Below are 72089 nucleotides of genomic sequence, written 5' to 3'. Positions count from 1 at the left end.
GATGAGATGCAAAAGCTCTACGATCAAATGAAGGCATAGATGACTGAGATGAAAAAAGCTAATGAACGTCTGTCCTCTGACTTGTCCTCGTCTCAAGAGAAAATCCAGAAACTTCAAGAAGAGATGACCTCGTCGAAGGCATCCAAAGCAAAGCGTCGTGCCAACATGGAAGATATCCCTTTCATGCAAAACTTCACGAATTCAGACAGCGTCGATTCTGAGGGTGACGAAGAGTTCGAAGAGGAGGATCCGCTGAACGACTCCGAGAAAATCCTCGAAGCAGGAGATGCAGATCCCATGGCAAAGCGAATGATTCTGATCGAGAAGCAAAACCGGCGCTTGACGAAGCTTATGTCCCAGCTCCCGGGGAACCAACACCAGGCATCATCGAGCATCCTAATGGCTATGCAGAGTCGCCGTTCGCGGAAAGGATTTCAAAGGTTGCGTTGTCTAAGAAGCTCAACCTGCCCGTCCTCGTCGCCACTTATGATGGTTCAACCGATTCAGGCGAGCATGTCGCCCAATATAAGCAGCGAATGTGGCAAGCGTCAATCCCCTGCCTCGTGGAAGCATGCATGTGCAAATCTTTCGGAGCCACGTTGACTGGTCCTGCTCTTAAATGCCTCGGGTCTCTCAAGCCATGAAGCATCGGCAACTTCTCCACCTTGGTCAACAAATTCTACGATAAGTTCGAAGCCAGCCGCAGCTTGGAGAAGCAAACCAATGATCTATATGGCGTCGTATAAGGACCAAGAGAATCCGTCCACGATTATTATAATCGCTTTAAAAAAGAAATGATTAGTATTAAAGACCTTGACACTAAAACTTCCATTGAATGTTTCAGGAAATGATTGATTCTCCGGTCGAAACTCTATAACCGCCTGACGAAGTACCCATGTCAGATGTTCGAAGAAGTCAAAGTCCTAGCATCGGCGCAAATGTGATTGGAAGAAGATGACGCTATCCTCAATACTATCTCTACGCATCACGCACATGAAAGTTCTGGCGACCGCAAATCTTATGCTCCAAAGAAGAACAACTAACGAAGCCATCTTTACAACCGTCCAGGTCAGTTACATAACGTTACTAATGTTGTTGACAATGCAGGAACTGACGCAAAGACGGAACCAGTGACCTATCCCAACCTTGAGTCTTACGGATTTTCTGTCGACGTTGGAGGAGTGGTCAATGCGTTGACCAAGATCGAAGTTCCCCGTTCGTTGGCCACGAAAGAGCGATCGCTCAGACGCACAGAAAAACCAATCGAAATAGTGCCAGTTCCATCACGACCATGGCCAAAAGACGGAAGAGTGTATTGCACTGCGACGTGAAGTCGCATTTATGCTCAACAAAAGCCATTTGCAAGATCTGGTGAGCGACAAAGGGAAAGCATCCTTCAAAAGGAATCCTACAAAACCTATTCCACCTACGTCCCCGACGCATGATAAGGTAATCAACGTGATTTCAGGTGGATCTGATGTATGCAGACTAACATATTCTGCAGCTAAAAGGCTAGCAAGAGAGGGACCCCCTTCGTCTGGTGTTCATAGATCTTGCAGGTTTGAGGAAGAACGCAGGCTAGAGGCAATGGCGATCACTTTTGACGATGATGACGTATGTAAAGCAGAACATCAAGACAGCTTGGTTATCTCTTTAACCGTCAGCAATCGCCTACTACGACGAGTGTTGGTCTATCGAGGCAGCTCAGCCAACATCATCTTTAAGAATGCCCTTGAAGGTATGGGATTATGTAAAAAAGATATTACTAAAAAGTCCACTGTCTTAGTTGGTTTTAACAGAGAAGCCGGGCATACCGTCGGAGAAATTACACTGCCAACACTGGCCAAAGGCGTCAACTTGCCAACCAGATTCAATGTCGTAGATTGTTCGTCCGCCTACAACATCATCCTTGGGACCCCTTAAATTCATAAGATGAAGGCAGATCCATCAACCTATCACCAGACGCTGAAGTGCCCCACTAAATATGGAGTCCAGGAGATAAAAAGCGAGCAGTAAGCCGCACGAGAATGCTACAGCTCATCGCTCAAGCCACAAAAAGCGTCAATCTAGCAATTAATGGATGGATTAGCTCCCGACGCGCCCGACGAGCACGACATAGACGAAGTGGTGCTGGATCCAACCGTTCCAGACCATGTCGTCCGAATTGGAGCGACGCTGTCGCAAGAAATGCGCGACCAGGTAATTAACTTCTTGAAAACTAACAAAGACTGCTTTGCTTGGTCCCATGAAGATATGACATATATTAGTCCCGACGTTATTACACACAAACTCAACGTCGACCCAGATCACAAACCGGTTAAGCAGAAACGACGAAAGTTTGCATCAAAATGCAATCAAATCATTAACGATGAGGTACAGAAATTGAGCGACGCAAGCAACGTGCGTGAGGTAAAGTATCGATAAAGGCTAGTAAACGTCGTGGTCGTAAGTAAAAAGAATGGCAAATGGAGGGTCTGTATCGATTTCACCGACCTCAACAAGGCTTGTCCCAAGGATCCATTTCCCCTTCCGCACATAGATGCAATGGTCGACGCCACGACAGGACACGAGCTCCTAACATTTATGGACGCGTACTTTGGCTACAACCAAATTCTAATGCACCCCGACGATCAAGAAAAAACGGCGTTCGTCAGGGATAAAGGTATCTATTGCTGTTTGGACTGAAAAATGCAGGTGCAACATACCAGCGTTTGGTCAATCAAATGTTCAAGGACCAGTTGGGCCATAGAAGTATACATTGACGACATGCTGGTGGAGTCAAAGCAAGCAAAGGACCACGTCCAAGACCTTTCAAAAGCCTTAGACGTCCTTCGCAAATATGGTATGAAGCTAAACCCTACTAAATGCACGTTTGGAGTTGATGCAGGATAATTTCTAGGATATGTCGTGATGTAACGAGGAATTGAAACCAGTCCCAATCAAATTAGTGCGCTAGTCAATATCCAGTCTCCAAGAAATGTTAAGGAAGTGCAGAAATTGATTGGACGCGTCGCTGCCCTAAATCGCTTCATATCCAGGTCATCAGAAAGTGTCACTTGTTCTATGATGTATTACGAAAAAATAAAGGCTTCGATTAGACCCAGAAACATGAAGATGCATCGCAAGCCCTCAAGAAATACCTCGCATCCCCTCCGTTGTTGTCAAAGCCATGCGACGGAGAGACGTTGCAACTCTACTTGCTATGAGTAGTGTATCTGTCAACGCAGTCCTGACGCGAGAGGCAGAAACTCAGCAACTCCCGATTTTTTAAGTCAGTAAGTCTCTGCTAGATGCAGAGACCAGGTTTTCCTCTTTGGAAAAACTTATTTTAGCTATAGTCGTCGCTGTCAAAAAACTAAGGCATTATTTTGAAACTCACACTATTGTCGTTATGACCAATTATCCAGTAAATTTTGTTTTGTGAAGACCAGAATTAACAGGACGCATGAGCATGTGGGCAATAGCATTCAGTGGTTACGACATTCAATACTGCCCTAGAACGGCTATCAAGTCGCAAGCATTAGCTGATTTTGTGGCAGACTTTAGCCGAGAGCTAGAGAAACTCGCAGAAGATGAAGTTGCCCAGATTAACCACATTAACCATGACGCTTGGATTTTATTTGTTGATGGATCGTCTAGCTTTCATGGTGTAGGTCTAGGTATTCTGCTAAAGTCGCCACAAGGGGACAAGGTAGTACCAGCCATCTGTTGTGTGTTCAAAGCGACATATAATAAAGCCGAGTACGAAGCACTAATAGCAGGGATGACCCTGGCAAGCGACTTGGCGGCAAAAGCATTGAAAGTTTACAGCGATTCATTATTGATAGTCAGCCGAATCAAGGGCGAATTCACAGCAAAGGAATCCAAGATGACGGTGTACCTAGAAATAGCCCAAGAAAAACATAAAATGTTTAACCCATTCGATATTTTGCAGATCCCAAGGGACCAGAATACTCAAGCAAACGCGCTAGCCAATCCTGGATCTTCCTTAAGAGGTATATCCTTCACTTCTGTCCACATAGTCCACTTGGCGAATCCAGCAATCACTAAAGACGCTAATAAAATCGTCGCAACGACAGAAGAGCGCGTCCAAATCAATGATGAAGACGACCCTGTCGCTTACGACAACGACCTAAACTCTACTGATGATGTCGTAGCGAGGGACATCCCTGTCAATGAGGTAATTATAGTTGGACAAAACCATTCTACGATTACCTTACTAACGACATACTTCCAGCAGATAAAGTAGAATCACGTAGAATTCGCTTTAAGGCATCGATATACATCATCATCCAAGGGGTGTTGTTTAAAAAACCAGTCACATGCCCTTACTTGTGTTGCCTAAAAAAGAATCAGTGGGGAAAAGTTCTGGAAATCTGCATGAAGGAACATACGGAAATCATTCAGGAGGACGTAGCCTGTCCAACAGAGCGTTGCGTATGACTTAATACTGGCCAACAATGAAGAAGGACGCTATCAGGTATGTCACCAAATGCGACAGCTATCAACGACACGCAGGTATGACGCATAGACCTTGTGAAGTTTTACATCCTTCTTTAACTCCATGGCCTTTCATGAAATGGGGAATGGATATAGTTGGTAAACTACCTCCAACCCTAGGATAGAAGGTCTTTATGTTGGCACTAACCGATTGCTTTTCTAAGTGGATAGAAGCAGACTCTTTTCAGCAAGTACGCGACAAGGAAGTTATTTCTTTTATATATACTAACATAATTTGCAGGTTTCGTGTCCCATCTGAAATAGTATGCGATAATGGGTCGTAATTTATTAGCGACTAGACAAAACACTTATGTGAAGAATGGAACATCACATTACTGATGTCAACACCTAGATATCCACAAGCTAATGGACATGCTGAAAATTTTTACAAGGTTCATCTGTTTCTTTCATTTTTCTCTTTTTTTGTTCAATAATCTTTTCTGGGTGTGATTTATTTTGTTAAAATTTCTATTAATTTTATCTGGATCATTTGAATTTTAGGCGAAACGGGACGAAAGATTGAAGAAGTATGAAGAGGAGAAATTGAAAAAAGAGAAAACCTAACTTGAATCTGAAGATACCCTTTTTATTTCTGATGATTCCCGCTCTCAACAAAGAAGTATTGACTAGCAAATTTGTTATGTTGAAACTGTGTTTTTTATTATCCTTCAGAAATGATGATTCCCCAAAGTAGTGGTTTTGGAACTTTGGAAGCCATTGAAGAAGGAAGAAAGAGATGAGCAGGTTGTGAATTCACGAGGCAAAAATGGATCACAAGTAAAGCACGTGCAAGTATTTACCAGTTCTTTCAGTGAAAGCACGTAAAAGGAGTATTTTTGGCGGACCACCCCCAAAGTTGGGGGTGTTTAAAACTAATCCAAAGTCAGAGGTATTAAAAGCGGACCACCCAAAATTAGGGGTATTCTGATCCATTTTTCCTTAATTTTATTGTAGTCGTTAATATTACAATGTTACACTATTCTTCAGTCAAAATCCCGAATCCATCATTAAATACTACTCTTTTTGTTTGTCATGAACCACGATTTGCTTGAGTGCAATCTCATCATAATGAGCCCTTCTACTTAGTACTCGCTAATTTTTCAAAGACATAGTTTGATTTTTTACTCTGCCGTTACCCTGCCCTAAAATATTGTAGCATGACGTTGCCATAAGAAAAAATTATAGTATGTTATCAAAAGAGAAACCATGTTTTCACCTTAAACGAAATTAAATATGGATGCTGATACTCGATGAAATCTAATGCAAATGTACTGGCTCTGATATTATGATAACAAACCCAGGTAATTATGACTGAACCAAGATAATAATACTAAAATAGAAATATATATATGAACAAAAGTAAATTTGAACAGAAAGAAAATGAGACGTAATTTTTGAAACTTACTTTGTATTGATAACAATTAACAAAAGTTGATGAGGATACATCATTTTTTGGAGATACTTTATTACTTCAATTTATTTACTCTGTATTCAAAGGAGAAACCATGCTTTCTGTATGGGGGCTGACTAAGTTCCATACCGGTTTAAGTTATACCGGTCTAGTAGCTTTTGGGCTTACAACCCTGGGCTTAATCCAGCTATATCTCCAGTGCCTACGGGCCTAAAAGATATACTTTCAATAAAAGATAAGAATATATCCTAAGGGAATATTCTTGGGGATATTTCCCGCAAATACCGGGCCTAACCTGGATATGGGCTTATTCGGGTCCCTATAAATACTCCGTTGATCTGAGTCATGAGGTACGTTCACGAATCCCAATACATTATACTTGAGAGCTACCGGCTTTTAACCTAATACTGACTTAGGCATCGGAGGGGCGTTCCTCGGATCAACCCCCGAGGCTAGTTTACTTACTCTCTTTTGCAGGGATCCAAACCGGCTTCAATACAAGGACTTAACGGTTCAAGACCCTGTAATTTGTCCCATACAGGAACAATTGGCGCTAGAAGGAGGGCGAACAATACCTTGTAGTTTAAGCCATCTCTTGCAAACAAGAACCCTCATGGATCCTAAGCAGCAATTAGGGATGCCGGAAACTGATGAAAACATTGTTCCCGTTGATAAAGCACCGCCGGGGTTCTCAACTCCACTGCCGGCCGCTAGGCAAAGTCGGCCACCTGTTGACACGGCTAGAAAAACCCCTGAGACTCCCCAGGAAGACATCTTCCATACCCTGCAGAATATGTTCACCCCAGAACAACTTAGAAGTGCGGCAGAGGTATTCCAGGCAATGGCTAGCGGTACCCCACCGACCGGTCCCCGGGCAAAGCGACCTCTGAGCAGAGCCCACAGCCCAGTGAGAAAGCTCCGCTCACTGTGGACGGGCCGCCAGGGAGAGCGAGACCGGCATGACCAGGATCACGTGGCAAACTCCAAGACCCCCACAGAGCAGGTGCGGGGTGAAGAAGAGGAAGAAGAGGAGGCGCAGGACACGGAAGTCCAGCAGCATTCCTCCCAGCCGAGAAAGGGAAGTGAATATCGGCGCAGAGCACCGGTATCGCTGCGAAATTCGCTGTTTTCCACTGCGATTTTGCAGGAGCCCATGGAGAAGCTGAAAATGCCGACATGCAAGTATGACGGCAAATCTGACCCAGAGGATCACATATCGGCCTATGAGGGTCATATGCTGTTATACACCGACACCGACTCGGTGTGGTGTAAGGTATTCCCATCTACCTTGATTGGACTAGGGCAAACCTGGTTTAAAAGTATTCCGCCGGCAACCGTCTTTGACTTCTGCCAACTCACGTCCATGTTCGTAACACACTTTGTCAGTAATAAGCGGCGTGAGAAAACAACCGGCGAGCTAATGTCTATTAAACAGGGGGAGACAGAATGCTTGAGGGACTATGTCGGACGTTTCAATGCTGAAGCCGTCACCATCCCAACACTACAGCAAGAAGTAGCGGTCCTCGCCCTTATGACGGGGCTGAGAGAAGGGACCCCATTTCGCAGTTATCTCGGCAGAAAAAAGATGACATGCCTAACAGAGGTCCTGGGAAAGGCGAATGACTTTATCAGGGGAGAAAAGTTTGATAAAGCAGCTAACACTAAAAGGCCGGCAGCCATAGAAAAGGACAAGGAGAAAGATAAGGATAAGGATCGCCGGGACGATAAGTACCGGAAGGATAAAAAGTCCGACACCACTGGCAGGAGAGAGGAGAACAACTCGGTGAAAAAAGGATTTGAAGGAAGACCGGACAAATATCATAATTATACACCATTGACGATATCTCATGACCGGATCTTCGAACTGCATAGCAAAGACGAGAAATGGCAAAGGCCAAGAAAGATGTACTACAAGGGCAGAGATAAGTCCAAGTGGTGTGAATTTCATGATGATTACGGCCACAAGACAGATGATTGCAAAGACCTTAAGGACGGGATTGAAGACCTCATCAGGAGAGGTTACTTCACCCAAAACCAAGCAAGGACTGATCGCAAAACTCCTAGAGAGATGAAATAGTAACAGAAGGCCGGTAAAGGACAGGATCACTGAGATCCATGTCATAAGCGGGGGACCGACAAGAGGCGGCAGCATTCACGGGGCAAAAGCTAGCCTAAAGAAGTTCGCCACCAGGTGAACTACAACAATGCCAGGAAATGGCCGGCACCTCCATCCATCCGTCCGTAGCTTTCACTTCAGAGGACGCTAAAGGGATCGTTTACCCCCATGATGACCCTTTGGTCGTATCTCTGCAGATATCCAATGCAATGGTCCATCGCGTCTTGGTCGACGGAGGAAGCTCCACCAATATTCTCTACAAAGAAACGTTTGAAAAAATGGGCTTTGATGAAGCATGTTTGAAGCCGGTCTCCTACCCAGTTATCGGTTTCACAGGAGCATCTGTTGTCCCAGAAGGGACGGTAAAGCTGGCTGTCAAAATAGGAGAAGGGTCCCGTTCCAAGGACCTCATGGTGGAGTTTCTGGTTGTAGATGTCCCAGCGGCGTATAACGCCATCATTGGAAGGCCGTTAATTCACGACGCCCAGGCCGTCGTCTCAACGTACCACCTTACTATGATCTACACCTCCAATGACGGCAACCCCGAAAAAATCAGGGGAAGCCAAGAGTCGGCAAGGGCCTGCTACCTTACTGCGCTAAAACGCTCTGACCATAAACGGCCAGCTGATACACCGTCGTCAGAAAGAAAGAGGAGAAGGTTGGCAAACAAAGTCAGGAAGGATTTGTCTATGGAGAACTTCAAAGCAAGGCCTGCAGATCAGCCGAGACCTAGCCCAGAAGGGGAGATTGAAGAAATAAGCTTGGAAGAGGAGAGACCTGATACAACGGTGAAAATTGGGGCGGATTTAGGTGAACAGGTCAAGGTTAACCTGATCTCCCTGCTAAGAGGCCATGCCGACATATTCGCTTTCTCGGCAGACGAAATGCCTGGTATTGACCCAGAGTTCATGGTGCACCGTCTAAATGTGAATGAGGATGTCAGGCCGGTAAAGCAGAAGAAGCGTAACTTCTCTGCCGAAAAGAACGCAGCCATAAAGGAAGAAGTGGACAAGCTGCTGGCAGCAGACTTCATCGAACCTTGCGATTACCCGGAATGGCTGGCGAATGTGGTGATGGTGAAAAAATCCAATGGGACATGGCGTATGTGTGTAGACTTTACCGACCTTAACAAGGCTTGCCCAAAGGACTGCTACCCCTTGCCAAGAATTGACCAGTTGGTAGACTCAACTAGCGGCCACGCACTATTGAGCTTCATGGACGCTTTTTCAGGGTATCACCAGATAAGTTTGCTAAAGTCCGACAGGAATAAGGCAACTTTCATTACAGACGCAGGAGTGTATGCCTACAAGGCCATGTCATTTGGGCTCAAGAATGCCGGTGCCACTTACCAAAAGCTAGTAGACAAAATATTTGAGCGACAAAAAGGCAGAAATGTAGAGGTATATGTGGACGACAGCATAGTCAAGAGCTTAACAGAAGAAGACCGCATAGTAAACCTCGAGGAAACTTTCGAAACACTCTAGCAGCATCAGATGAAGCTAAATCCGAAGAAATGCGTGTTTGGGGTGCGATCCGGCAAGTTCCTGGGTTTCATGGTGAGTGAAAGGGGGATCGATGACAACCCCGACAAGATCAAAGCTATCAGTAATCTCCCGGAGCCAAAGAGCATCCGGGACATCCAAAAGCTAACCGGAAGGATGGCAGCTCTCACGAGATTCGTTTCCAAGTCGGCCGAAAAAGTCTTGTCGTTCTTTAAGATACTCAGAGAAAACAAGAAGTTTGAGTGGGGGGAGGAGCAGCAGCAGGCCTTTGAAGAAGTAAAAAAGCACTTCCTAAAACTGCCTACCATAACCCGGCCAAAGTTGGGGGAGAAGCTGCAGCTGTACGTATCAGTAACTGAGAAGACGGTCGCAGCAGTGTTATTAGTAAACCGGCAGGGGCAGCAAAGCCACATATACTTTGTCAGTCACGTGCTTGCGGGCGCTGAGCAAAGGTAGGAGCTCCAGGAGAAGATGGCCTATGCCGTCTTAATTGCAGCAAGAAAGCTGAGACCATACTTTGACTCTCACACTGTTCAAGTCCTCACCAATCAGCCCCTGGAAAAAGCTCTCCACAAGCTGGACACCACAGGCAGACTATTGAAATGGGCGATAGAGCTCTCGGAGTTTGACATAGAATATCGGCCGCGTACCGCAATCAAAGCCCAAGCCTTAGCAGACTTCATAGTGGAGACAACCTATACTGAAACAACAGAATCCACCGGCAGGTGGAAAATTGAGGTAGATGGATCAGCGGCCCAGAGTGGAGCTGGGCCGGGGTGTCATACGTCCCAGAAGGGGAAATCTTCGAGCATGCCATCCGTTTCGGGTTTAAAGCCTCCAACAATGAAGCTGAGTACGAAGCAGCCCTGGCCGGACTAAGTCTGAGCATTGCGGCTGGAGCAAAAAACGTCATCATGATAACGGACTCGCAGTTAATCTCGAACCAAATAGAAGGGACGTACGAGGCTAGAGAACCGGTAATGCAGAATTACCTCACTCTAGTCAAGAGCATGGTAAAAGGGTTGCAGAACTTTGAAGTGCAATTGGTTCCAAGAGCAGAAAACATGGCGGCAGATGCCCTATCAAAGTTGGCAAGCTCCAGTCTAAACGACAAGAAAAGGAGCGTCATGGTAGAAACATTGAAAGAAAGAAGCATATAAGTTACCCAAGTGTTCATTAATACAATCACCTCTGAACCGGAATGGTACGATGGTATATTGGCATATAAGCTCAAGGGTGAGCTCCCGGAAGATAAGATAGCAGCGAAAAAATTAAAAAGAGATTTTGTTTGGTACTGCATCTTTCAAGGACAGCTGTACAAGAAAGGATTCTCGTTGCCTTAAAGCGCTGAGAGCAGGTTTCTACTGGCCCACAATGCTGGCGGATGCCCAAACCTATGTAAAAAAGTGTGATAAATGTCAAAGGTTTGCGCCGGTGATAAACCAACCGGCCAATGACCTTCAGCCAATCTTAAACCCAAACCCTTGCGCACAATGGGGGATGGATATAATAGGGCCCTTCACACCGACATCCCGGGGAAGAAAGTTCCTGATAGTGGGCATTGACTACTTCACGAAATGGATTGAGGCAGAACCAACAGCAAAGATAACGGCTAATCAGGTAAAAAAGTTCATCTGGTAGAACATTATCACTAGGTTCGGCATCCCGATGAAGAAAGTGATGGACTACGGCATCCAGTTCGATTGCGGCCTAATACGCGACTTTTTGCGTCCCTACAGCATCAAGTTTGCCTACTCTTCAGTCTGTCACCCTCAAAGCAACGGCCAGGCTGAAGCTGCTAATAAACAGATCCTCAATGCCCTGAAAAAGAGGTTAGATGAGTTGAAGAGCGCGTGGGCCGACATCGTACCAGCAGTATTATGGTCCAACAGGACTACCGAAAAGGAGGCCACCGGAGAAACACCGTTCAGGTTAGCTTTCGGAGCAGAGGCAGTACTACCGGTAGAAGTGGGGTTACCCAACTTGCGAATCCTGAACTACGAGCCCGGCTTAAACGAACAGATACACAAGGAGGACCTAGATCTCTTACCGGAGATCAGATTGACAGCAGAGCTGAGGTCGGCAGCATATAAAGACCGAATAAGCAAGGCCTACAATAAGAGGGTGCGAAGCCGCCCTATCTCCAAGGGAGACCTCGTCATCAGGAGAACGACCCCAACTGGAAAAGCCCATGTACACGGAAAGCTTACGGCCAATTGGGATGGCGCCGGGATGGGAATAAAGCGGCGAGCTGGTTTGGGAGGCATGTTGCTTATCGGCCTGTACTTGTGATCAACGTGGAGCGCCTCCTGAATCAAAAAGTCCCGGCCTGAAGACAAATTTAAGAGCAAAAAGGCCAAATTAATTAGCAACAGTGATTATACCACAAATAGAAATAAGACAATAAGAACAGTTAAAGTTTTGCACACCGTAGGGGTCAGAACGGCAAAATCCTAGAGCCGACAAGGCAGGGTTGCTAAATATGTATGTGGCATGGGGCAGCTAATGCTTAGGCACAGCTATTTGTTTGTTACCCCTCAAAGCCGGTATTGAGGTTGAGGTAAAAAAGTCATAAGCCTCTTTCTCCCGGCGAGTAAGACCCCGTCACAAATATGCTCCATTCGAGATCAAGGCTTGGTCCAATGTCGGTGTAAAGGATAGCTCTCGGGCACTCGTACCCAAAAGAACCTATCCCTCCAGTTCTTGAGGGAGGTGAGTTTGGGGTACACCGTCAGCTTGCGAGCCTTGGTGTACAAAGACATCCATCCACCTCGGCCTTCATCCACCCTGTCCCGGGATCTTTTCTTCTTCCCGGCTCCTTTCCCCTTAGCGGATCCATCCTCCTTGATCCAGTGCAACTTCCTAAATAAATTTAGGGTTTCCGAAAATCCCTTATATCGGACAACCCAGGCATATCCCATCAAATTTTGCCATCCTAAAGGGGTCAGCTGGGTAAGGCAAATGTTCCAGGCCTGGAATACTTTGACGAAGAAAGGGTCCAATGGGAATCTCAACCCAAAATCCAGCATGTGGGCATAAATAGCAATATGGCCGGGAGGACAGTCAGTCACACAACTTCCCTTGGCCGGGAGCACTAGTTTGTATTCGTCCGGGAAGGCAAAGTACTTGGGCCCCTTAGTCGGGAATTTACTTCCCCTGCATATATCGACCCAATCCCAGTCGACACTCACCACATGGGCACTGCCGGGCTCATTGGGAGGCAAAAACGGTTCTGCCAAGCCCTCCTCATCCGATTCCTCAAGAATCACTTCTGGGGGGTCATCCCGGTCAGAATCATCCTCAGCCTCTAAAGTGCTAGACTCCTCGTCTGATTCTTCTAAATGCCTCTCTAAGCTCTCGACGGCATCGGAGTGCACAGGAGAAGCTGGTATCTCTCTAGGCCTAGGTCTGGCGGAGGTTTCCCCTATTTCGAACGTGGATCTGGGGGCTGGAGATGTCGCGGCAGGAAAAAGTTCTGGGGACCGCTCAGCTAAACCCACCATGGTCCCGTACTGACCATATACATTCACTCCCAGGGCTGCAGCCTGATCTACTACCATTCGTAGGGGAGAGGCTCGTATTGCCGGTTCATTATCTTGCCTACCAGAAGTACTACAGTTATCTTGGCTATGGGCCTTAAGTTCCGAAGTAGGATTGATTATGGGAGAGTCGTTAACTTCTACAAACCTAATAAAGGTACTATCTGACTCCACGTCACTTTCTGTCATGACAGAAGGACTCCTAGAGATATCTTGTGAATCGGAATTTTCAGAATTGGAAGACATTATAAATAAGACGGTATGAAAGATGGGGAAAAAGTTTTGATGAAATACCTGGAAACAAGGATGCGAAGAGGAAAGAAAGTCCGATATGAGCACAATCACAAGAGAGAGAATGTGAGAAATGAGAAGCGGAGGTCGCACAAGGGGTATTTATAGAAAAAGTCGCGGTCGAGATTAGGTGACTCTTCGCCTTCCCGTCCCGATGATGCCACGTGTTTCAGTAGCACCCAGCTGTGAGGCAATTACTCGTACTCTTAATGCAGGTGCGCAGCTCGAGGTGACGTTTGAAATTCTCTGGCCAACGTTTCGCATTCTCCCGCCAAAAATAAATCAGCATCTCCCTTAACGGTTTTAAACCTATTAAGCAGGATATGACTATGCTAGTCATACCGGCTTGGGGGCTAGTTGTATGGGGGCTGACTAAGTTCCATACCGGTTTAAGTTATACCGGTCTAATAGCTTTTGGGCTTACAACCCTGGGCTTAAATCTAGCCTATATTTCCAGTGCCTACGGGCCTAAAAGATATACTTTTAGTAAAAGATAAGAATATATCCTAAGGGAATATTCTTGGGGATATTTCCAGTAAATACCGGGCCCAACCCATATATGGGCTTATTCGGGTCCCTATAAATACTCCGTTGATTCTTGGGGATATTTCCCGCAAATACCGGGCCCAACCCATATATGGGCTTATTCGGGTCCCTATAAATACTCCGTTGATTTGAGTCATGAGGTACATTCACGAATCCCAATACATTATACTTGAGAGCTACCGGCTTTTAACCTAATACTGACTTAGGCATCGGAGGGGCGTTCCTCGGATCAACCCTCGAGGCTAGTTTACTTACTCTCTTTTGCAGGGATCCAAAGCGACTTCAATACAAGGACTTAACGGTTCAAACCCTGTAATTTGTCCCATACCGGAACACTTTCTTTTATAGGCAAGTCTGGACAATATGAACCATACAAATGAGAGGTGCGCATGGGTCGGTCCAGCACGCGGGCCGAGCCGGCCCGACACGATTAGGGTCCGGCCCGGTCGCTACGTGGGCCGCGGGTCTGTCACGGTCAAGAAATTTTATTTCAGGCCTGCACCGACACGAGCCCGCGTGGGCCGAACGATCCTTTCCTTTGTTTTTTAGCCTAAAACTGTCAATAATACAAATAAAACATAAAACATGGGTCAGGCCCACGGGAGGCACGAGCCCGGTCCGTTGGCCTGGGCCGGGCCATGGACAAAGTTTGGAAATTTCAAGCACGGGCCCGGCCCCGGCATTTCCCCAGGCCCAGCCCGGCCCATGCCCAGGTCTAATGGTGAACAAAATGATATCCATTTTGGATACTTTATACTATATGATGATTACTTTTAAATACTTTCACTACAAATCGGATATTTTGTCTTCATATTGAATGTAGTATGTAGGAGTCTTATTTGACATGTGATTATTAGCAGGGGCGGATCCACTATGGGTTCACTGGGTTCAGTTGAACCCATAGTGGATCGAAATGAAAAAAATTTGTAAAGTTCTGTAAAACTAAAACAACAATAAAAGGAAATTGCATGCATAAAAAAGCAAGAAAATTGGGTATGGATCGTTGGTTTTGCTCCCAGTCCAAAGTCCCGCGTTGCATTAAACTACTTGTATCTTTGATCATGGGTTCGAGTATGCTCCTCAACATTTTGCTTCTTTTTTTTTCCTTTGCCTGCAACTTCCCATCTATAAATATGTTAACTTGAACTTTTTTCCCCTTCTCATTTTTCTAAAACTCATATATACTTCCTCCGTAACGATGTTACACTCTAATAATAAATGTGTGAAATATTTTATTAAAGAGTAACATTTATTTTTAAAAAATCAAGTTAGTACATGAAAATTTTATACAAAAGTAGAAAAAGTTTATAATTTACACTTAAGTAATACTCCGTAATATTTTTTTAACACCCTTTTTATTATCAGCCATATTAATATTTGATTTATATCTTTATATTTCGAACCCACAAATTTAAAATCCTGGATCCACCACTGAATTTATTAGTTGTTTTTTCATCTTTATGTCACTTTTGATTTTTCTTGTATGTCATCTTCCGAGTTTTGAAAATAGATCTTTGTATTTGTTTTATCCGTGTTTATTTGCGAATCACTTAAATACCAGCAAATAAGTGATAAAAACTATATTGCCCTAAGCCGATAATCCCACGTCTTTGCCGTAACAATTACTCTATGATTTACTCGAGTTGTATCTAATTTTAGGAACTATGATGATGATTGATATACAAAATTGCCCTGATCCCTACTTTGAGCTTATTTTTTCATTCATATTCTTTTCACTGATATACAATTTAAACTCTTTATCAATATCATATTGCCATGGCTTTGAGTCGCACGACGCTGCCAAACAACGTCATGGTTCCATGGAGCCATAGTAATGAAGAAAAAATGATTCACCAACAATACAAATCTTAATTCAGGACTACACAATCATCTACTTGGTATTCATGGCTTCTAAGCACAAATCCAGTCTTAAAACAAATCACAGGAGTAATAAATAATGCTGTATAGGTATTGTGATTTTTTCTTTTTCTTTTTCCCCCTTTTTCTTCAACTTTGGTAAAACAACCACTCAACCAGGACCAAAAAGGAAAATAAACAAAGAAAAAAAGACCCCCATGACAAAACCATCTAGATTCTCTCTGCTCTTCTCCTCATGGTACGGGCAAGACAGTCTCTTTTCAGTGAACCGAACCATCGGCGATCTGAGGAAATGCATTCGAGCAAACACGGGAAGTTCTCAGATAATCATGGACAAGTATGCTGAAGCAGGTTTTACCTCTTGACCTGTAATGTTTCACAGAACTGAGTCTGTTTTAATGCAATTATCACCTAGTTCTTGAGCTTCCAAGTGTGAGTTCAAGGTCATCAGGTACACATTCTTCATGAATTATTTCTCCTTCCCACGCCTTAACTAGGCCTCCCATCATTCCATTTCCAAAGGCAAACTCGGCTGCAATGCCGTCTGACATATGAACATCTGCTGTACGAGCAGGCCCAGCAGCAATGATGGGAGAACATGTCCCACTCTGCCCTGGGGTCCACATCCTTGAACCCCCGCCTGCCATCACCTCCTCTCTAGAGGCAAATGGGTTGGTTGATACAAGACTAAATGTAGGAGACGCGGGCGCACCCTGTGTGATTTGGATATTTGCAAGCCATCCAGGTTCAGGAAGGGTTTGGCGGCCAGGGCTCTGCGGTGTGGAAGAAGGCAGGGAGTAGTTCATTGGGTTGGCCCATGGTGGGGCGACGTTATTATCATCCCAGTCATTTTTGTTTCGAGGAGTTCTGCAGGTTGGTGAGTTCAGTAGAGGTGTCACAGGAGCACTAATTGAACCTCCAGGCATATAAATATAAGGAAGTTTGGGAGACGCGGATGAGGAGCCGGAGGAAGACAGATTTTTTAGCCATGGGATTAAGGAATTAGGATCGGTAGTGCCATTAGCACTAGGAGCAAAGTATGAATGAGCGGGACTCGGGAATGACGAGGAAGCGGGACTAGGATTGTAGGATGCACCAGCTCGAGGACTGACTGGATATGACGAGCATGGGCTTACTGATGCTGAGCCACCAATGATATCTATGGGCTCCATTGGTTTGCATCCCTGCAAAAATTTACTTCTTTTAGGAAGAAACATCAAGAGAAATTAAAAGGAACCAGTATTCTCAAACAGCTCATGACATTGCACTAGTCCAAAAGACCATAATCCGGACTACAAATTTAAATTTGGCTGGGTATCACTCACATTTATTTATTTTTTTGAGGGGATGGGTATCACTCACATCAGAGAACGTATACAGTTACATGATTCATGATCATCTAGTGGATTATAAAGGAAACACAGCTAGTGACTGTAATGAATGAAAAAAAGGAGCAAAAATACCCAACTCTATGCAGGACTGATAGTGATAGCTAAGTGACACCTAAAGCAAAATCTAGATAAGCATATTCAACTGGCTATATTGATAGAAATATCGAATAAGGTTATTTTGGCTAAATTTTAGTTAGCTAAATTTCTGTCTCATGAGACTCTGGTTGGGACATTTTTGTAACTGTACTCTCTGAAGCTCCCATACATTCCTATCTCATGTTTAGCCAAATACAGTTTTTCATATTCAAACAGTCTAGGCAGCTTCGAAGTTCTCTTAGTCAAGCTTACTGGCAAATTTTACTAAGAATGCTACTGGCTACCGGTCTGTTCATAGTTACTACGAGTCATCGCATACGCATTGTAGTTTCCTAGGTAGAAAACCCATTCTAAGATTAGCAGCGATTGTGCATGCAGCAGAGATCGGAATACATATTAACACACATAGTCAGGGTTGCTGACAGAAAACCAGATGCATCACACGGAGATCCCAAATTCAACTGTTTAGGATAGACTCTGGATATTTACTATGCAAGGTAATCAATTACATCAGGTTTTATTGTATGTCTTACATGATTATTAGAAGGTAAAGTTATTCATATGGAAAAGAAATTGAGTTTAGTTGACAAATCTTTTTCTTTAAAAAAGATTCACAAAAAAAAAGAGGTGTAGCACACAAATTATGACCAAATATTGACCATGAGCTTTTGTCTCTTATCCTCTAAACATCATACTCCCATGCATAGGACCCATGTAGGTCTTAACACTCAAGTTGTCTCCTCTAAAGTCCAAAACCCTAAATTGGATGTTTAGTCCCACCAGCCTCATTTTCCACCATGTTCCTAGAGATTAGCCACACATACCATCTGGATACCCTTACCATATCATGTATTTTTCTAACAATCTTTTTCATATTTCATGGAGTATTTAACTTCAACATAAGATTGGATTTTGACCAAGTCTCCACTTCATCATCCTTTTCAAAAGTACACCAATCAACCTAGTCAATATATCTACCTTAGTACTCCATTTCAAATAAAATCTAACCTTCCATGTATAAATTATAATCCTGTTGTTAAATTTACTTAAAATTGGTTTAATTTTACAATTTTGACATAATAATTTCAACTATTTACCATGTTCCCGAAAATAAACACTCGAAAAAAATATCCGAACAATGCACTGAAAATGGATTAGCCAAATGATAGAAATAAGAGTTCGAATTATTTTAAGTGATCCTCCAAAATATGATTAGAAAAACCCATGAAAAAAAGAATCCACCCTGAATTCCAGAGCATTGTCGAGGGTTCGAATATCATCCCAACCATTTGCTGAAGCATCTACTTTTGTGCGGTTTAGCGTTGTACCTAACCTCTAACCTTGTGCCTTAGAAACAAGTAATGTACCAAGAATTGGTTTTCGAATCAATTATCTTTCCTAATTAAAAAAAAATGGAAGAAAAAGAATCATGTATAATTGGATGTGACATACCACGTTGAATCAATTAATTGAAGCACAACATTGAACATCCAAACGCCAAAAAGTCAAATTCAACACATACAAAACACTTCGCATTTGAAGCGTAACAAACACGGCAAATTCGGTCCAGCTTATACTAATTGGCACACGGTTTCACAGATTAGTAACTAAACATAACCCCAAAAACCAACCAATAAAAATAATCTAAAAAGCAGCCGTTTTGGCCCCTCCTTGACCAAACTGAACAAAAAGAGAAAAAAAAACAAGTAGAAAAGTGGGCCACATATCCCACAGGTGTGTCATCACGAGTCACGTTTCCTGTTGGCCCCACATAGAGCTGGCCATGGGCCGTGCTGGGCCTGACCACGGGCCAGGCCCGCGGGCTGAAGTGGAATACGGGCCGGGCCAGGCCCGTGGCCCATGAAACTCGTGCCGTGCCGGGCCGGGCTGAAATTATGGGAAACTTGTCCATGGCCCGGCCCGGCCCACGGGCCTGGCGGGCCGGGCTCGTGCTCACCGCGGGCTTGGTCCAAAAATCACAGCTTTTGAAAAAAAAAAATTTGCAAGGCCCACGGGCTCGTGCCGGGCCCGGGCCGAAATCTAAAATCCCCCAACGTGCAAGGCCCACGGCCCATGTTACGGCTAGCGGGCCGGGCCGGGCCCATAGCGGGCTCGGGCCGGGCCGGGCCGAAAACGGGCCGGGCTCGGGCAGCCCACGGGCCAGCCCGGCCCATGGCCACCTTTAGCCCCACATTCGCCAACTCCCCTCTTTCTCTCTCCTCCACGCATGCTCATGCTCGTGTTTGCTAAAGTATTTATCCCCGGGAATCTCGGTTAATTATCAAAAAATTTACCTTCACCGCAATTAATTGTCTATACTACCCCTGCTTACTGCTTAGTGCTTACACTATGCGGACTTTTTTTTTTTTCTATCTATATGAGCCAAGAAGGCAATACAAAATACAAAAAAGAGGAGGGGGAATCAAACCTATGACCTATCGTTCATAGCACCTTTAACCATTAGGCCAAGATATCCCTATTAGACTAAGACATCCTTGGTACTACGCAGACAGATTATTATTGCCTCATTTGCTGTTTTGCCCCTCTCAAAGAGACACGTTTCGTTACTAATATGTTAATTATAAGAGGTTTTAGAAATTGTGTCATAATATAATACATGTGTCATTTCTATATATTTATTTCATCTCGTAACGTACTGGCCTAAATATGCTTAATCCTCATGAACGAGGAAGTAAGAATAAAATCTCAATCTATAAGAAAATTTTCAAAGATTATATGAGGTTGATGAGAGTCGAACTCCCGACCATGAGGTTGAGAGGTTGGAGCGCCCACCCATTAAACTTTTAAATGATTCTCATATACCAAATTAATATGACACTCAAACCAAGAGTGAGGAACTAGAGAGAATTATAATTTTTATTTAAACTCATGTGATTAAGTTTTAAAAAGATGAATGTATCGTGACATCCAAAGGAGAAAATGGTGCATATACGTAAAATATCCAAAAGAAGAAAATGGTGCACATATTGTATAATGAAATGAATACACTTGTAAAAATCTCACAAAGATTGTAGATGTTTTTTTCTTATATATAAATGTGAATTTATGATTTTAGGGTTTGTTCTCTCCAATTTTTGTGAAACATACAAAATAGGAAAATGGTACACATATTGTATAATGAAGAATACACTTGTAAAAATCTCACAAAGATCATAAATGTTTTTTCATAAATATAGATGTAAATTTATAATTTAAGGGTTTATTCTCGTCAATGTTTATTTGTACTTCATTTCAAACATAATGAGTTAGTATAAGTTCACGTAAGAGTTTAGACGAGACGATTTTTTTTCAAACAATTTCAAATAAAATAAGATTTTTCAATCAAATTAACACACAAAGAGATTAAAATAAAAATTTCTCAAAGAATTAAATTAAGATAAAATAAGCTAAAACAATATACTTTGGATAAAATAAGTGAAAATATTAAAATAATATACTTTTAGACGAAATCAATTAAAGTGGACGACAAACTTCTCAACTTATTTAAATAAATTTCAATAATAATAAATTAAATTTAAGAAGAATATTCTCCTGGTGAAATTAGCACAAATAAGTTTGAGTAAAAATACGTTTAATTTAGAGAAATCATACACTAAATTTAAAAACGGATAGGAGTTAGCTCAAGTGGATAGAACGCTCCCCCTTGCCCCTGAGGTTAGCGGTAATGCTGGGGTATTTTCTTTACATGCTATGCATGCCTTACCAGCCAATGTGTTGGTGTTTCCTAAGTACTACCAGGTCTATAACCCTTTTCTTCTAACTTATTTGAACTTATTAATCATATTAGTGTCTTAACCCTTATATTTGTTGAACATAACTTATCAATAGTAAATCTTTTAGGGACAATTTGGGAAATTCACCACTGGGTTAATAAGGAAATTTGGAATCCCAAGAAAGAAATGAAGACAGAGCGACAAAGTTCACCCAAGAGCAAACAATCAGTTGGGGATTCGGTTTCCACCTTTATTTTCGTCAGCAATGGCGGAAATAAAGTAAATATGACAATTCAACCCCTAGAAAAACATAAAATAATTCCTCTCACAAACTCAAGGTAATTTAGGTAAAAAGTAAAGGGCAATCAAGTCACATTATGTAATAATAATCTCTCTCTTTTTCAATTTGTTGCAAAAATAAAATCTATCTGCAATTCAGATCCGATTGCTGCGTAATGCGAGCACAGAAGAGCAGAGCAGAGTCTTCGAGAAGCCAGACCAAGGATCTACCGTACACCATTCGCATATTTTCTACCTTAACCCTTATCTCATCAAATCTTCTCCAAAATTCATTCTAGCAAAAATCAATCTTACACCAAATACTAAAAAACTAAAAAGAATTTCAATTTTCATTTGTATTTTGAGTTCTAGTGAATTAAGAAGTTTTGTCATTCCTATATTATACTTGTTTGTTTGGTTGACAAAAAAAAAACTCGAGAAATAGAAAGCTAGTTGTTTGTTTTCTTAAAAGGAAAAAACCAAATGCAGTCTAGAGATAAATTGCATTAATTAATCATTTATTACTTCAGTTGATGCAAATTTTTTTCATAAATTCACAACTTATTTCCGTTTTAAGTAATATATTTATGTCTTATATACAACCTAACGCCTGCATATAGCATACACCTTCTTAAAATAGAAAAAAAAAGATAAGATGAAACCACATACAAGTAGAGTTACGACTTATGGGATCAGGTGATGTCAATAATATTAAGCTCTCACTTGGTATTAATTTCCTATAAGTTTATAATGACACGACCTCTCATAAAGTCATAATCTATTAACTCTAAATTCGATTAATGAAGTTGTACTTTTTTATACTTCCGATGAATTATAATTTCTTGACATTATAATTTCATGTAAAATCATACTTCCGACATTTAACGAAACGACCACTTGAAAAAAAAAAAAAACAAGGGGGAAATAATAAATGGTTCACCTGACGGTAAGTGGTGCCATCTTCTTCGACAACCCAACCAGCTTCTCTAGCAAGAGCTTTAAGAACTTCATTATTATCACAATGTTTAGGAAGTTTATAATTGCCGTACATACGAAGTCCAGTGTAGATCTTAGCAGCAATGGCACGACGTCGTCTTTCACGCTTTTTGTTGTTTTCTCTTTCCCTCCACGTCGGCATCCTAGTTCCGGTCATTGTTCCGGTCACCGGTAAACCACCCCTTGTTACCGCAAAACAACGTGGTTTATTGAGAGAAAGGGGTGAATGAGGAGAGAGAAAGTGGAGGAGTTGTGGTTTGTTTGGGTGTGTGTGTTTTGTGGGAGGAGAGAGAATTGAGGTATAGAAAAATGAGGAGGGTGGTGTTAGAAAAATGGGCGTGGAGTTGCGGGGTAATTACGGAAATTGCCATTAAAAGAAAGGGAGGAGTATTATCCCGGAATTAGGGGGGGAGGGGTCGTCTTGCACGTGGTGAGGTTTTGGTGTTTTTTTCAAACTACAATCACAAGGTAGTGGGGTTCTAGGAAAGTCATCAAGTGTGGGGCCCAATCACCGTTATTTGATGGTTTAATTTGCTATGCGACGTCGTTTTTGTTTATGGCGAAATTGATTGTACTTGGCTAAGTACTTAGCTTGATCAACTCAAAATATCTGGTCTAAACTAACTGATTTATACTACTCTCAGTGTCACTCTCCATTTGATTAACTCAAAATATCTCCATTTATCACTAGTAGAATAATTGTTTATTAATGTGGTTAGTCGGTTACCCATACGCATCAATAAATCGCGTTAAAAGAAAAGGACAATTCGAAAAATAATAGATTGTTGTGTTTTTGTGTGAAAACCGCGACAATAGATAAGAACGATCATTTTTCAAAATTAATTGACTAGTTTGACCAAATCTATTGGTGTGGTTTCCACCCATAACTGCAGGTATATTAAAATATTATTTTTGTAATAAAATTTTAATCTATTATTACGATTCTGTGTGGAAACTGCAACAATATCACATTATATTTCACAAAACCTGCTAGGGTTGGCACTTAACCCTCATTTCATCCTGATCTTCAACTGCTTCACTCGTCTCCCTCATTTTACTCCTTTCTCTTTCCTCTTCATCTTGAGATCTACTACTCCTCACGCCATACCTTCTCTCCCAGTTCACTCTTCCTCATCGCCGCCCAATCGCTACCACTCCTCCCTCTCTCACTCTACCCTCCCTCCACCAGACAACTGACGTTGTACCTCCCTCCCTCCGCACAACCACGACGAAGTCTTTTCGCCTCGTCGTCATCATCTCTCAACCAGTACCACCTATTTCGTCCTCACCACCGCCACACGTTATCATCCCAGTCGTCATCCGGCGAGTTTGCCGCCTCTAAAGAACATACAATAGCCTAAATGACAGAGCATTTGTTTGCCGCCTTTGGCGAGTTTCGTGGTGACTCTGTTTCTCTCTTGTAAGAGAAAATAATATGAGAAATGTAATAAACATGTGTTGTGCACATGACTCGAGTAGTATCAGCACATACATTATTTTGTATGTAGTGTCTGTTGTCAGTTTCCTAGCATCATGGACTAGGATCATTCTTGGGATTGTAACGTAGTATCTATACTGCTGCTAAGGCATTGTAAACATCAAGAAAACATATACAAAACCTCAGGTGAAGCCATCATTGAGCTACCAACCTCTATACATAAAACTTCTGTTGCTGATGCTTATTACAACAGTAAGATTATCTTACCTTTCCTTATTTCTATAAAAATCTTCATGGTATCCGAGCTGGAGAAAGGTAAGTAGAAATTTATTGTATAAAGTTTCTATCTTTTACGTCGTTAAAATAGTTAAAGTTTTCATCTTTTATCTTCTCTAAAAATGGTTGGAGGATCAACCTCAAAAACTACCATTGATATATTCTAATAGTCCTCTGTATATGCATCCATCTGAGGGGACTAACTCTTTGAAAGTTGACCCTCAGTTAACTGGAATTGCGGACTATAGGCCCTGGAAGAGGTCTATGGAGATTCTCTTGCCACAAAGAGAAAACTTGGTTTTGTTACTGGAGCCTTGACTAAGCCAAGTGAAGATTATGTGAAAATGGAAGCTTGGCAAGCTTGCAATAGCATGGTAACTGCTTGGCTTCTCAACAACATGAATGAGACCCTGAGAAGTTCTGTCATGTATATAAAATCAGCTAGAGAAATCTGGTTTAATCTGAAAACTAGGTTCACTGTAAGCAATGGTAGCAGAAAATACAGACTGAACAAAGAAACTTATGAAGTTTAGATGAATGAAAGGCTAGTCTCTGAGAACTACACTGACCTAAGAGCTTTGTGGGAAGAGCTTGAGTCTTTGACTGATTATCCAGCTATAACTAATGTTAATGCTGAAATAACAACCTTCATTGGAGCTATTAATCAACAAAAAGAAGAACAAAAATTGTTTCAGTTTTTGAATGGATTGGACTTGGGTTATGGTAGCTTGAGAAGTCATATCCTTCTTATGAGTCCATTACCATTAGTAGACACTGCTATGTCAATGGTTCAGCAAGAGGAATCACATAATGATGTTTTAGGAAAAGAAAAAGAAGAAAAAGTAGGGACAACTTTCTACACAAAGAATGAAACAAAGAATTTTTGCACTGTGTGTAAAAAAAACAATCATGTTGCGGAAAAATGTTGGTTCAAAATTGGGATTCCAACTGGTAACAATAGCAAGGCAAAGCAAGGGTTCAAGAACTTTGAGAACAATCAAGAAGGTACAAGCGGTAATTACAGAGGAAAACATCAAGGGAACACTGGAGGTCCCAATTATAGGAAGAATAATGCTTCTAATGCTCAATTGAATGTGGGCAATACTGAGCTTGCTACTGCTATAGTTCATCAGCTGCAAGAAATGCTAAAGCTAGGTGGGAGATCCAGCAATTCTGTTGTTAAAAGGGGAGATGAAACAAATGAGGAACTATATACTCATTTTGCAGGTATGATTTCACGTCACTATGTAAAACATGGTGATGATGCCTGGATCATTGATTATGGTGCATCAGATCACATGATTGCCAGTATTGATAAACTGTAGAATGTGAAACACTTATTTCATAAACCCAAAATAAACCTTCCAAATGGTGGTACAACCTATGTTACTCACATGGGAAATGTATTGCTAAAGAAATGGAATTCAACTTAGGGATGTACTCTATGTTCCTGATTTTAAACAAAATCTTTTGTCTGACCAAAAGGTGAATGAACAAAATAATTGTTGTGTGGTGTTTAATAAAACTGATGTGTTATGCAAAATTGCACAACACATAGCATTAAAGGCACTAATACTGCCACATGTGGTCTCTAACTCTCTACTATCTTCACAACCAACCCTTCATCAACCAAGACACAAGAAATTCTCTCTGCTCAAACCCAACACCAGAAAACAAGCTTCAAATACAACCTGTTAGGCCCAAGGCAAATATTAGTCATGTTTTTGAATCAAATGTTGTTACTAGTGACAAAAACTGTAATGATATTTATGAATTTCATGTCAATGACTTGAATTTGGGAAATTTATCCAATGAATTTTCTTTTATGAATGCAAAAATGCCAGCTTACTCTCTTTGGCATGTTACGTTATGTCATACCTCCCTAGATAAAATGAAACACATACCAAGTTTGCAAGGATGTGTAAAAGATGCTGAAAAAGAACATTGTCTCTCTTGTCCCATGGCCAAGCTCACAAAAACACTCTTTCCTTTGAGTATTACCTCTGTGGCAGGACCATTTGATGTGATTCATATAGATATAGTGGATGACTTCAATAGGGCTACATGATTGTACCTATTGAAGTATTAATCTGATTCCTTTGTGACACTCAAAACTTTCTGTACTTATGCTCAAACTCAATTTGATAGAAAAGTGAGAATAATCAGATTAGGTAATGCCTTGGAATTCAAGGATCAAGAGTGTATTACCTTCTTCATTGAAAAAGGGATAGTTCACCAAACCAGTTGTGTGGACAGGCCACAACAAAATGGTGTGGTGGAAAGAAAACATAGGCACCTACTTGAGATAAGTAGGGCTCTGAGAGGTTCAGAGTTGGTTTGCCCTTGTCCTACTGGGGAGACTGTGTTATGACTGTAGCTTACATCATTAATAGACTTCCTTCTAGTGTCGTTAAATACAAAACACCATATGAGTTGATGTTCACTAAACAGCCTAGTTATACTCACATGAAGGCCTTTGGCTGTTTAGCCATGGCTTATAATCCAGATAGACACAAGGAAAAGTTCACCACTAAAGTCGTTCCTTGTATTTTCCTTGGCTATCCAGCAACCCAAAAGAGTTACAACCTTGAAAATTTGTTAACCAAATAATAGTTTGTTTCTAGGGATGTCAAGTTTTATGAACATATATTCCCTATGCAGTCAACTCAACCTACCTCATTCATGAACCCTCTTCCTTTTAGCCTATCCCATCTTAAACACAATCCAGAACCACACACAAAACCTAGTTCTCTCCTTGATGATGAACCTATCATTCCTGAGCCTATTGATCCTGCCCACCTTTCACAACCAGTTCTCAGAAAATCTAGTAGAACATCTCATCCTCCTGCTTGGCTAAATGACTTTATTACTGCCTCTAAAACTAACACTAATCAAGCTGGAGTTGCCAGCTCAGTTGTCAGTACTACTGTTAATGCTCATTTTGCCAACATGGTTACTCACATTGTAGAAAGTGAGGAGCCAAGATCCTACGATGAAGCTGCAGCTCAACCTAGTTGGGTAACAGCTACGAACAAGGAGCTGCAAGTTCTTCAAGACAATGATACATGGGTTATTACTTCTCTTCCACCTAGCAGGAAGGCTATAGGGTGCACATGGGTCTACAAAACTAAATATAAGGCTGATGGGAGTGTGGAAAGAAAGAAGGTAAGGTAGGTCATTCAAGGCTATAATCAGAAAAAGGGTATTGAATACACCCTACCTATGGTCCAGTGGCAAAAATGAGTACTATTAGGGCTCTGCTGGTAGTTGCTACTATCAATCATTGGCACACATGCCAAACGGATGTACAAAATGCATTCCTACATGGTGACTTAAAAGAAGACATCTATATGCACATACCACCAGGCTATACTCTTCCAAGCTCTGGAGATTCATTGAGTCAGAGGGAGTGTAAACCTACCTTGGTTTGCAAACTAAAAAAAGGAATTGTATGGGCTCAAACAAGCACATAGACAACGATTTGCAAAGTTGTCTAGTGCATTGATTTTTTTTGTTTCACCCAGTCTCAAGCAGATCATTCCTTGTTTATTGAGGAAACATATACTACATTCACTGCCATTCTTATCTATGTGGATGATTTAATCATCACATGCAACAATGACAAGCAAATCACAAGAGTTAAAAGTCTTCTAAGTTCTCAATTTCACATGAAGGACTTGAGAGATCTTAACTACTTTCTAGGTATGGAATTTTCTAGAAACGTCTCAAGGCATATTTATCTCTCAAAGAAAGTATGCACTTGATTTGTTACAAGAATATGGGGTAGACAAGCAAAAGTCCTTGAAGCTTCCTCTTGATACTCATATGAAATTGGAACCTGATAAAGGCACACCTCTCTCTAATCCTGAACCTTACAGAAGATTAATTGGTCAACTAATCTACTTGACACTTTCAAGACCTGACATCAACTTCTCAATGCAGCCTTTGAGTCAGCTCATGCAACAACCAACATCAACCCATATGCAAGCTGCTAGAAGAGTACTTAGGTACATCAAACAGGCACCTGAACAAGGCATTCTTCTAGCCAGCAGTAGTTCAGCTAAGCTCACAGCATATTATGATTTTAATTGGGCATCTTGTCCCTTTTCTAGAAGATCTACCACTAATTACTGCATTCTTCTAGGCTCTTCTCCTATCTCTTGGAAGAGTAAAAAGCAAAATGTTGTGGCTAGATCATCAGCTGAAGCTGAGTATAGGGCTATGGCTCTCACTACCTATGAAATCACTTGGCTAATGAGTCTCCTCAAGGACCTTGGTCTAAAGAAACTTCCTACTGCTGCTCTTAAATGTGATAACCAAGCTGTTCACTATAGATGCAAATCCAGTCTATCATGAGAGAACCAAACACATAAAAGTGGACTGTCATTTCATAAGAGAGAAGGCTAAGCAAGGCACTATTCAGACATCCTATGTGCCCTCCAAAGAACAGCTAGTTGATGTTCTAAACAAGGCTCTTCCTACTCATCAGTATAACAGACTCTTAGGCAAGATGGGAGTGCTCATACCTTCACACTCTCATCTTAAGAGGGAGTGTAAGAGAAAATAATATGAGAAATGTAATGAACATGTGTTGTGCACATGACTCGAGTAGTATCAGCACATATATTATTTTGTTTGTAGTGTCTGTTGTCTGTTTCCTAGCATCATGGACTAGGATCATTCTAGGGATTGTAACCTAGTATATATACTGCTGCTAAGGCATTGTAAACATCAAGGAAACATATACAAAACCTCAGGTGGAGCCGTCATTGAGCTACCAACCTCTATACCTAAACTTCTGTTGCTGATGCTTATTACAACAGTAAGATTATCTTACCTTTCCTTATTTCTATAAAAATCTTCATCTCTATGTCCTCTTTGTGCGACTAGCTCCATTTCACTTAAATGTCACAATTTTGGGTTTGCAAGATTTGAGCGATGAAGATTTGCGCAACATGTTGAAAGAAGGTGATTGTGATGGTGATGGTGCATTAAGTGAGATGGAATTTTGTGTTTTAATGTTTAGATTAAGCCCTGAATTGATGGTAAAAGCCGAGTTTTTGCTTCAACAAGAACTTCAATTTGTTTTTGAGTTGAAACTTCTTTTTTTTGTTGAATAATACGTGCTATTGTATTCTTTTTAACAATGTGTGTTGAATGAGCTTCTGATGTCAGAGTTAGTTTTATTTTTTGTTTTAGGAAAAGCTTAGTGTAAATATACTTCTTGACTCCTACATAATTTGTAAAAATACCATCTATATATAATATTTGAATTTAATATGCAATACATTGTATTTATAGTTGTTTTTGTGTTATCATAGCACGCTAACACAAACAATAATGAGATAACTACGAGAAAAATTATATTTTAAAAATTCTGATTTTTTTACATGTACCTATTGCTACGATTTTGGGAAGACACAATAGCAATAGGTAGACATATTATTGTGATTCCTACCTACAATCGCAGCAATAGACTTCATTTTTTTATTAAATAAAATACCAATTGCTGCAGTTTTTGATAGGAACCGCAGTAATAGGTTGCTCTATTGTTGCGGTTAAAAACTGAATCAATAGGTTATTACTTATTATTGCGCCCTTAATTGATGCGTAGCCAAAATCGCAACAATAGGCCACTTAATGATAGGCCAAATTTAATTTTTTTTCCTAGTGTGTTTTTCTTATTTAGGTAGATAAGGTTGGTTTTTGAGTATTGGACATATGGAGTTAATATATGGTAAATATAGTAATTCTGAGATTTGTATTTAGTATGGGATAATGTTTTAGAGGTACTTCAATATCAAAATAAGGCTAAACAAAACAGAGTGGTCGGTAAGGTTCGAAAAAATAGTTCAAATAGATGGTAATCGTACTTGTTTCGAGTGATGAAAAATGTGTGGGATTGGGGAATAGTTAAAACTGATGGCGAAAGACCGTCAAGGGCGATAAGATGGTCAAAGAGTACTGCGAGACGTGCAAAAAACGAGGGTTAGACTACCCTTGGGGTGTTTCTAGAATTGCCCCTTCGACGCTCAATTCATTAATGAACTTAGCGATCGGTAATGAGTGACTGGTCGGAAATGCTTACCACAATAATGGGACATTATTCCCTGTTTATAAGCGTTGGGCTATGTGAAAGGTGTCTGCCAGGCTAGACCAAGGATATGGTATTTTTTAGCATATGGGGGCAATCTTGTAATTTCATCATATGTTGGGGGCCTAGTGACTAATTGGGCCCAAAGATTATCCCCATGCGAAACGTGAGATGGAGGACTTCTTCAAATTCGCTTGTTTTGCCGAATGTCGTGGTACCTTTCATTGACGTTGAACATTATTTAAGGCGTTCGAGAGCTAACAGCCCCATGTACCTCGAGGAGTGTCTTTGAACATCGCTCGAGGTGTTAAGGGGCTAATGAGCCCCATTTACCTTGAAGTATGTCTTTGGACCTCACTCGAGGTGTTCAGGGGACAATGAGCCCCATGTACCTCTAAGGGCGTCTTTGAACCTCACTTGAGGTATTAGGGGATAATGTGCCCCGTGTACTTTGAGATATGTCTTTGCATCTGGCTCGAGGTTCAGGGGCTAATGAGCCCCATGTACCTCGAGGGGTGTGTTTGGACCTCGCTTGAGATGTTCAGGGGCTAATAAGCCCCACGTACCTCGAGGGGTGTCTCTGGATCTTGCTCGAGGTGTTCATGGGCTATTGATCACCATGTACCTCGAGGGGTAATTTGGTTATGGCATTGTAACACTTAACGGGTGCCAACTCCACTAGCTTGGTGAGAGTGAGATTATATATCCTTTACTCGATTTGGTGAAATGCCTAAGTGTAGGTCTCTCTAGGGGTTATTGATCCGCATGCACCTAGAGGGGCGCCTTTGCACCTTACTCGAGGTGTTCAGGGGCTAATGAGCCCCATGTAACCCGAGGAGTGTTTTTGAATCTCAATCGAGTTGTTCAGAGGCTAATGAGCCCCGTGTACCTCGAGTGATGTCTTTAAACCTTGCTCGAGGTGTTTAGGGGCAAATGAGCAAGATGTACCTTGAGGGTTGTCTTTGTTAGGGCACCGTAGCACTTGATGGGTACCAATTCAAGTCACTTGGTGAGAGTTGGAGTGTCCTTCACTCGATCTTGATGAAGTGCCTAATTATAGGTCTTTTCAGCTGTAGTTCAATCCATTCGATTATCGTTGGGTTCGTCAAGCGAGCTGGGATGGACTCATTGGAATGGTCAAAGGAATCACCTTGGTGTGTGTAGGCATAGATTTTTTTATTCCTTTAAGCCTACACGCAGTGTGAGCGTGTTTATTTGACTACCCCATTGTTAGGGTTTTATTTGAAATTCGTTTTGAATTTGCCAACAATTATTTAAAGGAAGAATCATAAACCTAATTGGATATTGAAATGGTAGGGACATCTTAGTGACTTATCCAATGTAAATTCTCGTCTAAACTCCATAGATGGCCAGGAACCAAAAGTTGAGTTCGGGTGGAGGGTACAACACAGTCAGGAACTATGTTTCCCATTGCTGACCTCTAATAAATATTTATTCATTACAAATTTTATGCAAAAGAATAATCATATAGCACCCTAAAAAAAATTTAGTCTAGGTTGGTTCAGGAAACACATAAAAAGAATATATTTTTAGTGACAAGTTATTAAGCAATCAAATTACAAGGTTTCTAACAGGTTGTCCATATTATCTTAATTAATTAAAAAAGTTCTTTAAGTCTTGTTTATCAATAACATTTGGGTGATAAAAATCATGCATAGGACAAATAAGGCAATCATGAATATTATACTTCCCGCGTTCTGTTTTAATCAAATGAAACAGTGGGTGAAATGACACTATTCGTTGATCAATTTTGACTCTAATTTATCGCCATTATATAAAGAAAAACATAGTCAAGTGGGATCTCGTCATATTCGTCTCGATGCATACTATCAAATTATAACTTTTTTATATTTTTACATGTGCACAACTAAAGATATTAATGATTAAAGAAGCCCGTTGGGTTGCGTTAAAAAACAAAGATTTCATTTAAAACAGAACAGCGAAGTATACAAGAATAATAAAAGGTTAGAATTCACAAACAATCACGATTATCAATTAAAGATCTACATGATGACAAAAAACGGTTAGTAACTTCAATACAATAAATATAATTGATTAATCAAATATAATTGATTAATCAAGGATCCTTAGTGTAATAGCCCTATTTTTAAGAACATTTATTTAAATGTTGCTTATACTAATTAAGTTAATTATGTTCTGAAAATTCTTATTTTATCCTGGATGTGGAGTGTGATTTTTATATTGTCGTGTTTCTAATGTATTTATTTATTAATTTTTAGCCAGAAAGAAAGAAAATAGGGAGGAACCCAAATAACAGGCCACCCCAAAGCATCCTTATGGATGATTTTGGAAAAAGCAATCTCAGGAGATTCAAACCAATAACAAAGATTAGAAGTGGAATGGCCATGATTTGCCATCCAGTCGACAACATTATTAGCTTCTCTAAAAACATGTTGAATATTATAATTATCAAAATTTGTAAGATCTTCCGCTGCATCATTAATAAGAGCATTAATTGACCAGGGAATTTTCCAGATTCTTTTGATAGCTTGAATAACCGAGAGATCATTACCCTCAGTAGTAATGTTTCTAGCCCCCAGAAATGGAGCTCCCCTAATACATTCTCTTAGGCCCCAGGCCTCATCTACTAAAATAGAATTATTATCAGCGATGGCATTAGCACCACTAAGCACAAGATTCCCCATAACATCTCTAATAACAAAGCCATACGCAGTGCTACCGTTCTGCAACTTGGAACCATCAAAATTAAGTTTAACAAAATTAAGCGGAGGGGGGAACCAAATAATATTTGGCCTAGGCTTTTTAGAGACTTTAACAACTTGTTGACTATAATCCAATCCGGAAGAACTAGAATAGGAACAATCAAGATTATGCATATAAGCTTTAATCATAGTCCCTAGTTTGGTTGGAGAAAAGCTTTCCTGACCAAAGGTGACACTATTTCTAGCATACCAAATGAACAACCAGACAGTAGCATAGAAATTGAGGTTCTTAAGAGTCAAACAAGACTTAAGCTTACAAAAGTACTCAATGAAAGAAAGATCATTGTTATCTATAGGAAGGGGAGAAAAAACCCCATTGGCATTAACTATTTCTAAAACATCATGCATAAAAGAACAGTCGAGAAATAAATGATGGGCATCTTCTAAGTGAAAGTTACAAAAAACACACTCCAAAGGGAGGAAAATATGACTCATTTCTAGCCTCTTTTTAGTAGGGAGACCATTCTGACAAATTTTCCACAAAAAGAATTTAATCTTAGGTGGAACGGAGAAACCCCAAATCCAAGCAACACTAACTTAGTTGGGCGGATCTAAGCCATACCCTTGAAGCAGAGCAACATCTGATTTAACCGAATATTCTCCATCTGCAGTAAGACCCCAAAAAATCCTATCGACCACTTTATTATAAGGGATAAAGATTTTAATAATAGCATCTACTACATTAATCGGAACATAATTTAAGAAAATATCTCTATTCCATTGAGCACCATCTGTAATGAAAAAATTAACCATCAACTCCTATGACCCAATAATAGGGGAGTACTTATTTTTAATAGGGTACTTAAACACCCAATTGTCATTCCAAAATGAGATATTATCCCCGTTCTCTACCCTCCATCTCAGACCTTGCTTAAAAGGCGCACGAAGCGTCATTAGTTTACGCCATTGGCAAGAAACATTAGCTTTAGTTTTATAAGAGAATAAAGTATCTTGCTTTAGATTTTTTGCTTAACAAGTTTGACCCATAAATTATTAGGCATCCTAATTATTATCCACAGAAGTTTAAACTGTAGAGCTAAGTTATTAATTTTAGCTTTTGTCAACCCCAGTCTGCCAAATTTTTTAGGCATCCAAATCTTATCCCAACCTATCAAATTAGGAGCTTTAGAATTTGGATCTTTATTCCAAAGAAAATTCCTATAATTCTTATCCAGTGAAGAGAGGATAGAAGGAGGGAGAGTAAAACTTTGCATTTGGAAGCTAGCTTTAGAAGTCAGATTAGACTGAATTAAAATAGCTCTTCCTGCTTGAGAAAGAGAATTGGCTCTCCACTTGCTAAGTTGAAAGGATTTTTCTTGAATAAAACTAAAAGTCGCATTTGTGCCCTTGTTACTAATAATTGGGCAACCCAAATAGTTACCTAGTGATAGAGAGTCTTCCATCTAAAGAATATTTTGGAAAACACTTAATAATTCTGTTAGGGTATTAGTAGTACATTGAAAAGCAGACTTATGAAAATTAACAAGTTGGCCTGACATAGAACAATATTTGTTAAGAATGGATTTTATAGCATGATAACTTTCTACTTTAGCTTTTGCAAAAATTATTGTATCATCCGCAAAAGTTAAAAAAAGGAATGTTAACTCTAGAATGACCAAGAGTGACCCCTACCAATCTAGAATCTCGAGAGCTAGCTTGCAACAATTGACGGGATAAAGTTTCTACACATAGAATAAAAATATACGGAGAAAGAGGATCTCCTTGACGAATACCTCTAGAAGGGATGAACATATCTCCAGGACTACCATTTACTAAAACAGAAAAGGACACAGTTGTGATGCATTGACGAAGCCAATTAATCCATTTCTCACAAAAGCCCAATTTCTTAAAAGTTGCAAAAATAAAACTCCACTCTAGTCTATCATAAGCTTTTTCCATATCTAATTTATTAGCTAACCAGCCTTCTCTTCCTTTTTTATTCTTAAAAGAGTGAAACACTTCATGAGCTAATAAGATATTCTCTTGAATTTGTCTTTTCAGGGACAAAAGCCCCTTGTAAAGGATGAATAATCCGACACAACACTACTTTCAATCCATTAGCCATAATTTTTGAAATAATTTTATAAATAGTTGAGCAAAGACTAATAGGTTGAAAATGATTTGGGTTAGAAGGAGCTTCAATTTTCGTAATTAGAGTGATGAAAGTATGATTAATTTCTTTTAAAATTTTTCCTGAGTGAAAAAAGGCTTTAATAGCCCTATACACTGAGTTTCCCACTAGAGTCCAATACTTTTAATAGAAGAAAAGAGTAAAACTATCTGGACCCAGATACTTATCCGGCGCTAGATCAAACAGAGCAAATTTGACTTCTTATATCGATATATATATCAGCGCATAAGTCAATATTATCATTTTCAAAAATTATACACTCTAATAAAGATAGATCAGATTCATAATTAAAGCAACAATCCATATTCTTAGAAAATCTTTTCTTAAATGCTTTAATAATACATTCTTCTACTAATTTAGGTTGAGTAACTAATTGATCTGACGAATCTTTAATAGAAGTGATTAAATTACGATTTCGTCTAATTGAAGCACACGCATGATAATACTTTATGTTTGCATCCCCAAATTTTGAATTATTAGACTTAGCTTTGATTTTCCAATCAGAATCTTGAAAATCTAGCAATTTTGTTTGCTTAGCCAAAAATAAATTTTGTTGTCTAATAAGAAGAGGACAATCTTTATGTTCTAGTAGTTGATTTTGAATTTTAGCCAGCTTTCCTTCGACGTTACTTAATTGTCTAGCTATATTGCCAAATCTGGTAGTGACCTAATATTTAGCCTTTTCCTTTAAAAGTTTGCACTTTCTTGTTAAACAATACATATTCGAACCCTGAAACTTTTGACACCAAGTTTTCTTGATTAAAACATCGAAATCCTTTCTGGTTGTCCAAATTTTATCAAATTTAAATGGGGGAGCTTTTAGATTACTATGTGATTTGAGTTCCAGTGATATAGGACAGTGATCAGAAGAAGTGAAAACATGATGGATAATTTTTGCATTTGGAAAAGCATTTAGCCAACTTATACTCACTGCCCCCTTATCTAACCTTTCCAAAATATTATTTGAACCACTTTTTATTTTTCGCCAAGTATATGGGTTCCCTTCAAAAGGGAGTTCTATACATTTGATAGCAGAGTAGAAATAATTCATAATAGCTAACCTGGAAAATCTAAACTCAGCCCCACCTAATTTATCTAAATGGGAACTTAACTCATTGAAATCACCTAATATAATGAAAGGGCTTTCAGGCATTCTAATAAAATCAATTAATTCATCCCAAAATTCATACTTTAAATTATAATTAGGGGGAGCATAGATGAAAATAGCAATAAAGCTAAAACTAATGGCTAATAGCTCAATTTTACAAGCCCAAAAACGAGAAGATTTACTAATGGGAGATAGAACAAAAGGATTACAACTATCATTCTTCCACATGATCCACACCCCCCTACTAACCCCATAGATGGAAGGAAGTCAAAATGAGTGAATCCACAATATCTAACACATCCCTGAGAAGGAGGAGTTGACACTTTAGTCTCACATAACATCATAATTTGTACTTTCTTAGATTTACAGAACACTTTCACTTCTTCCATAGCTAAAGGCCTCCTCGAACCTCTTATATTCCAACTACTGATAATCATAAAACATAGACATTTAGAAGGCAAGACTTAACTAAGTCCAGCCCCTTGCCAGACCTAATAGTAATTTTTTTCTCCAAACAACCATTACAGGGTAAAAAATTCAGATTAGAAAGATATCTAACATTGAGAAACATCCACAAGGTTTTAAATGATTGCATTACATAGTGAATAGCAGACAAACTGTATTTATTCATCAAAAAATGGATAATAGCTTGCAAAAGGATATTGCATTTTGCTTTAATAGTGCTCTGTTGCACAGAATAGCCAAGGCCTTCAATTGGCACATGATGACAAAAATAATTTTCTCCATTCCAGTAGCTTCTAGGGCCTAGAATGGAGTAAAAAAACCAATCCAATAGCTTATGCAGCCTAAATTATTGGAGTTTTTATAAAAGAAGAGATTTTTGAGAAACAACCAACCAAATATAATCCAGTAGCTTGAGTAGTTTAGATTGGATTTTGCTAAATTGGACACAAAATAACGAGCATTCAATCCAAAAATGGAGGTGACCAGAACAAGCTGAGCATAGATAAGAACTAAATCTACCCTTGTTATATGGTAGGATCTTAACCAACATCCAAAAAAAGGGCATACGAAAATTTCGAAAGTCCAAAAGTAGACAATTATAATAACCTTTTGAAGGATTTGAAATTCCTTCAAAGCTTGCAAGTTTATGAATAAATCTTCAGAACTTGAACATCTCACAATAATATCAATGAAATAAAGCATCACACTAATTAAAGAGAAGATAAACTTCTCACCACTAAAGGAATATACTAATGAAAACCTTTCTAAAATAGGTAAAAACCATACCTTGCAGCTCATCTTACATGAACATACTTGATGAGATTGAACTGACTTGCATTGAATGCTTAGCCTTGAGAACACGTTGTATTCATCCTTGGACACCAAGAAAAACTTATGAACATTAAGCCTACACCATTTCATAAGCAACAAAAAGCCATCTACTTGAGCTTCTTCATCGAGAAAGCATATCACTTTCTTACATCTCACAAAAAATACAACAAACTGGAGATGCTGTAAATTACATCATCTATGCCTTGATGAGGATGCCTTGATGACTTCAACGAAGTCACTCACACACACAACTATAGCAGCATCTGCGAAGAGACAGGGCCACCTCTAGCACAACGCAACAAACACGACCCAACAGCTAGGCGGCTTGGCCGTGGCATTGGACAGCAGCCCATTAGAAGAAAGCGAGAAAACCAGCAAAAATAAACCCAAAAAACATCCACACCAAGAATTGAAAGAGAAACCCAAAATAGATTGCCCCGACAAACCCTAGCCATGAATCGAACTTTGAATTTGAATCAAGGAAGACGAATCCTTTAATCCAACACAATGATTGAACTTCGAGTCCCAATAATGGCAAGGAAACTCTCAATTGCACTAAAACAATGGGAATAATTCTAATAAACAGAGAACGTTTTTCGAGAAGAAAGATTATTCTCTTGATAAACTTTGATGAATTGAAATGAAGATTTTTTTGGGCAAGGAGATTTGGGATTTGCAAATAGAATAGATAACAGGAGGATAATAACTATGACTACGAGCAATTTACCTTGCTTAATGATAGAAGAGTTCTCCAAATTGAATCGGGGATTTTTTTCTTGGCTAGGGATTTGGAATTTAGAATTGGGGCTTTTTTCTCCTTTCTTTTCTCTTTCTCTCTCTACTTCTTTCTCTATCATCTTTTGACTTAGAGTTATTTCTAATGTATTTATTTAATTATAAGAGATTATTATTAGTACTATTATTATTATTATTATTATTATTATTATTATTATTATTATATTTTGGATTTTTTATGTAATTAGTTCAGCGGTATTCGACCCAAATAGGAAACTAAAGTTGAGTTTCCTCCCATTACTATTGTCGATTTAGGAAGGTAATAAGCCTCCTTCATAATTATATTTGTCGGCATTTCTCACCCAAACCAAACCCCCACTCTTTCTCCCTCTTACCATTCCTCTGCTCGAAGAAACCCCAAAACCCCCAACCCCATAAACCCGACCTCCCTCTTCTCTCTCTCACGGCTTCACTCCACCACTACCAGTGTGCTCGCGTCGGACCACTGCGGCTGCGTCAAGTTGCAGCAGCTTTGTGCTTCTCCCTCCTCTTCTTCATCCTGTTCGTGGCAGCCCAATGAGCGACTTGTTGCTGCACATTGTTTCGTCGACGAACGGCCGCCGGAATCCTACCGTTGGCGTCGCGCTTCTATTGCCCAGCCTCGCCGGAGCTCCCCTTCCCTCCCGTGCTTTGTTTTCGTCCCTGCTCAAGTAGAGCAGTGGTATACACCTCTTGCCTATTTTTCTTTAAATTTCAGAATTTTGGAATTAGTGATCCAAGCCCCAAGTTGGTGTTTGTTGTTGCTGCGCAGTTGTTATTGTGTCTCCTTCGCTTATGGGCTGCTACGGTGCAGTATTGCACTACCTAAACGCCGTCGTGTCGTGCTGTTGCTACTGTTGTTTTATGGTTGGTTGTTCTTGAATTATTGTTGATTCTATTATGTTGTTGTTCTGTTGCTGTGGTGATGTTGTGGTAGTTTATTGTTAAAATGGTAAAATGAATTGGTGTAGTTATTTGTGATGGTTACTGTTGGGTTGTTGTGGCTATGGTTGTTGTTGCTGTAGGTGGGTAGTTGTTATTGACAGAGTTGTCATAGTCTAATGAGGTTACAAAATTAGTGTTGTTATTTATGAGGACAATGATTCAATAGATCGATTAGATACTTATGTTGAGGATTGATAATTGGATTGTGGATTACGAGTCGCGGAAGCTGATTATATGATGGTGTACAATTAGTTTAGAGAATTTAGTAATACGTGATTGGAATTAAGATTGTTGTTGTAAAGGATCTCTATATTAGGAATTGATTATGGTTCAATTTTCTTGGAGGATGATTTTGAAGTGAAATATCGTTCGGGATTATGAAGGAGATTGTATTGTTGGAATTGGATTGCGCTTCAGGTAACCTTTATGTTCACTAAAATAATTTACCCATGCCCATGTGTATGTGAATCTCTATTTTGTTTTTATACTTAAGTTGTACTATGACCATAGTTATGAATGTGATGATGAAATGTCATTGATTGATTATCAATACGCAACTGTTTTGGTGGCTTAGTTTATGAAATGAAAATAGAAAGTGGGCAAGGTATGGGTGGAGGATGGTTACTCTTTTAACCTAACACGGTCGGCTACGCTCCAGAAGGAACCTTGAGGGTAGTATTGTTGGGCTCCATGACGGACCTTGGAGGCAACGTTTGTCCGAAGCCTGTACTTGCCACTGATTTGTTTAAAAGAATGAGTTATGCCAGCATTGTAATGAAAGGAACTGATTTAACAAATAAAATGTTTTAACGAGTTAAAGTAAAGGTTACCATTTTTCCACTCATTTTGGAATTTTGTTTGTTTTATATTTCTTCACTAAATTTGCAGGTTTAGTGTTGTGAGCTCGGAATTGGAAGTGCAGCAGGATAAAAATGTCGTTGTAGATTATGGACTGAGTTTGTATTTAGATAGTTGATTGAGGAATAGTTTCTGATAGTTCATTCTATATCATTCTGGGAACTTAGTTCAATTTTTGGTGTATTTAAGGATATTTTTCCGCTGCGAAATAATTTATTTTAGAGTTAATTTTAATTTATGGATGTTGTGTGTGTTTCGCTAGCAGCTTGAAAGAGCGGGCTGTTACGCTTATGATTATACCTATGCAGTTTAGATCGAAGAGCGTAACAACTTTCAAGCGGAGCAATCGTGGAACCAGGAATGTAGTATGATTAGAAATTTGATATTGATTTGAAAGGGTCAAAGTATTTTGATATTCGTAAGAGGATTTATAAGTATTTCGTGCTCTTAAAATAATAATGAAAAACCATGTTTGATTCGGGAAATCAGACTGTATTTATAGGTAGAGGAAAACTGCGCTGCACGCGCGTACTATGCCAGGCGCAGTCCTATGTGGCAGGCGCAAGGACATGCGTCGGGCATAGATTGGCGCGACTGACGTGCTTTGTCTAATCGGATGCGAACATGTGTCAAACGCACAACTCTATGTCTCGTCATTTATTTAAAGTGGTCCGCAGACCTAACAATTTGTGTCATGTTATTGACGGTTAGTGTCTCGTCATTAATTTGAAGTGGTCCGCAAACCTCATGGTTTGTGTCCTGTTATTGACGATTTGTGTCCCGTCATTGATTAAAGTGGTCCGTAAACCTAACTTTTTGTGTCCCTTTATTAACGGTTTGTGTCCAAGTCATTGATTTGAAGTGGTCCGTAGACCTAACGATTTGTGTTCCATTATTGACGGTTTGTGTCCCGTCATTGATTTTCATGAGTATTCGTTATCTCTCGGGCAATATATGTTAAAAATTTGTAGAGTGGCAAGATTTTATTTTTGTAAACTTTTGAAAGTTCGTTGGTTTGTCGTGCATAATGTGCTAACGAACATTTAAATTTGTTTAGAATCGAGCGTGAGAGCCTCACTTGGCTAAGAAGCCCCTAAGCGTGTTGTACAGGACTGTGCGCAGATGCGTTGGACGCAGAGATGTGTGTCAGACGCACGTTTTGTCGATGGTGGTGCGCGAAACGCAGGTCCTTAGATCACCTAAAAAGACACGACGCTCCTCTTCTTCCCCATTTTTCATTTTCTCTGCCGTTTTCATTTCTCTCTTTACTTAAGTTTCGAAACTCCATTTTCGAATTTTAAAGCTCCAAACTTGCTTGATTCGTTTGTGTTTCTTCAGACCTAAGTTAGAAGAGTGATTATATTCACTTGGTTTTCATTTTTGTGAGGTTTTTGGGCAAATTTCGAACGATATTTTTTCGACCCATTTCGGACCATCTTTCGGTCTATTTTCTGGCGGTTCAAGTGTGTTTTTTTCCCCTCCTTTTTTTTGTTTTTTTTTTCATTTTTTTTATGTTAGCAATTTCGCTTTTTTTTTTTTTATTGTTTCTGTTTCTTTTGTATATTGGTGCGAAAGTGTTGAATGTTGCCGGTGATTTTTGGACCAGGTCTCACAGGCGATTCCGAGGAGTTCCGACGAGGTTTCCGGCGAATTTTGTTGTTCTTCATGAGTTTGATACTCGTTCCATGTGAGTTCGTTGTTAACTTTGTAGTTCGATAATTCTTTAGATCATGAATTTAGAACTATATTCTGTAGTTTTGAAATCTGAAATTTAGAAACATTCTTAGGTGCACTTTGAATATGATGAATATTCTTATATTATGAATCTTAAGATTAGCACTAACGTAGTTTCTAAGTCCGAAACCTAGAAGCATGCTTAGGTGAACTTTGAACGTGTGAACTTGTTGTTTGTAGAAATCATGCTTTAGGTCATGATTTTTATTCTTTTGCTATAATTTGCATGTTATGACTGAAATCACTAGTAGAAAAAATGCTTATTGCTGTGCTGATATTGCTGCGGTTTTACCTGTACGCAGCAATATATCACGTAAAAAGAAAGATAAAATATAAAATAAAGATATTGCTGCGGTTTCGGCCTAAAACCGCACCAGTATGATATCAACGTAAAAAAAATTTTGAAAAAAATTGAATATCTGACCATACATATTGTTGCGGTTTTTGTCAAGAACCGCAGCAATATATTAAAATAATATAAAACCCATCTGTTAGAGTTGTTTTCCCCCTATCCCTCTCTCAACCTCACACGCCTCTCCATTCTTCAGTTCTCTCTCTCATCCAAACCCTTAGCCGTTTTCAAACCCTATCTCTCCTCTCATCCTCTCACCTCTAACCTCTCACATCTTCCCTCTTCGTTCGGTGTTCAAACCTCACCAACGTCGTTCGCTGTTCAAACTTCATTAACGTCGTTGTCGTTCACCTCCCACCAACGTCGTCGTCATCCACCTCCCACCGACATTGTCGTCGTCCTCCTCCCACCGACGTCGGCATCTTCACGCGCAAGCTCTCACTAACGTCGTCTCCTTTAAGCCCTCTCACCAACGTCGTCTCCTTCAAACCCTCTCACCAACGTCGTCTTCTTCGTCATTCACCAGGCAGTTCGCTCGTTCGCGGTCGTTGGTCCTCGCTCGGCGTCGTCTCCTTCGCGTCGTCTGTCATCGTCACTTTAGTTTCAGGATCTGTTTTGTTGTTTACCTTTTTCTCTATTTTTCTTTTCGTTTTTTTCGTTTATTTGTTTTTAGAATTTTCTGTTTTTTTGGTCTTATTTTCCTTTTTTTTCCGTTTCTTAAGTTTGGTTTGTAGCTAGATTTCTTTTTTATTCAGTATTTTATTATTTTTAGTATTATTTGTTTTTATTAGTCATTTACTGGTAATTATTTTTTTTATTTTGCTTTTCTATTTTACATTTTATTCTTTTGTAATATTGATGTAATTAGATTTTTCATCTTTATATATTAATGAACATTTTATCTTCTATTTGTCTGCAAATTTAATGAATAGTGAATAAGTAAATTGTTTGGTTTTAATATTTCAAATTTAATTGGTAAATGCAAATTTTTTTTTCCTGTACCAGGTCATATTGCAAAAACCGCAACTATTGTTGCCCCTTTAATTGCTGCGCGTCCAAAACCGTAGCAATAGGCCACTTTTTGTCCGCAGCAATAAGCATTTATTCTACTAGTGAATGGATTATGTGAATCTCATGTGGTGATAATGCTTTGTATGAAGATCTTTTGGAAATTATCGGTTCATGAAATCTGGTAATTGATGTTAGAGTAAAGAACTCTTCCATTTTAGCCTTATATGTGATTTTCAATCCGGTTAACATGTCGTCGGAAGATTCTAGTAAAGAGGATAGTGATAGGGCTGCTTCACGTCCCAGGAAGGCGTGGAAAGTTGTGGGATGAAATCCCGATAAGATGCATTTTGACCCAGAGCATCACGTTTCGCACCGACAACTCTTAGGGTGTTGTGAGTATCTCTTTTATGCCGACCTCGTTTTGATTAAAGCCTAGGCACCTTTATTAATTGTACTTATATTTGAAGGATGAGGGTAAGACTCGTCATTTTCACACTTTCGACTTCGACTTGCTCATGAAGGTCTAAAAGGTCCGGGATCAAGTTGTACTCATTGAGTAGAGCGGGTTATGCCGCTTATGAGAGTATAGGAGACATTCATTCCTCTAAGATCGTGGTTCGTCGCTTGTTGGACTGCTGATGGGATACCACCGATACCTTTCAGATGTGTTGGGGGGAGTTGACTATCACCCCGTTGGATGTCTCTTTCATCTCCGACTTGTCTTTCATCGGCGTCCAAGTGTCGTTGGGTGAGTCGTTGTCGTTCAACACGACAAAGTTCAAAAATTTGATTGGTCCGGTTGCCGATACTCTTGTTCTAGGCGCATCCTATGCTTCTCGGTCGACGGTGGCCAAAGGACTTATTACGCCAAGAAGTTCCGAGGAGCTGAAGATACGCATTGTCCTGGCTGGCTGTCTGTGGCATGTTAGGCACAGACGGGGGATCGCGTGTTTCGACGAAATACGTGAAGCCTCTAGGGGACCTGTCTCGAGTGTCGACCTACGGTTGGGCCAAGGTAGGCTATTACAACCTTTTGTCTAGCATGTACAGTGCTAGCAGGCAATTGAGGGATAATGGATAAGTCTCCCTTTTCGGTCCGTAGAGACTTCTAGAGGTATGATCGTATACATCATTCATATACTAGAGATAATTAAGTACGTTGTGGATTCATGCCTGTTGAGGAGATGGTTGATGTTGCCTGGGAGGCAGAGCAACATGTTGTTCTTGCTATACCAGCCCATGTGAGCTCAGTAAGTGTTGAAATTTAGAAACTTTCGTTTATTCATTTTGTTTGAAGTGACTTATGCATTGTTTATTTTTAGGTTCCTCAGGAGGCTGTCTTCCAGAATCTCTGAGTGGTTGACTCGCTGAAGCATGGGACGGCAAAGCTGAAGAGGAGTATGTCCTGCCGCCGTAGCGACGCGCATAACCAGGTAGACTGGTATATTGTGCTTTGATTGTGTTTTTTCTTTTGCTCCACCTGTTTTTAGTGCTTTACGACATTTTATACAACCTCGTCCTCATGAGAGCGCACCTCGTCTCGAGGCTAGGGTATCGACTCAGTTTAGGGTTTCGACCCAAACTCCTCGGTATTCAATGTCTGAGAGGCCTCAAACGAACCCATTTGTCGGGCAGTTCAGCATGGGAGGTATGGAATTTGGGGGGGGGGGGGTGTCAGGCCCAATCCATATTCCTGGACCTCTCCGATGTGGATGCAACAGATGCAAGTGCAACAGATGTTAGGGACGCGACAGTAGATGTCGCGGACACAGCAGCAGAGGTTGGGGACGCAACAAATGCCTCCTATGTGGTGATGCCAACTATGATTCCTTCCATGCAGTCCGGGATAGGCTATCATATGGGCGAGTCGAGTGGGGTCCAGATTAAGAAGCCGGAGGAATCCTCTTCGAGGGAGCAGAATTCGCCTTCTTCTTGGACATCTGCATTGTTTTGCTTTTGGGTACCTGTGACCTGTATTTTTGTTATGATATACATATCTTGCACATTGATATTTATTGCTCCTTTGTTCAAATTGTCGTTTTATTAGTGATGCTTTTTTATGTTGTTGATGAACCTTTGCTAGCAATGTAACGCCTATCCTAAAATGCAACGTATGGGTGTGATAGGTGTTTGCCGTGTACTCCTAACCAAATATAATTAACATACTCTCATGCACACTAAGTAAGTTTAATTGAAGTAGGGATCGTATCCACATGGAGCAAAGGAACTTGATCGGAAATTAGTTGCTAAGGCCAAAGTAACTGAATTGGGGAGATTTGGAACAATGTAAGTAAACTAAACCACGCACAGAATTAAAACACGAAGGGATTACAATAATAAGGTCTTGGACTCGATTAACATCCACCATAACCTAGTTTGTGATCACAAAACCTTAACCCTCAACACTTCCTATGATTACCTATCGAGAAATCTATACTTTTATCCTCCTAGATCGTGGTTAAACACACGATCCGCGTGGTTTCAACCGCCCTTACTATGACTTAACTCAAATGAATCGCTCTTAAGTCCAAACCAAAGTAGCATTAAAGTCGAGGAACACGATATTACTAATGTTATCAACGCAATAACATTCAAATAATAAGCAATGCTTCTCTAAGTGCACAAGATTGATGTTCAGCATTTAATCAAACACCCAGTATGCTACATGGAGCTAGGAACACAACAGTCCGATTACGCACCTAGAATTAGCATTAGATGAATCACACAACAATACTACTAACGTTCCTAGCAAAGATTATGCAAACATCATGGAAATAAATACGAGAAGCATCACAATGACCATAGATAAAATAGAGAGTAAGAACTCACAAATAGATTAGAGCTTCAACAACCAAATCCAAGATAGAAGTTTAAGCTAGCAAAGCCATACAGTTCATTATAAATCTAACAAAGAAAAGAAGAAGAAACCTTCTAAAGCACTGTTCTTTTTCGCCCCTCTCTCGTAGTTAGAACAAAAACCAAAACTAACTTAACAACCTAACCCTCCAAGGGAGGAAAAGAAAACAAAAAGGCGGCTGACACAGGGGTCGCAACTCGCGACTAAGGGCAGGTTGCGACTCGCGACACTGATCGTGGGTCGCGACGTATGGTTTGCCTCAAAACCACCAAAACCAATCACAAAGGGGAAAAAGAGAAAGAACTTGGCTTTTGAGTAAGCCATGAAGCTGTAGAACCAAAGTGAAGATGATCCTCGGACGACGAGCAAACCAAGAAGCTTGAACCACGGACCTCGGAACTTGAACAAAGCTCGGAACCTCGGATGATGCGCCATAAAGGAACTAAGGACAGGGACTCCGGGGCACAAAAAGTGATCGGAGGGCCAAGATCAGCCCTCGAATACGCCACCATGCAAACCGTTCCCTAGACTCCTCAAAACACAATATCCTCCGACAACATCAAATCTCTCCTAAATCCCAATACTAAGCTCGAACCGACACAAAAAACGGCCCGAAATCAGCCTAAGATTGGCGGATAACATGGACACATCAAATTCCCCCACGCTTAAACCTTACTCGGCCTTGAGTAAAAGAAAAAGAGAACTCGACACACCCAATCCCCAAAACATGCCATACCACGCCAACCTCCGGAATCGCCATCCACAAAACACAAAAGCCAATCGTCAAAATCTACCCCAGAAGAATTCTTCTATATAAATGAACCTCGAATCCCGAAAGGTTTCGGGACACGATTATCAACAATGACCTCCCGACTCCAACCTACCCAAAATGTAAGGAAACTAAGGCACGTGGGTAAGTGATTCCCCCACGCTTAGCTTCGTGCTTCGACCAATTCAAACAACAAGCAACAAAAGAGAAACAAGCCAAAAAGAGATGTACACCCCGCCCTCAAAGGACACAAAATAAGAACCTAATCTAGCCCGAAAACACCGACTCCAATGCCGCCACATTATGACGTCGACACCGACAAATGAGGATCAAATCAAATTTGTTTTTCTCTATTTTCTTTTTTCTCTCATTTTGCCTAGGAGCTCTTTCGGGTTTTCATCATAGCTTCTCATTTTCATTTTTTTTCACCTCTCTTCTTTTTTCGGCTCACAAAACTCACTCGCTTAACTAGCTCTTTTTTGCATAGGTCGCCCTTTCGGGTTTTCGACCTATCCAAGCCCCCAATATTGCCCGAGTCTCCCGCCCTTGTGGGTTTTCAACTCAGGCGAATTCTTCTTTTTTTTTTTCTTTCTCCTTTTGTCACTTTTTTCTTTTTTTTTTTTTTTTCATTTTCATTATTTTCAAATTTTCATCAAATTACCACAATATATACAAAACAAACCAAAACAGAACAAAGTAAAATAATTAAAATATCACCACATTTAATCAATCTCTCCCCCATGCTGATTATGCACATTGTCCTCAATGTGGAAAGGACAAATACGAATAAGAGGGAAAGGGAAAAGCTCTAAGATCCCGAGGGGACCCCGCACTCAAACCCGCGAGTTGCCTTACGAGCCTCTCTCTCCTGGAAGTGTATAAGGCGCGCCGCCTCAATCTCGGATGTGGGATCGGAGTACCAGGAGTCTAGGTTCTCCGGTCCATGGGGTGGATAACGGGACACAAAAAAGTTCTTCATGGCCGAAACCATGGAACCAACTAAATAGATCTAGTCCTCCATCCGGTACATCCTATCCTGCATCTCTCTGAAATCACCCCTAACACTGGATAGTTGCTCAGTTACCTGACCTCAAACTAGGCGTGAAGGAGGTAACCTTGCTCCTGCTAGTACTGCTGAAAACTTCTGGTATTGGAATTGTTGTGGCTGAGGCTGTGGCTGAGGCACGGGTTGGGCCTCCTCAGGGTCCCTCTGACCTAATCCCTCCGCCACCCCTCGGGCATACCTCGCATCAGGGGGAAGGAAGAGCTCCTCATGTGTGGTCTTCTCTATAATGGCCACTCGCTTTTGTGGTAAAGCCATATGCCTGGCATTCCTTGCCCCAAAGAGCCACACATATCTCATCTCATCGCCTATGGTTTTAAATTGAAGCATGGTAATACTCCTCAAGGCAATGGTATCATAGCCGTTAGAATCACGGGAATACCGACCACTAGTTGTCCCTAAAGGGGTCAATGTGGGGGTGCCCTTCTTGTCCACAGGCACCTGGACACCTAGTTGGGAGGCTAAAAGGCTAATCATGCCCCCCATACTCAACTTCCCCGAGGTCTTCCCCTCAGCCGACTGAGCTAAGCACTTATCCACCCAAATTTTCACCCAATTTGGACACCCTTCCCCTTGAGGTGTCATGGCCCAAAGACATTTAAGATCAAACTCCGATAAATTAGTGGGCTCTCCTGCACAAAAGACCGTCGTAGACAAAAGACGGTGCATGTAGCGCATGGCGGGGTGGGGGATGGCGCTACTCTAGCAGTGGCTATGCCACGTACGACCACCAGTGATCTTGTACCAAAACACAACAGGATTATAGTTCTCAGTCTCTAAAAAGTCATCCTCGGCCATGTAGTCCCAAGAAAAAGCACTTTCTATCTCAAGGAAATTCATTTTGTATTGGTTGCCATTGAGGGAAAAAGTGATGTGTTCAGATTTATCATCAGTTTCAGCATTTTTGGAGGGTCGAAAGGAACTCGAGGGTGTACTGCTCATAAGTTCGGGCCCTCTTCCATAGAAAGTTTTTGAGGCCAACCTTGTCGAGAAGAAACTCAACCGAGCTAGCCAACCCCAATTTTTGTAGGGTAGGGTAATATGCAAACTTAGTTTCTTGAATCACCCTCCTCGATCTATCAAGGTAGTCCTATCGCCTTTTAGCTTAGTCACTTAGCTTCTTAAGGACACGGGAGTTAATGTGGGGGACGGGTTCAGTTCGGCTTCTCTTGCTCATTTTTTTCAACTTATAAGAACTAACAACAAGGGTTTGACACAAGGACACAAACAAGAACACTCTTACACTCCAAACACCCTCCATACACCAAAAACCAACCACCAATTCCGAAATGAGTTCAACAATCACACCAATAACACCACACAACTCAACAACTTCAATCAACAACTGCAAACAATGACTTGATGAAACAAGCTACAACTCTACAATTAAGCAAGAACAAGACATTTCAAGCAAAATTAAAGAGAAGTAGGATAGAGTGTGTTAAACCGAAATGGAAGTGAAGTAGAGTTATGTAGGGTGATTAGAACTTGTGAATAGCTCCCCTAAGGATGTAGAATGATTCTCTAAGCTTCAATTCAGATGGTGTTGCTTCAAATCAAAACCACCCAAATTCTAGGGTTTGGTAGAAGGTGATGATTTTCAGAAATTGTGAAAGGATTATGGTGTGAAGGAGAGTAAAAAGTAGAGAATTTGTGTAGAAAGGTGAAAAGGAGAAGATTAGAGGAGAGATTTGAGGTGAAGATTTGAGAGTGGGAGATGGGATGAGGTCCTTGAGTGATTTTGGGAGTAAGAGAGTGTGCTGAGAGTGGGGGGCTTCGTGAGAAATGGGTGGGAGAGATAAAAGGGAGGTGTAATTGAACTGCGTGAAAAAAAAACAGAACGGGTGTCGCGAGTCGTGACCTGATGCCATTGCGAGTCGCGACCAGCATCGCGAGTGGCGACCTGCGATTGTCATCGCGGCTCGCGAGGGTCTTTTTAATTGTTGTTTGCTTCTTTGATTTCTTTCCTAGCTTAGCATCGTCCCTCATTTTATTTTCTATGCTCCAAACTCCCTTTTCACTCTTGTCCACCTATCACTCTCATTGTTCTTTCATGATTTTGCTCGCATTCCTTGCGCTTGTTTTGCTTTGATATCAAATGCGAACGAACTCTCTGCTTTTGATACTCGCTCATCAACATTTTTACACAACTTCACAAGTCACGAACTTTCCTTCTATTCCCTGCAAAACGAACAACCACAAGCATAATATCTTCCAAAAACCAAAAGAAAACTAACTTTATACACTTTATACAACAAGCTCGTTTATTTACCATTGTCGACACGACTTACAACCATAAGGTCTAACCATAGTCCGGGTCACCGAGAGGAACATCCTCGGCCCCAACTTGCTTGAATCCTTCAAAACTACGGTTTAAGCCGCTGCCCATTTACCTTCAAAATCTTTGAGCTGGCTTCACTTTGGATTTCCACAGCTCCATGTGGAAACACTTTCACGACAATGAATGGCCCGATCCACCTAAAACGCAATTTTCTTGGAAAAAGACAGCGGGACTGAAACAAGAGGACCTTTAGGCCCACCTTAAACTCTTTCCTTATAATTAGCTTGTCATTCCATGCCTTAGTCTTTGCTTTGTAAATTGCTGCGTTTTCATAAGCCTCGTCCAGTATCTCCTCCAATTCTTGCAACTGTAACTTCCGATGCAATCCAGCTTCATTCAAGACCATGTTGAAGTTTTTGACGACCCAATATGCTTTGTGCTCAAGCTCTACTGGAAGGTGACAAGGCTTTCCAAACACCAATCGGTATGGTGACATACCAATGGGGGTTTTATATGCTGTCTTATATGCCCATAAAGCATCCTCCAATCGCAAGCTTCAATCTATCCTACTTGGATTCACCGTTTTCTCCAAGATTGATTTGATCTCGCGATTGGACACCTCCGCTTGGCCATTTGTTTGTGGATGGTAGGCCATTGAGGTCTTTTGAGTCACATGATACTTTTTCAGCAGCGCACCTATGGTTCGATTGCAAACATAAGTTCCCTTGTCACTAATCAATGCCCTTGGAATTCCAAACCGGCAAAATATGTGAGATTTCACAAAATCTGCAACCACCTTAGCATCGTTAGTATGAGTGGCCTTAGCCTCCACCCATTTTGATACATAAACTACAACAGATTATACATGAAGCCAAAAGTGGTCGGGAAAGGAGCCAAACCTAGGCTAATTCGGTGGATTCTCTTATTAAGCGAGTTTGATTTGGAAGTGCGAGACAAGAAGGGAACTGAGAACTTGGTTCAGACCATTTGAGTCGATTATATCCTCTTATGATCTAGAACCAAGTTCGGAGAAGCCATGGCAAGAGCCTATTCGGGAAGAGTTTCCGACGAGCAATTGATGGCCTAGGATGCTTACACCCATGGTATGCCGATATCAATTTTCTTGTTTCTAACTGTTTTCCTCCTCATTTTTCCAAGGCACAGAAGATAAGCTCAAGAGCGATGCCAAGCACTATGTATGGGACGAGCCTTATCTCTGGAAGCACTTGCAGATCAAATAGTAAGGAGATGTAAACCTGATGAAGAGGTAGCTTCTATCCTTACCGTTTGTCATTCTCATGCATGTGGGGGTCATTTTGGAGCAAAAAGGACGGCACGAAAGGTATTGGAATGTGGTTTTTATTGGCCAGTCTTCATAGGGATGCATTTCATTTCTGAAATCTATGATAATTGTCAAAGGGTCGGGAATATATCCCAAAGAAATGAAATGCCTCAAAGTGCGGTTTTGTATTGTGAAATCTTTGATGTGTGGGGCATTGACTTTATGGGACCTTTCCCGACCTCTTTTGGTTTCATGTAATCTTTTGCGTGATTATGTATCAAAATGGGTGGAGGCTAAGGCCACTCGTACTGACGATGCTAAGTGGTTGCAGATTTTGTGAAATCTACATATTTTGCAGTATTGGAATTCCAAGGCATTGATTAGTGACAAGGGAACCATTTTTGCAATCGAACCATTGGTGCGCTGCTAAAAATATCATGTGACTCACAAGACCTCAACGGCCTACCATCCACAAACAAATGGCCAAGCGGAGGTTCTAATCCGAGATCAAATCAATATTGGAGAAAACGGTGAATCCAAGTAGGAAGGATTCGAGCTTGCGATTGGAGGATGCTTTATGGGCATATAGGACAGCTTATAAAACCCCCATTCGTATGTCACCATACCGATTGGTGTTTGGAAAGCCGTGTCACCTTCCAGTAGAGCTTGAGCACAAAGCATATGGGCCGTCAAAAACTTCAACATGGTCTTGGATGAAGCTGGATTGCATCGAAAGTTACAGTTGCAAGAATTGGAGGAGATAAGGAACGAGGCTTGTGAAAACGCGGCAATTTACAAAGCAAAGACTAAGGCATGGCATGACAAGCTAATTATAAGAAAAAAGAGTTTAAGGTGGGCCTAAAGGTCCTCTTGTTTCAGTCCCGCCTAAGTCTCTTTCCAGGAAAATTGTGTTCTAGGTCGATCAGGCCATTCATTGTCATGAAAGTGTTTCCACATAGAGCTGTGGAAATCTAAAGTGAAGCCAGCTCAAATAATTTGGAGGTAAATTGGCAGCGGCTTAAACCGTACTTTGAAGGATTCAAGCAAGTTGGGCCGAGGATGTTCCTCTCGGTGACTCGGGCTATGGTTAGACCTTATGGTTGTAAGTTGTATCGACAACGGTAAATAAACGAGCTTGTTGTATATAGTGTATAAAGTTAGTTTTCTTTTCGTTTTTGGAAGATATTATGCTTATGGTTGTTCGTTTGGCAGGGAATAGAAGGAAAGTTCATGACTTTTGAAGTTGTTGTGTGTAAAAATGTTAATGAGCGATTATCAAAAGCCGGGGAGTTGGTTTGCATTTGAAATCAAAGCAAAACAAGCAAAAGGAATGCGAGCAAAATCATGAAAGAACAATGAGAGTGATAGGTGGACAAGAGTGAAGAGGGAGTTTGGAGCATAGAAAATAAAATGAGGGACGTTGCTAAGCTAGGAAAGAAATCAAAGAAGCAAACAACAATTAAAGTAAGACCCTCCCGAGCCGCGATGACCATCGCAGGTCGCGACTCGCAACACTATTCACGACTCCCGACAGCCTTTCTTTGTTGTTTTTAGCGCAGCTCAATTACACCTCCCTTTTATGTCTCCCACCCATTTCTCACGAAGCCTCCTCTCTCTCAGCACACTCTCTTACTCTCAAAATCACTCAAGGACCTCATCCCATCTCCCACTCTCAAATCTTCACCTCAAATCTCTCCTCTAATCTTCTCCTTTTAACCTCTCTACACAAATTCTCTACTTTCTACTCTCCTTCACACCATAATCCGTCGACAATTTCTGAAAATCATCACCTTCTACCAAACCCTAGAATTTGGGGGTTTTTGATTTGATGCAACACCATCCGAATTGAAGCTTAGAGAATCATTTTACATGCTTAGGGGAGTTATTCACAAGTTCTAATCACCCTACATAACTCTACTTCACTTCCATTTTGGTATAACACACTCTATCCTACTTCTCTTTAATTTTGCTTGAAACGTCTTGTTCTTGCTTAATTGCAGAGTTGTAGCTTGTTTCATTAAGTCATTGTTTGCAGCTGTTAATTGGAGTTGTTGAGTTATGTGGTGTTGTTGGTGTGATTGTTGAACTCATTTAAGAATTGGTGGTTGGTTTTTGGTGTTTGGAGTGTAAGAGTGTTCTTGTTTGTGTCCTTGTGTCAAACCCTTGCTGTTGTTAGTTCTTACAAGTTGAAAAAAATGAGCAAGAGAAGCCGAATTGAACCCTTCCCCCACATTAACTCCCGTGGCCATAAGAAGCTAAGTGACCAAGCTAAAAGGCGATGGGACCGCCTTAATAGACCGAGGAGGGTGATACAAGAAACTAAGTTTGCGGATTACCCTACCCTAGAAAAATTGGGGTTGGCTAGCTCGGTTGAGTTTCTTCTAGACAAGGTTGGCCTCAAAAACTTTCTATGGAAGAGGGCTCGAACTTATGAGCAGTACACCCTTGAGTTCCTTTCGACCCTCCAAAAGCATGTCGAAACTGATGATAGATCTGAAAACATCACTTTCTCCCTCAACGACAACCAATACAAAATGAATTTCCTTGAGATAGAAAGTGCTTTTGCTTGGGACTTTATGGACGAGGATGACTTTTTAGAGACTGAGAACTATAATCCTGTTGTGTTTTGGTATAAGATCACTGGTGGTCGTACGTGACATAGCCACTGCAAGAGTAGCGCCATCCCCCATCCCGCCTTACGCTACGTGCACCCTCTTTTGTCTATGACGGTCTTTTGTGCAGGAGAGCTCACTAATTTACCGGAGTTTGATCTTAAATGTCTTTGGTCCATGACACCCCAAGGGGAGGGGTGTCCATAGTGGGTGAAAATTTGGGTGGATAAGTGCTTAACTCAGACGGCTGAGGGGAATACCTCGGGAAAGTTGATATGGGGGGAATGATTAGCCTTTTAGCCTCCTAACTAGGTGTCCAGGTGCCCGTGGACAAGAAGGGAACCCCCACATTGACCCATTTAGGGATAGCTAGCATTCTTCAATTTAAAACCATTGAGTTAAGGAGTATTAGCATGCTTCAATTTAAAATCATAGGCGATGAGATGAGATATGTGTGGCTCTTTAGGGCGAGGAATGTCATGCATATGGCTTTACCACAAGAGCGGGTGGCCATTATAGAGAAAACCACACATGAGGAGCTCTTCATTCCCCCTGATGCGAGGTATGACCGGGGGTAGTAGAGGAATTAGGTCAGAGGAATCCTGAAGAGGCCCAACCCGTGCCTTAGCCACATCAATTCCAAAACCAGCAGTTTTAGCAGTTCCAACAACATTACTAGCAGGAGCAGGGTTACTTCCCTCACGCCCAGTTTCAGGCTCAGACAACTGAGCAACTATCCAGTGTTAGGGGCGATTTGGGAGAGATGCAATATAGGATGTACGGGATGGAGGACCAGATCTATTGAGTTGGTTCTGGGGTTTTGGCCATGAACAACTTCTTTGAGTCCCGTTATCCATCCAGGGACCGGAGAACCAGGATTTCTGGTACTCCGATCCCACATCCGAGATTGAGGCGATGCGTAATATACGCCGCCAGGAGAGAGAGGCCCGTAGGGCAGCCTACAGGTTTGAGCGCGGGGCCCCTGAAGATCTTAGAGTTTTTCCTTTTCCCTTTCCCTCTTATTAGTATTTGTCCTTTCCACATTAAGGACAATGTGCATAATCAGCGTAGGGGAGAGATTGATTAAATGTGGTATATATTATTATTTACTTGTTCTGTTTTGGTTTGTTTTGTATATATTGTGGTAATTTGATGAAAATTTAAAAAAAAAATGAAAATGAAAAAAAAAATAAAAAAGTGACAAAAGGAGAAAGAAAAAAAAAGAATCCCGCTGAGTTGAAAACCCCAAGGGCGGGCGACTCGGGCAATATTGGGGGCTCGGATAGGTCGAAATCCCGAAATGGCGGCCTATGCAAAAAAGAGCTAGTTGATCGGGTAATCCGAGCTGAAAAAAGAAGAGAGATAAAAAAAATGAAAATGAGAAGCTAGTATGAAAACCCGAAAGGGCTCCTAGGCAAAATGAGAGAAAAAAGAAAAGAGAGAAAAGAAAATTTGCTTTGATCCTCATTTATCGGTGTCGGCGTCATAAGGTGGCGGCATTGGAGTGGGTGTTTTCGGGCTAGACTAGGTTCTTGTTTTGTGTCCTTTGAGGGCGGAGTGTACACCTCTTTTTGGCTTGTTTCTCTTTGTTGCTTGTGGTTTGAATTGGTCGGAGCACGAAGCTAAGCGTGGGGGAATCACATACCCTTGTGCCTTAGTTTCCTTGCATTTTGGGTAGGTTGGAGTCGGGAGGTCATTGTTGATAATCGTGTCCCGAAACCTTTCGGGGTTCGAGGTTCATTTGTATAGAAGAATTTCGTTTGGGGTAGATTTTGTCGATTGGCTTTTGTGTTTTGTGGATGGCGATTCCGAAGGTTGGTGTGGTATGGCATGTTTCCGAGTTCCGAGGTCCGTGGTTCAAGCTTCTTGGTTTGTTCGTCGTCCGAGAATCGTCTTCACTCTAGTTCTACAGCTTCATGGCTTACTCAAAAGCCAAGTTCTTTTTCTTTTTCCTCTTTGTGATTGGTTTTAGTGGTTTTGAGGTAGACCATACGTCGCGACCCGCGATCAGTGTCGCGAGTCGCGACATGCGCTTGGTCGCAAGTCGCGGGGGTTGTCGTGAGTCGCGACCCCTGTGTTAGCTGCCTTTTTATTTTCTTTTCCTCCATTGGAGGGTCAGGTTGTTAAGTTAGTTTTAGTTTTTGTTTTAACTACGAGAGAGGAGCGAAAAAGAACAGTGCTTTACAAGGTTTCTTCTTCTCTTCTTTGGTAGATTTGTAATGAACTCTCTGATTTTGCTAGCTTAAAATTTTATCTTGGATTTGGTTGTTGAAGCCCTAATCTATTTGTGAGAACTTTTTACTCTCTATTTTCTCTATGGTCACTGTGATGCTTCTTGTATTTATTTCCATGATGTTTGCATACTCTTTGTTAGAAACGTTACTGGTAGTGTTGTGTGATCCACCTAATGCTTATTCTAGGTGCATAATCGGATTGTTGTGTTCTTATCTCTATGTAGCATACTAGGTGTTTGATTAAATACTACACATTAATCTTGTGCACTTAGAGAAGCATTGCTTATTATTTGAACGTTATTGCTTTGAGGCGCTACGAGAACATGTCAAATGTGCCTTGACGTTGTTATGGAACGCAACTGACTCAAACAAAACATGTTTTTGTTTTGAAAAAAAAGTTTGAATGGAGTGTAACCGACCTTCTCCCAACAAATAGAGAAAGTAAAGAAAAGGATGAAGAACGGGGTTGGGTGGGTGGGTGGGGGAAGAAAAAATCATTAAAAATGTTTCTCTAAGTACAAAAAAACGAAAGAAGGAAGCAAAGGGGTTGGGCGAGTGGGTTTTGAATAAACCAATAAATATGGGTAGGAGTGGTCAAAAGAGTTTGATGTGTATGATAGTCCGGGACAATATGCACTAGGGAATATGTGTGATTGGCGCACGCGCTGCGCCTGACACAGTGTCCTGCGTTCGACACATTAACCAACACTGTTTTTATTTTGGGAATCATGAACTGACTATTTTGCTTGAGGAACCTGATGCCATAATAGATTGGCCTCGTACTTAACTACCCTTTTTTCCTTGTTTAGAAGATTATTTCTATAGGGATTTTGCGCGATATATGATTTGAAAGATAAATTGCTATCAAAAATAGTATATGGGAGGCGGGTGAATTTAACCAGACTGGGAGCAGTTTATAGTCCTAAAATTGACAGGTATAGGCAAATATCTCGTATGTAGGCATTGGTATTCTGCCTGATTAGTCATTTCCTATTTGTGAATGAGGACAATGGTGCTGCTTTTCTTCACTGATTACTGTAGCAGAGCAAGAGCAGGTATGGCGGACACCACTGCCACTTTGCGTAGGAGAGATGATTACTAGTATGAATGATGTGAAGAAGGACCCAAAAGGGAAATTTTCAGGGAGCTCCTTACTATTCTAGGTAAAAATATTTTGTTAGTCTAGTCATGAACTAAAGAATATTTTCTTTTATTATTATGCCGAGAATGAATAATGGAATTGTGATATTACATCGCCGTAAAAAAACAAAACGAAACAATAAAAAATCGAACGATAGTGTGCTCCTGACATGACAAGCTGCGTCTGGACTCAGGCGCACAATACTGTGTCTGGCGCAGGATCGTGCGTCGGGCGCACGTAAGGCGTGTCGATTAGTCTATGTGAAGCTATTTGCTGGACTTTAATAGTGCTCGTTGGGAACTGATGTTGTGCATATTATTACTCTGTAGGAAGCAATAATAAAATAGTATTCCTTCCGTGCCAGAATACTTTTAACACTTATCAAGGAACTTAGTTTTAGATGATAAGTTGTTGTTTGGTTATAAATTGTTATTTTATTGAAAAGTAGATATGATAGGAGTTAATAGTTAGTAAAAGTAGTATTATATTATTTTAAGGAGAGAGAATGTGGGCAATGGTTAGAGTTGGTAGGTAATAAGAGTGGTATTGTTTTATTTGGAGGGGAGAGAGTGTGGGTCAATAGTTTAAAGGTAGAATGATTAAATAATAGTGGGTTACATCCCAAAATAAAAGTGTAAAGAGTATTCTAGGATAAATAAAAAACGAAAGTGTAAAGAGTATTGTAGGACGGAGGGAGCATCGTATTTGTATTATTACTCACTAGGAAGAAATAATAAAATAGTATTGTTTGTGTATTATTACTCGGGAGGAACCAATAATAATGTTGTACGTGTTAGGAAGCAATAATAAAACTAACATTGTATATGTTGATGCAGATTTGGAACACTTGAGACTAATGATCCTCCGAAGAACATGGAGAGGTATAACAAAAAGTGGTTCATTGGTAGGAAGAAGATTTTCACAAAGAAATCTTTTGAAAATTGGACCCTTTTCTTTGGGGATGACGAACTGAGCATCAGATGGGTAGTGCCATGGTAGAGGATTGGCTCCATGGTAGGTGGCTGTGAAGATTCTTCCTATGTTAGGTTGTGTAGCTTGTACGCTCTGACTTACTATTTCCCGTCGAGGGTAGTGAGATAGTATGGTTGCCGCCAGTTGATTCCTCCAGAGGACACTGTTCACCCTAAGATATATGGTCTAATTTAGAGTGGGATTATAAAGTGGGAGAGATATTGGGGAGAACATCCTATTTGGTATACCTAGGAGAGGCTATAATATGAGAAAGTATCCAAGAGTTATATAGCGTGGATGCTGATTAATGATCCTGCTATGAGGAAAGAGATGAGGGAGAAGGAATTCTCTGAAGTGGCTAAAAAGTGGAGGTTTACTCCACGTACTATGGTGAAACTTTGGGAAATGGGGAGTAGATGAGGACGAAGCTAGTTGTGAACCCATCTGTAAAGAGGAATGACACTAAACCTACTACTAGAACTTCTTCTGTGAAGGATCGTTTAGGGCCCAAGCTAGTATCACTGTACCAGTGCAGGAGAGACTTGGACCACGGGTGGCACCGACAAAGAGGAGACTACGCTTGGCATGGGTGATCATAAGGCAAATGACTGACGCAGACAGGTTGACTCGACAAGAAGAAGCTCCTATGCGAGAAGGGAAAGAAAGGATGGTGTTCTGGAAAAAGGAAGACTCATAGACCAAAGTTGCAGATGGAAAAGGGAGAGACTTCTAACCAAGGAAAGGAAGCGGGAGAAGCTAAGAAGGAAAAAAAAGAAAAAGGACTCATTGCAACAATGTCTTCTATTATAATAAATTTTGATTATTGGTTATTGTTATTTAATGTTAATTTATTGCTTTCAATAAGGCTTGCATGCCACATAGTTATTTTACGGTATTTATAATTTGATGTTATTATTTTTTATTCAGCAATATTAATAGAACACATTCTATTTTTATTTAGACCAAGGTGATCCTAGATATGTCGCAATAGATATATTGGTGCAGTGTAGCATCGTAGCGAATGCTGGAAGAACGACCAAGCCAACTGCATGACAAGGTAGTGTGTTGGACACAATACGGTACGTCCGGTGCACTGCGCTGCGCTAGGCGCAACTCCCATGTGTTTAGCGTAGGTGCTTATCTTAGCGGTTTTTTCAAAAAAAGTTTATGTTAGACTCGGATGGACCGAAGGAGGTTTTAATTAGTAAAAGGGGCCCAACCTTGACTAATACATTCAAATAGCAATCAGGCCACGTAGTTGATGCTAAAGGATTGGATTACTTTTTACCAATCAATGAATTGGTTGTGTATTACACATAAAATTTCTTGAGTTGATCAAAATTGGTTAGATTGTAAAATTCAGTGCCATCCATGTCAATAAGTTAGGTTACACCTCTATATAGGATTGTTTTGACAATATATGGGCCAACACATGTAGGTCTGAATTTACCTCAGGGATCTAACACATTTTCCCTTAATGCTTTGAGCACTTAGTCGCCCTCTTTAATGTTGTGAGGTTTGACCTTCTTATTGAAAGATCATGCAATACGGTTTTGATAAACTTGTACATGATGTAATGCAACTAATCAACATTCATTGAGTAAGATGAGATCTTAGAATCTAGCTTTGACCCAGTCGATCAGCTTCAGGGATTTTGCTTTCCAGTACTATGTGTAGGGATGATATTTCTTATTCGACAGGTTGAACAACCTCTACTCCATAGATAATTAGGGAATAAGGTGTAGTGCTAGTGGATGTTCAAACAGAAGTACGGTATCCACATAAGGCAAAATGCAATTTGTCAGGCAAATCCTTATAGTTTTTAGTCATTTTCAGAATAATGACCTTACTATTTTTGTTGGCAGCCTCTACAACACCGTTAGCTTGGGGTCGATATGGAGAGGATCGATGATGTTGGATGCTATATTTTGAGAGGACTTGTTCGCATTCAGCCTGGAAATTGGTACCTTGGTCACTTATGATCTCGTGGAGAACTCCATAGCGAAATATAATGGTCACAACTAGATGTTTGGCCGCAAACTTAGCATAGGATGCTGCTTCCACTTGGGGAAAAAAAGGAAGGGCTGCGCAGGAAGGGTTGCGCTTTTAGGAAAAGCGCAGCCCTTCTCATACTCAGAAGGGTTGCACTTTTCTACAAGCGCAGCCCTACTAAGTGAAGGGCTGCGCTTTTCTTCAAAGGCCTAGCCCTTCTGTTATGTAGGGCTGCACTTTTGAAGAAAAGCGCAGCCCTTCTTAAAAAAAAATTTAAAATACAAAATTTGCGGGCTTCAAATATTAAGCGGGAGCCAAATATATTATCCCTCTCTCTCCTCTCTCATGTCCCTCCTCCCTTTTCCTCCTTCTCTCTCCTGTCCCTCCTCCCTTTCCTCCTTCTCTCTCATCCTCTCTTCTCTCTCAAAAACTCCCAGAAATGCGACAAAAAGCCTGAAATGATTTGCACTAATCATGCCGATGGAGTCTGATTGCCTATTGTGATACCTTTTTAAGCCATCCGAGTTCGTTTAAGGCTCGAAATAGGCATTTTAAGTATTTCCGAATTTTATTATTTCCTTAATTATGTATTAGGGTTTTGTTTTACGTATTTAAACATTATTAGGTCAATGTTTGGAGGCAGTTTTTGACTTTTCAGATCTATGATTTCTTAATCTTTGTTTTGATTAATGTTTTTGTATTTTCAGATCTATAATTTCTTCTCTTTTGTACATTAGTTTTTGTTCCTTTTTTTTTCATTTTCGTTTCGTTCTTTTTTTTTTTGTTTTGGGTTCAGTTGCATTATAGATCTATAATTTCTTCTCTTCTGTATATTTGGGTTTAGTTGCATTGTAGATCTATAATTTCTTCTCTTGTGTAATTTTTTCTCTTCTGGATTTGGATGGTTTACTTTAAAGTTTAATGCAAATGTTAAAATTCAGAAAATGTGAGATTAATATATGAGTAAAAAAATGTCAAAAATTTTTTTTTTTGGTAGGAAGGGCTGCGATTTTTAGGTAAAAGCGCAGCCCTTCTTGCTTAGAAGGGCTGCGCTTTTACCTAAAAAGCGCAGCCCTTCCTTGTGAAGCCCTACTTAAAAAGTGAAGGGCTGCTATTAAAAGGGTTGTTGTCAAAAAGCGCAGCCCTAAGGGCCTTTTTTAGCGCAGCCCTTCCTTATTTTTCCACTAGTGTTCTACCCACTTAGTAAAGTAGTCTATCGCCACAAGGATGAATTCATGTCTCCCTTGTGTATTACCAGGTGGTGTAATTTTGCCAATGATGTCAATGCCCCAAGTGGAGAATGGCCAAGGTGAGGTGAAGGTATATAATATTGAAGATGGAACGTGTTGTAAGTTAGCAGATAGTTGGTATTTTGCACAGGTTTTGGCATAAAGGTAACAATCTTTTTACATATTGTGGTTCAGTAATTACCTAAGTGAATGATCTTTTGGGCTTACATGTGTTTGTTCATGTGTGTGCCACATATTCCACTATAAACTTTATCCATAAGGGTTTTGGTATTTGGTTTATCAATACAGAGAAAGTGGACGCCCAGTGGTGTTCTTTTGTACTGTATCCTGTTATATTTGACGTATTGGGAGGCCAGGAGCCTTAAACCACATTGGGCTCTTGTTGAAGCTCCGGGTGGATATTCTTTCTTAGTTAGGTAGTTGAGAATGTCAATAAACCATGGTTCAAAAGAAATAGGATTAGATTCAGTATGCAGGGTGTGAATATAAGCAAGTTCTTGCCTCTTCTCAATGACAAGGGGAATTTCTGGCATGGCGCGAGTATCCTAATCATAGAGGCTAGGCGGGCCAAAGCGTCAGCAAATTTGTTTTCTTCTCTTGGAAGATATGTGTATTGTATTTCGGGTATTTGCTCGGCTATGGCTTACAAATGGGCTTCATATTGCAAAAGGCTTTCGTTTCTCACTTTTCATCGTTTGGAGATTTCATAGATGATGAAAGACGAATCACCATATACCCTTAATTTCTTAATGTCGAGGGATACTACGGCCTGGAGCCCTGTGATGCATGCTTTGTACTCAGTTTCATTGTTAGTAACATCGAAGTCAAGTTTAACAGAGAGAGGAGTTTGTTCGCCTTCAGGTGATACCAGGAGTACACCATATCCCTTTTGGTTGGAAGCACCATCGAATTATAGTGCCCAACTTTCATCTTCCGTCATGAGAAGGTCTTAATTAGGAAATTCATACTCTTCGCAAGATTCATCTACGGGTAATCCGCTAAGAAGTCTGATAATTAGCATTTCCCTACAGTTCTCCAAGTACACAATGTAGATAATTGCTTATCTACATATGTACCCAGAGAACAATGTAGAGAAACGATAAGCCAAGAATTTCCTCAGAATTGAAAAGAAGACACACATTCACCACCTAAGTGAGATCAAACGTCCAAGAACAGTCCCAAACCGGGGACTATTCAAGACTTACTCCTAATGAGTAACTCTTGAACGGGTATCAAGGCATATGATGATGATTCAAACAACTTGTAGATTTCATAGCTAAATTACATTGCGTTTTCATACAATCTCATATCAAGAAATATACATACATTATAAGAAATACATATATACATCAATAAATTATCATAACTTAATCAATTTGAAACACATGCCAACTTTGTCTCATTAACAAATTAAATCAAACAAAAAAGACAACGAAATTAAACTAGTTACCTCTTAACACCAACGACGAGCAATGAAGTGAGAAGAGATAGTTGGAACTTTATTTGCCTTCCTTAGCCTCTTCTTCCTACAATTAACCAAACCCACGTTGCACATTAATCATTTAATTCAATTAAAAAAAACAAAAGTAACTTAAAAACAAGATTAATTCATACTTAATCTTGCTGCCGCTTGTGGGTGGTGGCGTTGCGTAGTGGTGGAGGAGCTCCACACCCTAAACCACTCAAATGGTGTAGAAGAGAAGAGAAGATAAGGGTGTGGTGATGGTGGAGGTCGCGGCTGCACGTGGTGGGTGGTGCGCAAGGTGGTGGTGGAGTACTGGTGGTGCGCAAGGTGGTGGTGGAGCACTGGTGGTGCGCAAACCCACTCGAATTAATGGTGGTGGGCAGCAGTGGTGGTGGAGCAATGTGGTGCGTGGTCGTGGTGGTGGAGCAATGTGGTGGGCAGCAGTGGTGGTGGTGGTGGTGGTGCACTCGAATTAGGGTTCGCGCAAAATTTCTCGCTTGTGGTGGTGGAGCAATGTGGTGGGCAGGAGAGGGGATTTTCTCGCTCGTAAAATTTCTCTAAGGGAGGAAATAGAATTGCTAGCTTGGGTATACTACATGCGCGCATTATTCAATAAAAAAAAAAAGATAACGAAGGGATGCGTTTTTTGACAAGCGCAGCTCTTCACTTAAAAGGGCTGCGTTTTTAAAAAATTACAGCCCTTCTTACAGTAAGAAGGACTGCGTTTTTTAGTCAAGCGCAACCCTTCACAAAAAAGGGATGCGCTTGTCTAAGAAATGCAGCCCTACATGTAAGAAGGGCTGCATTTTATTTAAAACCGCAGCCCTACAAGAAAGAAGGGTTGCATTTTGAAGAATACGCAGCCTAGCCCTTCCAGCGCAGCCCTTCCTTTTTTTTCCCCTAGTGGATTTTTGTGATTTGGCAAGAGTCTGTCACTAATGAAAATGCGGATTTTTAGAAGAAAAAAACGTGTTGTGTTTTTTTTTTATGATGGGGTGAGTTGTTGGGAGGATAGGAATATCCGGCTTTCTAAAAAAAAACAAAAACATGATATAAGACCATGCATCTAGATGAAACCTAATAATGATAGAACTCCAAAAGAAAACTAAGATGCTTTTTTTTTTTATGGAGTTACACACGAGAAATTTTGAATAGTCAATGACTCAAATACACGGACATTGTACGACATTAATCACCACATTGCATAAAGTGACGGAAAATGAGAGATGCACAACAATACGCCACGTAGCAGGTCTGCGCGTGACACAGTTTGGTGCGCCTGGCGCAGGACCACCGTGTCAAGCGCATCCTCATGCATCTAGCATGTGCTGATCCCACCCTCGTTTTCATAACAATTTAGGCGATGTTTTGATAAATTTAGTATAAGTACAGGACGCGAAAACCGACGCACTAATTATATTGACAGTTTAGGATGCATTAAATTTAAGACACACCGATTGACGCAAAGTGTTGACACGAACAATGGTCAAAAGACCAATTTGCATGGGACGAAAAGATTGTGTGCCACGCAACATATTTGCGCAGCACGCGGGCTTTGCATCTAGCGTAGAAGCATTGCGCCAGGCGCAACTTAATGCATTTGGCGCAATGCTCTGTGGTACGTGTCGTTATGCGTACAAATTAAAACCTTATTTTATCCACATCAATATTACCTAAGTTTAGTACAGCGATAAATAAGGGTCGATCCCACGGAGAAGTTTATATAATCCTAAAATCCAAGTTCAACTAATTAAGAGTACTTAACTATTATATACATGTTATTTATTAATATTTACATATCCACATTGTTTTGGGGGGGGGGGGGAGTTTACAAGACGTTTTTATGAAATTACAAACTACTAAAGATAAATCTATCCTATATTTACAAGTGATGACAAGTAATTCCACTTTACGCTCATATTACTTTCAGAGATTTATAATTTCTTAACCTCGATTATACTTCCAATTTCATAAATCCAAGATTGATTAGATAGATTAACTGTAGGAATTCAAGTAGCCAAATTCCCCTATACTTCCATACTTTTAATCAACATTGAACTAGGCCGAATATCGATTCTAAACTAATCTAATCACCACAAGTATTTCGCAACTCCCGACGATTAAACTAGAAGCATTATAGAACGAGAAGTACATCATTAATCCCTAGTTAATTCAAACATAACATATCTTTATGTTTAAATAACTAGCCTAAGTTATATTCTAGTTTGAACTTATAACCATCTTTGCAGGCCTAAATTAAACTAGTTGCCACTTGTTGTTATACAATTTAGACTAGGCTAAATCACATAACTAGCAATAATCTCAATTTTATACCTAATAAGATAGCAAATTAAGCATAGCATTGAAATCTAAAACATACACACAAATATAACTCATGTACCTAAGATCAACAATCTTGAATTCCACTCCATATTCAACACCACAATCCAAACATACTTCAATCCATATGATTCAAACTCAGTTCCAAATATTCCAATCCAACTTTCAATTCAAACCATACCATCCACACTTTTAAATCAATTATGAAATCCAACAACATAATTCACAACATAATCCAATGGAATTCACAATCTACTTTTCGAAACAAACTAACAAATTCAACATTACAATCCAACATAATTAAACTAATACAATCCAAACTTACTATGAAATTCAATAGTATAATCAGAAAATTTCGAAACTAAATTGAAAGTACAAGAGAAAGAGAGAAGAACTTATAAATTTGCGCGGAGATTCGCCTTCGGGTTTCGGATTTCGCACATACATCCAAGCTTGAATCTCACCCTCCCCGGTTGTGTGCTAGGACTCCAACCAAAGGTTGTCTTCTTCGTCGAACTCGCGCACTCCAAAGTAGCCCCGAAACCTCACGCGATTTTCTCTGATTTTCACTCAATTTTCTGTGGAAATTCTTGCATACCTTATTTCGGAACTTCAATGGGTTATTTATACCCAAATTCTGCCGCCCAATTGTGAAATTTTCGGCCAATTAGAGAGGTGAATTGGCCCCCAAGATTTTGCCCTAGAACCGCCTCTATCATGCTTTTGCGGTGCCGAATTCGTTTCCCCTTCTTATTGATTGATGAATTTGCAAGTTGCCCTTGTAAAATTTGATGCTTTGCTATTGGATGGGTGATGTGGAGGAAGGAGGTTGAAGATGGTGCGAATGAAGGAACGAAGGCTGCTATGTTTTGCTTCCTGTTTCTTTTTCTTTTTTTTTCTTTCTAATTTTTCCTTTCTTCTCTTCTCTTATCTATTCTCACGTGATGTCTTTTTTATTTTTTTTCTTCTTTGCTTGTTTTGTCTTCTTGTCTTCGAGTTGGGCTGCATTCACAATAAGAGATTGGGCTTGACTTGTAGTTTCTTAGCTCAAGGTTTCTCATTGAACGAAAACATCATAATAAAGTAATATTAGTAATTAATAAAAATCTATATTTATATCTAATATTTTAAAAATATATAAAATACATTAAAATAATAATATAAACATACTTATAATGATAAAATAAGGGGAGATAAATATATTTTATTACTCTGCAGCATGCAAATTGGTAAATTGACAAATGTTTGGGTGAAAACGACGATCGTTTTTAGATGCAATTTGTATTATTTTTTAGGCGCAGTACATATCAATGTGTGGATAAAATATGATCGGGTAAGAATTGCAATCACACATAAATGACCAGCAACGTGGATGCGGAAGTTCTCAACCTAAAGTCCAGTTCTACATTCAAGTATTGGTCAGGTTTAGGTTGAGAGTGAAAGGGTCCATGACTAAGAGATTGATCACACGCTTCGTACCCTTGCTTAATGAGGTGACCACGTGTAAGACGCACTTCAGTATGAAGTCAGGAATAAGATAACAATGCAATGGTTGGGTAGGTTTGCTTATAACTAAGATCCAACACTATCGCTCGGGACGCTTCTTGGAAGGACAAAGCGTAAACCCCCCCGGGGTGATCACACATTGAACATGTGTTAATGAGGCAAGGTAGATTATCCTTATGGTGGCTAAACAATAGCCATGCATATGCAAAACAGTATATTATTCAAAGGCATAAAAATAAGAATGAACCATATTTTTCAAGTTTCACCCACTCATTTTTTTTTAAAAAAAATAAAATCATCCCCATTGGAGTCGCCAAATTGTAGGCGTGGATTTTTCAATTTTTTTAATGCATACACGCGGTGTGAGCGAGTTTATTTGACCACCAATAATATGTTTTTGAAGTCACCAACAATTCTTTAAAGAAAAAAAATCATAAATCTAATTGGATATTGAAACGGAAGGGACATCTTAGGGAATTATCCAATGTAGATTTTTCCTTCATGACTCCGTAGATGGTCAAAGTGAACCAAAGATTGAGTTCGAGGGTGAAGGTACAATATAATCAGGAACTGTATTGTCCATTATTGGCCTGTGCTAAATACCGATTTATTACAGATTTATGCAAAAGAATAATCATATAATGTTTTATTACACCCTAGAAAAATTATTTTAAGTTGGTTCAAGAAACACATAAAAAGACTAATTATTTAATAACAAGTTATTATGCAAACATATTACAAGGCTCCTAGCAGGTTGTCCAAATTATTAGAATTAACTAGAACAATTTAGGTCTTAATTCAGCAATAAATAACATGTGGGTGATAAAAGCAACAATACATGCATAGAACAATCCTTAAAAAACATGAATATTATATACAAAAATAAGAGAAAAAGAGGTTAGAATTTACAAAGAGATGCGACTATTACTTAAAAATCTACATCATGATAAGAAACTGCAATAAAACAAAATAAAATTGTTCAATGATCCTCAAGATTATACCTATGCGGTTTAGATCTGAGAGTGTAATGACCTTCAAGCGGAGCAATCTTGGAACCATGAATATAGTATGAGTAGGAACAAGAATTGATTTAAAAGATTGAAAGTGTTTGAGTATTTTAGTATTTGAAGAGTAGATCGGAGTATTCAAGAGAATTTGTGTTCGTAAAATAATAATTCAAATATGCCTCTGATTTAGGAAATCAACCTGTATTTATAGGCGAACAAACGTGTGCGCCTCACACAAGCCCTGCGCCAGGCACAGGCCCATGTAGCAGATGCAAGGACACGCGTCATGTGCACATTGGCACACTGAGGTGGTCCACCTAGTTAAAAGATTACACGTGGAAACGTGTTTTCGAAAAGATAAAAAACTATGTTGCGTCTCAAACAAGACTTGCGCCAGGCGCAGAACTCTGTGCGAGTCACGTGTACACGTGTTAGGCGCTCATTGGCGCGCCTGACATGATTTGGCTAATGTGCTGGATGCACATGGCGCGCTAAGCGCAGCCGCTACGTCGGGCGCAGATTTCGGAATATTTACTTTTTATCTACACGTGCTTTTAAGATGCCATTTTTATCCCTAAAAATCCAGAGATCAAATTTACGGGATGAAAATCTGTTTTATATTCTAAAGATAATAAAAACTTTTATGAAAATATTTATTAAAACAATAAATATTCAATTAGGCTTTAAAAATGGTCTTAAAATATTTTACGGGTTTAATTCACAATTAATCATCATGGATGATTTATTGGGCTTTTAAAATATTATTTCAAAACACATATCACATATAGCCTCGTTTTTTGGACTGCCCCTCCATTGGACCGTGCCAACTAATAGCGCGATATATTTCATCGTTGGACCCTTAAATGGGAGACACGATTATGTGTCTACAGACTACAGCTTCAATGGCTGCTTTTTTAATCCATGCAAATCATCCATCAATTTTGCTACTTTCCAAAATGTTCAACTGAAAATTGCTTTGACTTCTCCAATTCATTCCAAATTTCAATTTTTAAACAATACAGAATATTACTTGGAGTACTCTAATCTGAACTTCCATTTTCACTCTAAGATATAAATCTATTTCTCTGTTCTTTCCTTCGTAATTTTTATCTAATTTTTGAAGTGTGTATGTGAAATTAGTCTATACTTTGTTGTGTTTATTTTGCAATTAAGGATTTTAATTGTTGCTATTTCTTAGTATGTTTCCTCTACTAATTCTCAGCTTTTCTTTTTAATGATATCGTTTATCGTCTTGAATTCTGAAGAAAAGGCATATCTTCTTGGAGCAATCTTCTTCAATCTTCATACTGGGACCAATAAAATTGAAACTTCTTGAAAAAAATGATTTGGGTGTATGATAATTTTCGGTTTTTTTTAATGTTAAGTACTAGATGAATCTTATTCTTTTCATGGTTTTGCTATCCTTACTTTTGTTTGTCCTGAAAATTATTAATACTTGTAAGAATTTTTCAGTGTCTAATTAAGAGGGTTTAACTCTGAAAATGGTAATTTTATCATATGATCAAGTAAAAGTTCATAGTTTCTTGATTTATTATGACTTGAGATTTGGGGGTGCAGTATAGTGAGTTCTTGTTTTCTTTTCGTAGACTTTGGATTTTGCTTCCTGCCCTTTCCCTCAGGACAGTAATATACTAATGCTATATAGAAAATCATTATGATGAGTTCATTATTCTAAACATGTATGAGTATTATGAGAATTGATTGATATCTAGTGATTTAGTTCATTGATATATTAGTCTGCTAATTTTATGATTCTATTTAGATACATGTTTGATGTTTCACAAACTTCAAAGATTATTTCAGGAAGATGGAAGATATTTTCCGATGATAAAAATTGCACACTATTGGGTAAGATAAATAATGATGCATTTTTTTGAACAGATAGTAAAATTGTGCTATTTTTTGTACAACTTTTAATAAAATTATGTGGTGATAATATATGGTATTTTAGTTTAGAAAGACCTTATTTATCTTGGCACTGGCCATATTATATTAGGATCAGACTGTGCCCTTATTTCTAGGTTTACCCAGGGCCTGTGAATTGTAACGAACAACCCTGGGCACATGGCTTATATATCAATATTAGGATCGGCCCTAATAGGGCCCTTATTTCTAGGTTTGCCAAGGGCCTTTGAATTGTCGAGAACGACCCTGCTAAAATTTACAAACTCTAATATACAACTAATAATTAAACCTACAACCAAGAAACCATTATATACTAACTAGAGAGTAAACCGTCCCATAAAGCGTTGCTCAGTCGGGTCAGTTGCTATTACGAGAGCACGCGAAGAAAGGAGAGTGACACATAGATAAAGGAAGGATGTAACTCATGGTTGTGTATGCCCTTTACCCCCGGCTATGCAACAATCACCCATTCTCTTCAAGTAGGATAATCCAAAACATCTATCCTAACTCCCGCTTTACATCCACATGCTTTTGTTATTGTGGTTACACGTTTTGCTACGCTAAAATCTCTACCTTCTCCCCGATATGGCTGATCCCGGTTACAATTCATATAAACATACGATCGATCATTAGGCGTGTTTCTTATTTGATGAAGTTACCATCACAAATCCATTTCACGTGCCCTATCATTACACCAATCTTGAACTTTCTTTTTCTCATCCCAAAGCGTTTCATCATAAAACATGTGTTTATCACCTCTATAATCATCCCAAAAGTCCGGCAAATAAACCTAAAATATTAAACATTTATTATTTAGACAACATATAACCACTATTGAAATGCAATAATCACCAATATTAGGTAATAATTAAATTATTTACTTACTTAGAGTAACTACTAATCATTATTATTTACTAATCACAACTATTGGTCTTAACTTAGTATTCAATTTCAAAACTTAATAACCAATATTCATCTACAAAATTAACAAATTTTTCACAATGACTATTATTCGCTAATCCAGTCATAACTAATTATTATCAAAATTATTTCAGTACTATGCAAACATATTCGAAAAAAAATAATTCTCCAGCAAAGAAGTGAACAAGATTTTCGTTTGGAGGAAACAAAACTTTTGTTCGTTACCGTGGTAATAAACAAAATTTTCGTTTCCTCCCCAGTGGAAACGATGATCTTGATCGTTTGTTTCCTCTATGGATGTAATAGAGATGGCCAACAGTGCGGGCCAATCCAGCCCAGCCCACCTCTTGGGTCGTGTGAGCTGAGCCCGCGAAAAGCTCGATCCAACCCAGCTCGAACCGTGAAATTGGTGGGTCGATCGTGGGCCGTATTTTTTGAGCCCACCTCACGAAAGCTCTCTACTAAACCGATCAGCCCAGTCCATAAAAGCGGCCTAGCCCATGAACCGGACTAGCCTAGCCCAAGTAATTATTCAATCAAATTGTGCATATTTAATCAAAATGTATTTATGTCCATCAAATTGCATATATTATAATTCAATCAAATTCAAAAATAATGAAATTATTCATTAATATTATTAAGAATTGTATATATTTTAATTAATATTAAAGGTTTTATGTAACAATAATAAATGATTATATGACTTTGAAAAAAAAAATCTCATGTCGGTCGGCTAGGCCCACGAACCACCAGAACCGCTTCCTGAATCGTGAAAACTAGTAACAGACTGGTTTGGGCTAAGATTTTTCAGCCCGTGGACCAGCCCACCCAAACAGTGAATTTCACGGTCCGATCCTGGACCGTGGAATCTCATCCCATCCCACTAAGGTCCGCGGACCAGCCCACACCACTGGCCATCTTTAGGATGTAACAAAAACTTAACACGTTTATGTGCACTGGTGGTGGAAAAAAAATTAAAAACTAACCACATTTTGTTCCGGTGATGCTAGTGGCGTTGAGTGTTCTTCGTCAAATATTATGGTCTCGACGGTGCTTGGTGGTGGCGTAATCCCCGGTAGGCGACGGTCAATCAGTGGAGGTGGTGCTTCGGTGTTGGTGGTTCTACAGTGGAGGTGGTGCTCTGATTTTGGTGGTTCGACAATGGAGATGGTACTCCGGTGATGGTGGTCCATGGGTGGAGGTGGTCCTCCGATGATAGTACTGCGGTGGTTGGGTGGTGCCCAATGGTAGAGAGAGCTCAATATGGGTGAAGTTGGATGAGAGTTGAGAGAGTAGGAATAGGGGTGAAAGGGGAGGGATATGGGGGATATCTAAAGAAAAAAATAAAAGGATGATTTCAAGTAAATACGAACAGTAAACTGCGATAGGTTTTTTTTATGTCCAGCATAA

The 72089-nt window shown here is 40.1% G+C and overlaps 2 protein-coding genes across 2 annotated transcripts; one reads left to right on the top strand and one right to left on the bottom strand.

Moving 5' to 3' along the window:
• Window positions 1-15647: 15647 nt before the first annotated feature.
• On the bottom strand, window positions 15648-22580 carry LOC104882944 (BES1/BZR1 homolog protein 4). Its single transcript, XM_010667379.4, has 2 exons — window positions 22224-22580; window positions 15648-16967 (listed from the first exon to the last, which is right to left on the bottom strand). Exons 1-2 carry the CDS (start codon window positions 22434-22436, stop codon window positions 16191-16193), a joined length of 990 nt encoding a protein of 329 aa, XP_010665681.1. The 5' UTR covers window positions 22437-22580; the 3' UTR covers window positions 15648-16190.
• Window positions 22581-36116: 13536 nt separating this feature from the next.
• On the top strand, window positions 36117-59232 carry LOC125492873 (uncharacterized). The gene is made up of 4 exons (XM_048635613.1): window positions 36117-36132; window positions 38450-38843; window positions 41571-41651; window positions 58137-59232. Exons 1-4 carry the CDS (start codon window positions 36117-36119, stop codon window positions 58297-58299), a joined length of 654 nt encoding a protein of 217 aa, XP_048491570.1. The 3' UTR covers window positions 58300-59232.
• Window positions 59233-72089: the final 12857 nt, after the last annotated feature.

This window comes from Beta vulgaris, chromosome 8 (genome assembly GCF_026745355.1).
Source record: "Beta vulgaris subsp. vulgaris cultivar EL10 chromosome 8, EL10.2, whole genome shotgun sequence".
In the NCBI taxonomy this organism is placed as follows: Eukaryota; Viridiplantae; Streptophyta; class Magnoliopsida; order Caryophyllales; family Amaranthaceae; genus Beta; species Beta vulgaris.
The sequence above is the reverse complement of the archived record's forward strand: the minus strand, read 5'-3'. Positions and strand labels throughout refer to the sequence as shown.

Bases quoted from the DNA above. Each gene is read 5' to 3' on its own strand.
- LOC104882944 (XM_010667379.4), bottom strand. From the start codon at position 22,436: ATGACCGGAACTAGGATGCCGACGTGGAGGGAAAGAGAAAACAACAAA. The intron at 16,968-22,223 runs GTGAACCATTTA...AAATTTTTGCAG, and splicing joins ATGGCACCACTTACCGTCAG to GGATGCAAACCAATGGAGCC.
- LOC125492873 (XM_048635613.1), top strand. The intron at 38,844-41,570 runs GTATACACCTCT...TTTTTGGACCAG, and splicing joins CCTGCTCAAGTAGAGCAGTG to GTCTCACAGGCGATTCCGAG. The intron at 41,652-58,136 runs GTGAGTTCGTTG...ATGTTGATGCAG, and splicing joins GAGTTTGATACTCGTTCCAT to ATTTGGAACACTTGAGACTA.